This window comes from Trematomus bernacchii, unplaced genomic scaffold (assembly GCF_902827165.1).
Source record: "Trematomus bernacchii unplaced genomic scaffold, fTreBer1.1, whole genome shotgun sequence".
Lineage (NCBI taxonomy): Eukaryota > Metazoa > Chordata > Actinopteri > Perciformes > Nototheniidae > Trematomus > Trematomus bernacchii.
Window position 1 is genome coordinate 9,015,347 of NW_022988050.1, and position 59,130 is coordinate 9,074,476.

At 39.6% G+C, this 59,130-nt stretch overlaps 6 protein-coding genes across 7 annotated transcripts; 4 read left to right on the top strand and 2 right to left on the bottom strand.

The window, feature by feature from the left end:
* The first annotated feature begins 7,580 nt into the window (after positions 1-7,580).
* LOC117473635 (L-seryl-tRNA(Sec) kinase) lies at positions 7,581-11,126 on the top strand. The gene is made up of 6 exons (XM_034119318.1): positions 7,581-7,896; positions 8,349-8,604; positions 8,729-8,930; positions 9,029-9,104; positions 10,260-10,353; positions 10,899-11,126. Exons 1-6 carry the CDS (start codon positions 7,681-7,683, stop codon positions 11,114-11,116), a joined length of 1,062 nt encoding a protein of 353 aa, XP_033975209.1. The 5' UTR covers positions 7,581-7,680; the 3' UTR covers positions 11,117-11,126.
* A 1,416-nt stretch (positions 11,127-12,542) lies between these two features.
* LOC117473634 (zinc finger protein Pegasus-like) lies at positions 12,543-15,092 on the bottom strand. The gene is made up of 3 exons (XM_034119317.1): positions 14,329-15,092; positions 14,059-14,247; positions 12,543-13,482 (listed from the first exon to the last, which is right to left on the bottom strand). Exons 1-3 carry the CDS (start codon positions 14,462-14,464, stop codon positions 12,581-12,583), a joined length of 1,227 nt encoding a protein of 408 aa, XP_033975208.1. The 5' UTR covers positions 14,465-15,092; the 3' UTR covers positions 12,543-12,580.
* On the top strand, positions 14,443-20,179 carry acadsb (acyl-CoA dehydrogenase short/branched chain). 2 transcript variants are annotated; one of them, XM_034119315.1, is made up of 11 exons: positions 14,443-14,546; positions 15,598-15,754; positions 15,842-15,942; positions 16,039-16,245; positions 16,337-16,507; positions 16,812-16,937; positions 17,017-17,109; positions 17,212-17,301; positions 17,397-17,534; positions 17,928-18,027; positions 19,142-20,179. In XM_034119315.1, the coding sequence occupies exons 2-11, from the start codon at positions 15,739-15,741 to the stop codon at positions 19,216-19,218; spliced, it is 1,119 nt and encodes a 372-aa protein (XP_033975206.1). In that variant the 5' UTR covers positions 14,443-14,546; positions 15,598-15,738; the 3' UTR covers positions 19,219-20,179. The 2 variants fall into 2 exon arrangements, with proteins under 2 accessions (XP_033975206.1, XP_033975205.1); XM_034119314.1 differs by lacking the exon at positions 14,443-14,546 and adding an exon at positions 15,172-15,278.
* Positions 20,180-22,923: 2,744 nt separating this feature from the next.
* On the top strand, positions 22,924-24,118 carry LOC117474001 (homeobox protein HMX3-B). The gene is made up of 2 exons (XM_034119993.1): positions 22,924-23,203; positions 23,523-24,118. Exons 1-2 carry the CDS (start codon positions 22,924-22,926, stop codon positions 24,116-24,118), a joined length of 876 nt encoding a protein of 291 aa, XP_033975884.1.
* A 1,778-nt stretch (positions 24,119-25,896) lies between these two features.
* Positions 25,897-29,606, top strand: bub3 (BUB3 mitotic checkpoint protein). The gene is made up of 7 exons (XM_034120092.1): positions 25,897-26,065; positions 27,016-27,210; positions 27,310-27,379; positions 27,518-27,669; positions 27,862-28,020; positions 28,190-28,367; positions 28,592-29,606. The coding sequence occupies exons 2-7, from the start codon at positions 27,016-27,018 to the stop codon at positions 28,810-28,812; spliced, it is 975 nt and encodes a 324-aa protein (XP_033975983.1). The 5' UTR covers positions 25,897-26,065; the 3' UTR covers positions 28,813-29,606.
* A 9,974-nt stretch (positions 29,607-39,580) lies between these two features.
* Positions 39,581-54,868, bottom strand: si:zfos-911d5.4. Its single transcript, XM_034120183.1, has 7 exons — positions 54,677-54,868; positions 54,160-54,284; positions 53,584-53,684; positions 52,966-53,114; positions 52,004-52,232; positions 51,152-51,372; positions 39,581-41,033 (listed from the first exon to the last, which is right to left on the bottom strand). Exons 2-7 carry the CDS (start codon positions 54,270-54,272, stop codon positions 40,866-40,868), a joined length of 981 nt encoding a protein of 326 aa, XP_033976074.1. The 5' UTR covers positions 54,273-54,284; positions 54,677-54,868; the 3' UTR covers positions 39,581-40,865.
* Between the last annotated feature and the right edge of the window lie 4,262 nt (positions 54,869-59,130).

Consider the following 59,130-nt stretch of genomic DNA (forward strand, 5'->3'; position numbering starts at 1 on the left):
TACCAGGTTGTTATTATACCAGCAATGGGTCTTGCTCGTTCTTTTGCTTCCCGTCTGATGAAACGACCAGGAGTGGCTTGATCAAGTTAGCTACCTAGCTAGTAGCTAGCACGTTAGTTAGCATTACAGCCTTGTCATTTTTATTAGCCTTAACATGAAGTAACATTAAGTAACCCAAAATGTTAAACAGTAAGAGTAGTAGTCATATTTCGTGAACCCTTTGAATAGTACTGTCACCGGTGTGATCATTCTATAATACACCATTTAATTCCGAGGGAGAAATGCTAACGCTAACGTTAGCATCGGCGATCTTTTCTACTTCATGCTATCTGCACAAATGGTTGACATTAAACATTAAAACGACCAGGCAGTTCAGAGAGAATCAAAGGAAGGCAGGCAGGCAGCTTTGCATGACATTCTTCAGGACGTGTTTCATTGTGGTGATAGTCAATCGTTTGTTGACAAGACAGTAGTGACGGCCATCTTGGTGACGTGTGTGGTTGACGAGAGATGTAGTTCATTTAGCGTTTCACACAAACAAATGTGTTACTTCACAGTTTTACGGCACATTTTTTTTTTTTTGACTTGCAAAATTATCTTTTAAATTGACAAACATCATATGTGTAATTCGTGGCACAATTCAAACGGGATCAAAAGATAATCTTTCTCTCTCCATTGACTTCAATGCATAACTTTTCCGAAATAAGGTCCCATGGGGCTCAACCGGAAGGGGAGGGACTTCGCCACTCTATGGAGAGTTTCATCACCAGCACGGGGTAAAACCAAGCCCCCAGGAAGTGCGCCGGACTCTGATGAAAATATTCGTGCTGGCCAAACGGCGGTACTACACTTCCTTTTGGTTGCCAGGCCCGGAAACACTTTTTCCCATTGACTTACATGGGGAAAGAGTGGTCTGTAAATCGTTGGATAATTTTTTTTAAACTAAATAAACTACCCAGTATGAACACTTGTATAGCCCTTATTAAAAACATTCGTTCCTCAAGTTGTAAAATGTGCTAATAACGTTATTCTGAGAGTTATTTCCCTCTGCATTATGAACGCGCATCTAACCCACGGGACCGCGCCGCCCGGCACGTTCATGTTACGTGTTCAGCACGACATGAGTTTATCTTTACCCATGGATGCACAATAAGAACGGACCCATATCGCCTTACTGCCAGCCCACGGAGCTGTAATAATGGATATATTGCACATGTTTGCTGTAATTCATCATTTGTAAAATATTATACTACATGGGCTGTATGATTAAATCTTGTACCGTAAATGTTGTATTAAATAAAGTTAATATTACCGACATAGATTAACGTCCCTGTAGCTTCTTATTGCACTAAGAAGCTTATTGCACTGTGTATATATATATATATATATATATATATATATATATATATATATATATATATATATATATACAGTGCAATAATTCTTTCATGCTAAATGAAGCTCTGTTGCTTGGATATCACTAGATCCTGTTACAGCGTAATATAAAAGTACATAACGATTGATGTGTAAATTAGCATAATTACTAGCTAACCGCTAGCTGCTAACTGCCGCCTCGTTAATATCAAATCTATCATAACAAACATTACCATGCTGTCATGAACGTGCGGTGTTGTTACGTGTACGCAAATTGACGTGCTTGATGTGAACGAGCATTTTGGGGGGCATGGTTAAAGTTGCGCATGCGCTATGAGCGCACATACGGGTACTTCTCAGGCATGCCGGGTAATCTGTGACGTTTCGCTCTCTCAAAAGTTGGGCCATTTTATCATCATGCGCGAATGAGCAACTCTCATAGGAATGAATGAGGCCCCGCCTCCCACGCTGTATCCAGTTCTTATTATACATCCATGGGTAAAACCATAGACTGTATATATAAATGGACGTAGGGTCCGTGACGTCACCCATAGGATTCTGCAGAGTTGCCGAGAAGCCCTTAGTAGGCGGAGTCGGCCACTAACGGCTCGACAGTGACGTCTGAGTCTAACTCCCGCCTGCTCCAAATAAGGGCAAAGAGGCGGAGCCGAGGCGGGACCTTCTGCCTCCAGCTGGGAAGTAACAGAGCTAGCTCAAGCTAAGAAGCTAAGCTAACATGCTTCCCCATCAGCACACTGCCGTCACATTTTACGTTTCTAAGGTAAGCGGACATGAAACTATTCAGCAAAACTATAAATAATAATCTAAGTTATTGAGTTTTTAGCATAATACTTCAGAATCTTAAAATCCCTTAACGTTTGTATGCAATGTGCTAAATGCAACACTGGAATCAAGCAAATATTAATATGTTTGCATGACATTAGTTATTTATATTTTGCTATCACTTAATTATACGTTTAATACATTTAAGTTAAGCTAAGGTGCATGTGATGGTAGCTAGTTAGTGCTCTTACCTGTGAGGCCTCCTCCAAACAGCATTATAACCAGACTGTATCATTAAAACTATAAGTACCAGTTCTAGATCCTTGACTTTAGACAAACAATTCAAAAGACAAAATGTATTTAAAGACCAATCTTTATTTGAAGGTGCCTCTTAACCTGAGATATTAGTTATACAGTAATAGCAGTGGCGGCCGGTCCATAGGGGCGCTAGGGGCGCCGCCCCACCTCTTCCCATATTGAAAAAAAAAAAAAATTAAAATTAAAATAAAAAAAAAAAAATATGTTTAAAAAAAAATATATATTTTTATTTTTATTTTTAATGAACAAGGTAAATATTATATAATTGGTATCAGTAAAATGTATAATCTACAATAAAATCTCGTTTAAAATTGTGTTACGATGTCTAAAGTTACTGATAAGTCACATGTTTCCTGCCTGGCCTTGCCCATGCACCTTCTCTCGTCTGGGCGCTAAGAGAGGAGCCTTCAACCAGTGCAGCAGCAGCCACTAGCAGCTGACTGTTGCTATCTGTAACGTGTAAACTATGCCGCGAAAATATAATTTCAGCCAATCAGCGTCGTCAAAGATGACGGTCACCGGGCGCCAATGTCAGCGCCCAGTGCAGTCTGTGAGTAGTTTGGACAGTGACTCGTATCCGGTTGACGCAGTAGTTGATGAGGATGGCTTCGTGTGCAGGTGGAGTCTCCGGACCTCGGTCCCCCGCCTAATTCTGTTCAAGAGCTAATCTCCAATCCTTTCGAAAGGAGAAGTTTGGCAGATAAATTGTTGCTTAAAGACCTTGGACCGGACCAACCCGATTTGAATATATCGCAGCAATCTCGTGAAAAAGACAACATTTATACACGAGGCTTCACAAGTAGCTGGTACACAAGAAAGGCTTGGCTAGCTGGATGCAAACAGGTAAATGCTGTCTTTTGTTTCCCATGCTTGGATATCACTTTATATGTAGAGAGGAGGTTTCCCATGGTTGTTAGAAGTTTATTAATAAGTGGGCATTTATCACAGAAGTGATTGTTCTGTCTCCACGTTTGTTGCATTGTCTGTGATGTATTTTCCAACGGTTATAGCTCCTGTTCTGTCCCAGCAACACTACACGGTTTGCAGCTCCACCACATTTTTGGTTTATCTTCGGTGTCGCTTAAAATCTGCTTCCCATCGGACTAAAACCTCCACGTAATCTGAAGACAGATACTTGAAGTTATTTAAACCTTTTGCAAACTTTATGTTCTTTCTTGCTCTAGCCTTGCCAGTTACATTGTACATAACACATATTATCATTATGCTAACTGGTTGTTCGTGTTAGACGATGTAGCTTTTTCATTTCTGAGTTATTGCTATATGTAAATAAGCCTGTTTGTAAATAATCCTCAGAGAAACAAAGAAAAAACACAATTTATGACATTTTGTGCTGTGGTTATTTTTTTTAAATTGCATTTATTCACAGTTCAGTTTGAAATGCTGTAGTGACTTGTATTGAACCACTTAAATATTTATAATTAATGCTACTGAAAAGATGCTATTAATTTTATATCTCACATGCAGTTCACTGTAAAGCTACTTGGTGAAGGTGTTGGTTCATAAAACATGAACAGTTTTAAGAAAGAAAAAAACAGACCAGTTCTGAGAACACAAATTCCTGGTAAAGTAGTAGATGTTCAGGTTGATAAATAATATTTTCCACACTGAAGATTATGGAGGTATTGATCAGTCTTCTCATATTTTTAAGCCTCGATTTCTCCTTTCCCCCCCCCTCTAACATCACCAGAAGTCATCATTTAAGGGGTCATTTCTCGAAAAAAATTTGCGGGGGGAAACCCCCCGGGTAGGTCACTTACGGTACGTCAAGAGCCCCACCAAAAAAAAAGACCACCGGCCGCCACTGAGTAATAGTATTGACAATCTAAAAAAACTGAGCAACTCAACAGTCAACTTTATATTTCTTATTGTCTAAAGCATTTATTATTTTCATTTTCCCCTCTCATATTCAGTGTGGACAGAGAGCTGCAGAGACTTCAGGGAGAAACCTCCGTGTGATGGACGTCCAGTCTGTTGGTTTGGAGAGGACTGAGGGTCGTTCCTCTGCGAGAAGGACCAGGCCTGATGGAGGAGCCCATGCTGGGCATAGCTGATACCAACTGCACAGGCCTTGTCTGTCACTTTATTTGACTAAATGTGTTTACTTATACATTTAATAGGTTTACACCTTCTGTCCATATGTGCTTTTTTATTTAAAACATGTTTGATTAACTTTTGGTTCAGATTTCAATAAATTGAATTTGTATTTGCACTCCTTTTGTCCATTATTCTTACTGAAAATGTTAGATTACACATTCACATCCGACTGAAGATTGGCCCCATTTATTTGCGTTGCAAACTCTGCGGTACAAGGTACATGTTGTGAAGCTCATAAAGTGAGGCAAATAGAATTAATCAGCTGATGGAGTGTAGATGTGGAAATAGGTGCATTCGATCAGCTGACTTCACAATAAAAGTAGTTTCTTAGTGAATGTCCTGTACTGGTCTTAAAATCTCATAACATCAGCTTTTAATTTTCCTCTTGGATGTTCTTCTTGACCCTCAGAGAAGGAGAAAATGTTGAGTCGTGTCTTTCAGGCATGTCCTTTCCTAACAAAAATTACAGGAAACATAAAACATATTATTGCAGAACAAGTGTGTTATTTATGAAAGAGGTGTGCTTGTGTTTAGGGGCTGTAGATATAATTATTTTGTAATTGTAATGTTTTATTTTATTTCAACAGTGAGCTACAAAGACAATCAGATTATGAATGAACAGTATGACATTCATCAACATTGAAATATATTTTATTATCAAAATAATATTTAACTGTTATCAAAACTTAGTGCAACTGTAGAAGCTTGCTCTGTTCTCTCACTGAAATCATAACTTTTACCACGTTTTTTACAGACAATATTGAGAGATAAATAGCAGTTGTCACTAATAGCTTTGCCTTCAATACCTTAAATTAGAAAGCTGACAGTCATATTGCTTGTTAACATCTAAATGTAACCCGTTGCATGGAAAAAACCCTCAACTTCACTGATGTGTAGGTGATCTAGTATTTAGTATTGTTTAATGGAATGTATATCAGTGTATTAAAGTCAATACTTCATTTATTTAAACCAATATCTTTCTTGATTCTTTGTACAGTATGAAAAAAGAGTATTTGTACCTGTGCTGAAGTTCACTGCTGTGAGGAGTCCAGTTCTGTCTCTCACTCTCTGGTCCATCCTGTCTGCATCACCTGGAAACTTTAAACAAACAGATATATATGTAAAGAACCATGTGTACAAACAATATAACTTATTCTCTTCTGTTGAACATGTTGGATGGTGTATTGTCCGAGTCAGGGTCCTTTTTATTTTACTGTAACTTTCGAAGTTGTGTTACCAATGCTTACTGTTTATTTGATACCAATTTGGTAATGCAATTAATAAACACAACAAGGTTTGGGTTCGTTCTTCAGATGACTGTGACGTTAACGTGTAAGCTCAATAATGAACTCCAGCTCAACCAACCATATTGTAAGTATATCTAAGTAATCATCTTGAAATATGACATTAATAATTGTAATATACACACATCTTATTGTGAGGTTGATTTCACATACACTACTTCAACGTTAGCTTGTCTACATACTTGAGCATAGCCAATTTAAATTAACCTTAGCGATGCATACAGTTCCTACCTACATAATAAAATATCTCTCTAAGTTACAAGGATGACCTTATTTTATCAACCTCAAACAGAAGCCTTTTGTTCTCCAGTATTATCCCACTTAACGCTTAACACTTGTCTATTTCATTTTAACCTTTATATATACAGTCTATGGTTTTAAGTTAACTTGGAGGATACGATTAGCATCGTTAGCACCGATGTAGCTACCACTTGCTTACACGGTAACCCAAGCCTTAACATTCATTACGTAGCTGATTAAAATCATAAACACATAAATAAAGTACTCAAATTTCACTTACCGCAAAACGGCATTCATGCACCGTCTGTTTTAACCGCAGAGCGAGTCACAATAGTCCGATATATAAGCATGAAGAACAAACAAACACGGCCGGGATCAAGTTGTGTTCCCTGGATGAACTGAGTGACCAGGCAGAGTCCCTGTAGCTTCACGGACGGAGCAGCTAGCAGAGAGACAAAAAGCTAACAGCAGCAGTCACCTGACAGAGCTGTCACTCAATGTGACCACGCCATAATTTATGCAAAAACTTTAAGACCTAATATAAATAAAAGGGTCGTGTTAGAAAACAATTCACTCACAGATCCATAATCATGAAGGTGGAATCTAACTATATTCATAATAATATTTATTGGATCCATAGGTAGAAACATGTTTTTTTAGGCTGTGAAATTGGGCATTTTAACATGGGGCTCTATGGAAATTGCTCCTTTCTGCAGTCAGCGCCTATCGGCCAATATATGAACTGCAGTTTGTGGCACTTCCGCATTGGCGTCCCGGCTCTTCCCCAGAGTTTGCCGCTTGGGTAAAACCCACCAATGAGCGCTCAGCTCGAGATACCAGCAAGTCGTTTCCCATCAAGCATTTCGCTTCCGCAGCCCGTGGAGAGAAACTGCGCCGCCTCGCCGCGCCTCGCTCTCAAGTCTGCGGGCGTCTTTGTCCCGCGAGATTTCAACGTCTCATGTAGGCGAGCCTCCAGAGCAAGTCGGACAAAATGACTAACCATCATGCAACGCACGAGCAAGACGTTGATCGCAATTGCGCAGGTCTGCGCAGGTCTCGCTTGTCTCAAACAAGCCTATTGTCAACCTACCTTTAACCCCTCACCATAGCCTCAGTATGTACATGAGTTGTTAGAAGCACAGTCAAAGGGACTTTCCTTCTTGTGTTGTTTCATTTGAAGGCTTTTTAAAAGGTGAAAAATATATATTTCAAGACGAGAAAAAGCAAACATTTTGTTTAAGAAGCATAGAGGGTTTTTTTTCTACAAAATGTAAATTACCTTATTTCCCATTATATGCACATATTTATTTCAATCACATGACCATACTTTCCATCTAGTACACCTGTAAATTAGACTAATTTAACATATAACCTCAATTAAGTCGAACTTTCTCCCTTTGCCTTTTATCTTGAAAGGATTTCGGCCGGAAGTCACATGTTTACTAGTGTTTTGAGGTCGAAGGATGCGGAAGTTGGCTGTCAACTGCAACCACCCATAGCCACAACATGTAAAAAGATGAACTTTAAGGCGGCAGTCTGGTAGCTCATGGCAGCGGAGGAAACCGGAGGTTTGTCCCGGACTCCGGCCTGCCTGTGTGTCCTCTGCGGGCTCCCTGCTGCCGGGAAGTCCTCTCTGGCCGGCAGAGTCCTCCGCTCCGCTGCACAGCGCGGCTGGAGAGCCAGCGTTGTGCCGTATGACGACCTGATCCCCGAGCAGGCGTTTCAGACCAGAGGGGAGGAAGACGGTGTCAAACTGCAAGAAGTAATAAAGATGGATAAGCTTCATTGGTCTCATCTCATATAACCCCCAAACAAACCATGTAAAGTGCCATGTAATGACACTGTTTCCAAAACTAGTAGAGTAGTATCTCAGTATTCTTGTATTACAAGAATACTATTGCAGCGACATTCAAAGTTTATTAACGATTTCAAGGGTACGATAATAGATTATACAGAAAAAGAGGAAAAAAGGCAACATTGTGCTGGTTTGTTTTACATTCAACAGGAACTTTGGGTTTCGGATTGTTTGACAACTCAGGCTCTGACATTGTATCGACCAAACGCTTACTAATGTAGTCACTGAAAAGTATGATAGGTATTTTCATCCTTTGGGTTTTAGTTTTGTCCATAATGTATTGTGCCATTACAATACAATTTCATATTTCCAGCATGCATTAAAAATATGTCATTGATTGACTCTTTCCCTCTCTTTAGCACACTCAATGGAAGTTACACAGACAGGCAGTTTTGCAGTGCATCGAGCAGTTCTTGGAGAAACCTGGAGTTTTGGCAGAGCTTCCGAGCAGCTGTCAGATCAACAGGGCAGCATGGGATCAATGCATCCTCCCTCTGCTGCAGCCTGGAGCTGAGGACCGCTCACAGGCTGAACGGGCACCACTCCTCTTTCTACTGGATGACAACTTCTACTATCCAAGCATGAGATATGAAGTGTACCAACTTGCAAGAAAGTGTAGGCACTCTCTGTCTACAGCATAGACAGCTAAATGAACTGTTATAAAGGGCAATACTGGTAGTTTTGCAAGATTTAGGCCATTTCCAACTAATTCAAACTAATTTGACTGTTTTTTTTTTAGATTCGCTGGGTTTCTGCCAGGTGTATCTGCAGTGTGATCTGGAGTCCTGCATCAGCAGAAACCAGAGCAGGTCTAAACCCATTCCCACTGAAGTGATATTGGACATGGTGAAGCGCCTGGAGTCTCCAAATCCACAGAAGAACTCATGGGAGACTAACAGCATTTCACTCAACACCACAGACGATTTGTCCGAATGTGACATGTAAGACGGCAGAGTTATTACCACCAATTACTGTATTTCAAAAACATAAATAAGTATGAATTTGTTGCCATTTCTTTCTCTGTCTGGCTTGTACTCAGGCAGAGGGTGATGGAGTTGATCTCCTCGGCCCTGAGCAACCCACTGAGCCCGGCTGAAGACAACACAGAACAAAAGGTACGTCATCGTAATAATGAAAGCAAATTATGCCACTTTACATGCGTTTGTGTTGCAGTAAGGGCTGAACAATTAATCAAAATGGTGCAGAATAGCCAGTAGTTGCAAGTTTCAAAAAGCAGGACTTTATTTGTTAAATGCAAGAAACCTTTTAAATTAAGTTGTTTCATGCTTCAGAGATGCCCCGGTCTACAGATCATAATCTACAGACTTAAGAAAACGTTTTCTCTCCTACCATGATCATTGACGGCTGCTCCATCTCCCCGTCCACTGAAGTCCGCAACCTGGGAGTCATCCTGGACTCCACCCTCTCTTTCCAGGCGCATATCAAATCCATGACCAAATCCGCCTTCTACCATCTCAAAAACATTGCCAGACTCCGCCCCTCACTCTCTGACTCTGTGGCAGAAACACTCATACACGCCTTCATCACATCCCGTCTGGACTACTGCAATGGAGTCCTGTCCGGGGTTCCCAGCAAAACCCTGGCCAGGCTCCAATATGTCCAGAACTCTGCCGCCAGGCTTCTCACCCGCACTAAGCCATGGCAACATATCACCCCCACCCTCATCCACCTCCACTGGCTGCCGGTCAAGTCCCGGATTCACTATCAAACACTCCTCCCCACGTACAAGTCCCTCCATACCCTCGCCCCCCAGTACTTAACAGACCTCCTACATCCCTACACCCCCTCTCGGAGTCTGCGGTCCTCAGACACGGGCCTGCTCTCCATCCCCCGCTCTCGCCTTCGTACTGTGGGTGACAGGGCGTTCAGTGTTGCGGCCCCCACCCTCTGGAATGCACTTCCTCCTGAGATCCGGAACGCTGCCTCACTGGACATCTTCAAATCCTCACTAAAAATGCACCTGTTCACCATGGCCTTCGGACCCTAGTCCTTTCCTGGTCCCCTGGCTTCCTTTACTTTATTTTATTCTTGTTTTGTTCGCTCCTCATTGTCCGTTTTGTTTTGTCTGTCCACCATGTACAGCGACCTTGAGTCCCGTGAAAGGCGCTTTATAAATTCCATTTATTATTATTATTATTATTATTATCATAAAGTTTGACAAAGAAATGAGAATAATGTTAAAATCATAATCATCTGTCAGTATATTCGCCTTAAGAGTTCAGCTCTTTTTGTGGTCTCATGCTGTGCAGGAGGCAGACCGCCTGAAGTGTGCCTCTAGTGTTGTCCATCAGACTGACCAGGCCTGTCGACGCCGTATATCTGAAGCCATGAGGACTGCCAGAGGTCAGTTGTGTGTGAGCCTGTCAATTGGAGCAAATTGTCGTGGCTTCCTTCCTTGTTTTCTATCAAGCCACTAGACGCCTTAAACAGACATTTCTGACTCGTTTGTCTTTCCTTTATATTTGTGTTACTTACAGTTGTTGAGTTGCTTGGCCTCCGATGGTTTGGATGATATTATGCAATGGGTTTGCTCAAAATAAAATAACAAACTTTTACACATGTAACAAAGAAAAGAGGCCTTTACAATAGTCAAAACAAAGAGGCAAAACTCAAATAAAATAACAAACAACTTAGGTATTGTTTTTTGCTTTCTTTCTTTGTTAAGGCTTATATAACTTGATAACTTAAAGGGTAATTGAACGGTTAAAAACTGTGCCTCGAAGGCGTCTTTCTGCCCATCACTGTCACTTTAGAGCAGGCGCCTTGGGAATTGTAGTCTTTTATACTCTGGTTGACTACAGACGTCATGATTAGGTGGCCTTTCTTATAAAAACAAAATACTGGCTCTAACACAAATTGTTTTGATAATTGTGTCCCCTTAATTCCAGAGAATCAAGTCGCCCCTGAGCACATGAGGTCTTTGGCTGCTCAGCTGAACGAGTCTAAAGCAACGTTTCTTCACAACCTGCGGAGACAGTTTCTAGAGGAAGCGTCTTTCACCCAAGAAGAGGACATTGATGTGGAACGTGTGGTGGAAAGAGCAGTGGATGTTTTTGATCACGAGAAAAAGGAAATCCTGTTGAGAATCATAAATGAAAATAAATGATTTGAACTTGTTTGAATTTTCACAAAGGCAGATTTAATCGCTTCAAACACACAAGTAAATGCAAGACACTGTAATTATTTCATGTTCATTAAATGTACTTTTGCTGGTGATTGTGGTACTAAGTCAAACAAAGAAAATGTATGCATTTTCAGAGCAAGTTATATATATATATTTTTATTAATCTCCCTTCAAAACCAATTTACACATCACTGGAATATGGGGTCAGTAAACAGCTATACTTATGACTAAAGAGATAAAAACCCATTGATATCAGATGTTTACTTTCTCTTCATACAAAGATAATCACAAACCCTGTCTTAACTTTAGACCATGATTCACACAATTAAAAAGCTGTTCATTAAAATATAAATTATTATGACGTCCCATTATATCTTGGAGTCAGAGACCTCAACAGTGTCTTAACATCTACTATACACAGCAGCTACAGTGAAATTAGATTTGTCCTAAAAATGTGTTAGAAAAAACTAAATAAAAAAGATAAATATAAAATTGTTTTATGGGAATAAATTAGTAACAAAAAAAAGAAAAGGATATTGAAATCTATCTTCCTGATATGGCTGACACTTTCTGCAGTCTGTTAAATGAGGTGTAAATATCAGAACAGGAAGCAGAAACAAACGTGTGATTTGAAAAGAAAATTTGACAATGATTTGTTCAGTTCAGTTTCTTTCAGTAGAATATATCTAGCCAGTTCAACTGAGGTGAAAACCTTGGTGTATAATTACTAATTAGATAAAAAAGCACCTTGATGAATGGCAAACTGTGGCGAAGCTCGTAATTTTTTATGTTAAACACTTGGTATTTCATAAAAAATGTCTCATATATAACTGCCTCTGTGTAAGGTAATTCACTGCAGAGTAATGAGACAACATAATCTATCAAACACAAGCAGCTGCAATGGCACAGAAGGACAGTGGTCACAATGCCCTTACTTATACTGGGAGGCGTGTGGTGCAGTGGGTTGTGCGTTGGTGTTCGGATCAGGGGGTCACAGGTTCACTGCAGTCAGCATGTCGTTGTGTCCCTGGGCAACACACTTCACCACAAATTGCTCCTGTGGGGATTGCCCACAGTATTGAGTATGTAAGTCGCTTTGGATAAAAGCGTCTAACAAGTAACATGCAATGTAATGTAATGCAATGTAATACTGATTGTAGGATGAGTTGAAAAGACAATTTAGTGAGCTTCAATATGTGTTTTACTGTAAAACTGTTGCAAGATGTTACTGTTGGTATGTTTACCCGTTGTATGTATTAATTCAAAACTAATATGAAAAGCTTAAAGCCATGTAGAACTGCAGTAAGGCAACAATAAAGTTAGTATAAAACAAAAAGGGAATTGTAAAACTCTACATAAGAAAACAAATTGAAAATATAAATCAGTCACCTTGATGCAATACAATACATAAGGATTCAAGACTCCTTTATTAACTAATGCTAGGAATCACTTTTTATGTTGTCCACGGGCAAAATGGCATGAAAAGTTGTATTTGTCAGTGCACATGTGCCCACAGATGTTACACTGGAATGGGTGCTCGTAGCCATGGCAGCCCATGTGAATGGTGTAGAGGATATAATCCTGAAAGTGAATATCACAGTGCTCGCATTTATTTAACAGCAGTTGCTCGGATGTGGTCAGGGCAGGGGGGGGTGAGCTCGGCTGGCTGCTAACACTCGCAGTAAGAGTGTTCATGCTGTTGTCAAAGCCCAGGCCGGGAACAGGACTGTAACTCCTGCAGCCTGAGGTGGGAGATTCATTTTTAGGAGGTGAAGTCTGCACTTGATTTGAACACATCGCTATAGGTTCACTAGAGATCTGGTGAATGATGATGGGCTTCTCGTCTTTAAAGGACTCTCTGTCTGGGGATGCACGAGGATGGAGGTCTGCTAACTGGCCGGCAAGTGTAGACAACTGGTCCAGTGGGTTAGTAAAAGTGAAACCATTAGCACCTCTGTTGTGACGGTCATTCTCATCCAAGTTCTCACTGCTGTTCAAATTGTGATGGATTTTGTGAGAAAAGTTATTCAGATAATCTGATTTTGGCATCGCCATGGAGTGAGAGTTTAAGTTGATGAGTAGTCGCCTGGTGAAGCCCGGTGAGCCGGTCCTTTTCTGCAGGGAGGTCAGCATTCTCTTATTGGTGAACGGAGAGCGGACGGCCCTCGTTGGGAGGAGCTTGTGGCGGCGGCGGCGGTGGTGAGACAGGTTGCTGCGGTCGCTACAGCAGAAGGCGCAGAGGTCACATTTGTACGGCTTCTCTCCTGTGTGCGAGCGCATGTGGGCTTCCAAGTGGCGCTCGTACGCTGAAGCAAACGGGCACAGCTGGCAGCGATGAGGCTTTTCTCCTAGGGAAGAAATTAAGAGCAAAAATAATATGGTTATAATCAAACAAACTTTATTGTGAAAGAGTCAACAGTTATGAGGTTCTAAGTACAATGTTTTATGTGTTCAGCACAAGGGATTGAACAGTAAAGGACTTGATGATTAGTGATGGGAAGATTTAGGATTTGAGGTCAATGCAAACATTAAAAATGAATAGTTAGATGATCGTGGTGAAGTTTCGTTAACAGGGTAAGTGTGAATATTCTCACAAGTGACTAATACAAAATCTGTCGGAAGTAAAGAGCAGAGCCTATTAAAACAAAATGTAATGTCAGAAGAATTTCATTGCCATTTCTACACTGTAGCTTATGTGCATATGACAATAAAAGCTTTTAAATCTTGAACAGACTCACACAATGTTGCTGTTTTAAAATGTATTTTCCATCCTTTACTTATGCAGGGGACCTAATGATTCAATCATACCTTATACAGCATTGTTCTTTTCACTAAAAAGGGTGTTCACCATGAATGATCTGTGATGCAGATAGATGTTTAGACATGGTGTTGCCCTTATGAATGAATGCAATGTTAACACTGACCTGTGTGGATGCGGGTGTGCTCTATTAAACGAGCCATGCCTTTGTTTGCATAGCTGCAGTAGCTACACTTGTATTTCCCATCGATGGTCCTTTCTAGGCCGTCTATCTGAACTTCTGGCCCATCCTCGACAGGTAGGCTCACCTCCACCGAGGGAGGATCCAGACCGTTCTGCTCACTCCTGGGGGCAACTAAAACCAGACACACAATTACTTTAGTATTTTACCTTTAACAAAGATATCTGTTTATAATGAATTGTACTCAAGTCCTACCGGCTTGAAAGGGCTGCCCTGACTCCTTTTCACCACAAACAGAGCCTGAGATCATGTTGACATGCTGAGTTTGTTGTGTCAGGTATTCTTGAAATTCCTTAACAAAATCCACAGGCTCGGTTTTTATCTCTTCCATCCTCCTTCTGTGTTGAACCTGGAATTACCCCAGAGGAATGGTGTAAAGCTCAGCAACTTGTACTGCTGATATCCTTCAGTAGGTAAGTGAAAGGACGTTAGCAGCGTATGTTGATTGTTAGCTCATAGCAACAACAATGCTAACATTGCCCAGCTGAGCTAGCTCGACACTTTATCGTACTTTTCATAATTATTAAAAACGATTATCTAACGCTATCCGTCACGCAGCTCTTATCCAACCTTTCAGCGTCAAAGTAACATTGTCGCTCAGCAGAAACAAAGGGGAAAAGTGGGCCCTGGATTGTTAACAGGTGAAAGCTTCCGTTTTTGCTGATACGTCAGTGTTCCGTGTCCCCGGAAACGCATCTGCTGCCTTCGTGTACTGTAGGTAAAAAAAATGTTTACATATTGACCTTTACAAAAGACGATAATATTATAAAAAACTGTCTGTGATACACTTCTCAAATACCTTTTAGAATGTTTTGTTTTATCCGGGTTGCCACGAAGCCGGATTTCATCCCATTCATGTAATCACTGTAGCTATGACACGGTCTTTAATTCAGTAAAACAAATCATATATTCAAAATTAGCATGCCTTTCTTTCACACACAGTAAAGCACTCCCATATTTTTTTGTTTAAACCTATTAAAGGGCATCATGATTGGTTGATTGTGCTGTACTTACTTAACAGTTTTAGCAACCACGCATAAAACATATCATTTGAGTGTCCGATTGTCATATGAGGCACTTGAAAGCAGCATCACATAATTTCGTAAGAAGTCATGGCTGCACCACTGGTCAGGATTTTCTCAAAGGTGAGACTGAATACTATTGTCCCAGTTAATAACATTTGTCTTGTTTCGGCACTGATTTTTAAAATGCTTTCCTCTGTATGAATCCCTTATCCTTGAACTACGTCACATAACCCGACTGGCTCTTATGACGATGTTGATGTTGTTAGCATACTGCTAATGCTATCATGAAACACAGACGAGTATCACTGAAATAATTCATCAACTTCATATTCTTGGTGAATAATGGCCGACATGGCTGTGTTGCACTCTTGTTCAAAGCTTGCATTAATTTCAGTACACATATATACATTTAAAACACTGTTGTCTGTCCTGGTTTCAGTCGTGCAGACAGATCTGTCGACCATGGGGTGCATGTCAGGCTGGATGGAGGAGCAGGTCTACCCATCCTGCCACAGAAACATCCACAGACCAGGGGGTTGTCTCCTTTCCTCCCCTTCAAACCTTTTCAGAGGAGGAGAGCATGATGAGGGAAGCAGGTGAGCTGGACATCTGCTGGACACAGGATCTGCTGATGCTGACAGCTGGAGACAGAAATTCTTTACATGTGTTTTGTTCTTCAACAGTTAAAAAATATGCACAAGAACGCATTGCTCCGTTTGTGTCAAAGATGGATGAAAACTCTGCAATGGACCAGGAAGTGCTGACGTCTCTCTTTGAACAGGGTGTATGTAATTTGTTAAATTGTGAATTAACACACATTATGCATAATCCAGTGTTTTCTTTCTATCCACTGACTCTGATGTTGAATTTACTTTTACAGCTCATGGGCATTGAGATTGACCCAGAGTACAACGGCACTGGCTCCACCTTCTTCTCTTCCATTCTGGTCATCGAGGAGCTGGCGAAGGTGGACCCCTCTGTGGCGGTGCTCTGTGACATCCAGAACACACTGATCAACACACTGTTTAGCAACCTGGGTACAGCAGCTCAGAAAGAGCATTACCTCAGCCGACTGTCCACTGACATGGTGAGGACTGTGACATACTGGCTCTCAGTGTATGGCATATAACACTAAGCTTCTCTGAATTTCATTATGCTGCCTGTTTCATGTCACACAGATTGGAAGCTTCTGCCTCTCTGAAGCAGAGTCGGGGAGTGATGCCTTCTCTCTGAAGACACGTGCTGAAAAACACAAGGACTATTACATCATCAATGGTTCCAAGATGTGGATCAGCAATGCAGAGCATGCCGGTGTCTTCCTGGTCATGGCCAATGTAGACCCCTCTGCTGTGAGTAACTACACATCTTTTTATTCTTGTTCGATTTTTTCAGCATAAAACATTTGATAGTATTTCTCTAGGAAAGTCTTAATTTAAATATACCTTATTTCATCATCTCACGTCGCAAAGAAATCAGATTTTCCCTCATATCTTAAATGCATTTTAGCTCTTGATAGCGATTGTTAACATGTAATACAAACTAGCCAAATCATACTGAAATTGTCACATTTAAACTGAGACCTCTCTAACTAAAAGAGATGGTGCCGCTATGATCAACAAAATGTGAAGAAAAAACTCCCTTTTGGTTTGACAGGGATACAAAGGAATCACCTGCTTCATCGTGGACCGGGACACAGAGGGGCTTGAGATTGGCAAGAAGGAGAACAAGCTCGGCCTGCGTTCATCCTCCACCTGCCCGCTCAACTTTGACAATGTCAAGGTACCACAGAACACCTTTTACTGCTCCATTAAGATATGCACACTGTGAGTTTTACTAAGTCCTTGCTTTTTTGTTGCAGGTACCAGAGAAGAACATTTTGGGACAGATTGGTCATGGATACAAGTACGCTATTGGAATGTTGAATGAGGGCAGGATTGGAATTGCCGCTCAGGTAAACCTTTTTAATTTAAGTAATCGAATTAAAACAGGCTCAATGTGTTCCATTCAAGATTACAAGTGTCCAATGAGTGTTAATTTTGTGTCTGTGTTTCAGATGATTGGTCTGGCACAGGGTTGCTTCGACAACACTATTCCGTACACCCGACAGAGAAAGCAGTTCGGACAACGCATTTTTGACTTCCAGGTTCACAATAGTCTTCCCTCTTCACACAACATGTTTGTATTCATCCACATTTGGTCATGGGTTCTAATGTTGTTCTGGTTCTCTTTGTTTTGCAGGGCTTGCAGCACCAAATAGCCCACGTAGCGACACAGATTGAAGCCGGTCGGCTGCTGACGTACAACGCTGCTCGTCTGAAGGAAGCCGGGAGACCTTTCATCAAGGAGGCCTGCATGGCCAAATACTTCACTGCAGAGGTGACGACCTGATCCAGTGACCGCACCTCAACACAATGATGGTGTCACTGAGGGTTTTGGACGTGTTTAAATGTATTTCTAGAAAATATTGGTGTCATCAGTGTTATCTGTTTTATTTTTATTTTTAAATCCATTTTATGTTTTTCTAAGGATTTCCCCCCCCCTTGTTATAATACTTTGCTGTTATATCAATTTTTCCGATCCATTACAATATGTGTTGCTGAACCTTGATTCCTCTCATTATAGTTTCATTAATTAAAAGTTGCATGTTTTTTTTAATATCTATTCTATGTACTGCTTTCTTGGCAAAGAAACTCCTGCAAAAATATAATTTCAGTCACCACGAAACTTCTTCCTGTCTTTATCAGTCATAATATTTGTTGTTTTCCTCAGGTTGCAAGCCTGACAACATCTAAATGCATCGAATGGATGGGAGGAGTAGGCTTCACCAAGGACTACCCCATAGAGAAATACTACAGAGACTGTAAAATTGGTGAGCATGACTCAACAAATATTGACGTTTGTTTTACATTTTTTAATGAGAGCTGCTTTTAGATAACTGTGACTTAAAGGGGACCTATCATACAAAATGCACTTTTTGATGTCTTTTATACATAAATATGTGTCCCCGGTGTGTCGGGGAACTCACGCAGCGTCAGAAAATAAAACCCTTTCTCTTTTCCTCCGTACCCACATCTTTTAAAAACGGGGGTACAAGGAGGGATACAGATTTGCTGCCGATATTACGTAATTTCGGATGGTGGACCCACAGAGAGTTGCTATCAGAAACAATGCCTGACGTGTTTTGGACGTAATATGGTATTTTTTTACATTAGCAAGCATCGCTAACACTCAGAGCTAACCTATACTGGAGAGCAAATGTGTTTTAAAAAGCAGGAAATAAAAAAAGGAACTCAAATTGAGCTCCATACTGTTACAGAAATAATCCTTTATGTGGTTTAGAACAGGATGGCGTTTTTATCACAGCAGAATTGAACTTTTTCTCCGGTAGAATTCTGATCAGCTAACGACCCAAAATCCGCGTTTCTCTAAACAGGGCTGGAATAGAGGGATATGAGGGATGTCTAAAATGCATGATCTGTTTATATTTTGAGAAAAACACATCATAGACATGTTTTTATATATTTGTATATATCTGAGACCCATAATATATGCCTAAAAATAGCATGATAGGTGCACTTTAAGCCGCAATATAGAAAAGTACATAGCTCCTGAAGGTGCTGGGGGAAGGCCAGGTGTAGCTGTTTGTGATTGGACCAGAGTGGGGTGGAGGGAAAGGCTGATGCTAGTGGCTGTAATCGGACTCTGCAGGAATTCCCCCAGTCTGACCCCTCACAGTGCCATTATACCAACACACAGCCAGGGAACCTGCCAGGGCAACATGTCACTTTTCCTGTCAACACCAGCCTTTTGGCTCCCCAGTTATCCAGCTGGAGCTCCGACAGACTGAGCTGCATAATGAGCCCCTTTGTGTCCTGATGGGGAAAGCTGCAGGTTCATGTTTTCTGCAGAGGAATTAGACAAAATTGACCTTGTTTTGTACTGCTGGAATTCAACCTAATGCTTTGTTTCCCCTCCATGTGCAGGTACCATTTATGAGGGCACAACAAATATCCAGCTATCCACTATGGCCAAGTTCATTGATAAGGAGTATGATCACTGAACACATCCATCGGAGCCCGAGGGATTGCACTCCGCTGTGTTACACTCTATTACCTTCTCCTCAAATGACTCTGGGCGATGCCTTGCTGTAGATCTTCTAGAATTTCTCTAGAGTTTTGTTGCAGTTCTATATGTTTGCTTTTGTTAAGTAGTTTGCACTAATGATGTTACTGATGTTTTGGTTCCATTTCTCCAGCTTTAGGGTTAAAGTTGCTCTGGTGCAATAATATTTTACTCTATTTTCTTTCTGTCAAACTTTTACAAAAGTCTAGGAATACAAAATGTCATATCGATAGAGCTGCCACTAACGGTTATCTTTGTTATCAAATAAACTGCCGATTATTTTCTAACTTAATCGCTTAGTCGCTTGGTCTATAAAATGTCAGAAAATAGTGAAACAAGTACATCCAAATTTCTTTAAGTCCAAGTTGATGTCTTTAAATGTCTTGGTGTTTCAGTCCAAAAACAAAATATATTCAGTTAAATATGATATAAAACTGATAAAAGCAGGAAATCTAATTTTTACATAAATATTTCCTTTAATTGATTTTCTAATAGTTGGCTTTTGTTTTCTGTTAATTGACTAATCGTTGCAGCTTTACCCCTCCCCCTCTTGTCCATATTCTTCTTCTGTTTATTGAGATATGGTGATGAATCATGTCGGAATAGAATAACTGATTCATATGTTTCAATATGACCATTTTTAAAGATTTTGATTTTCTTTGAATGTTTCAGTGCCTTCAGAGGGTCGGCTGTGACTGAGCTGAATAACTTAGAAAGTCTGTCTTCCCAGGATACTCTCAAATAGGTGAACTGTTTCTCAATCACTTATATGCTCCAGAAATACTGTACAGTTCCTCGTTATGTAAAACTAGTAGATCATTTACATCATGAAATTGTCTGTACAGAGCGATTATCAATAACTTTGGCAATATCAATAAATGTGAATTATACTGAATCAACCCTCTTTCTCTGGTGTGACTGAGGCAGATGAATTTATATATACAGTCTATGATGAATACATAGTTCTGTCACTAGATGGCAGCATTCTCCAGAGGGACAGCAGCACTCTGAGTTGAGACGGCTTCTCTCTGAGAACAGTCAATTACCGCATCATTTAACAGCCTGTCACCTCTAATGATATTTTATATCAATTTAATTATGCTGGTGCTTCAGATGAAAAGAGCCTGCCTTGTATAATTGACTCACTGATCATTTGTCAGCTGATTACATTTCCACTGCCTGCATGTGCCGTGTAAAATGAGGTTTATTGTTTTACACAACACAGACAAGCTGTGTCTATGTTAACAGACCTGTAATAGCCATTACCCATGATGACCCCTTATTAAAAAAAAGATCTTATGAGGAATCCATTAATCACTGGCAGTACCTAATATGTATTGATTAGGATAATAACTGTCAGATTAATACCCGCTGCAGTGATAGAGTTGCTAAAATATGTAGATGTTCAGATCCCCATTTGGTTAAGAGTTATAAACGGTTACAATTCAACATCCAAAATATTGTCATTTATTAAAATGTATTTTAACGGAATAACAAAGCTCTCTCTTTCACTGGTGCTCCCAAAAAAAGAAGAAAGCAAGTTAAAAATTAATGAAGACATTGACCTGTTTTACGTATTCTCTAAGAGTAGTTTAACATTTTTGTTATTTTTCTCTTATTTTGATTTTTATTCCACTTACACAAAAAACAAAAATATTATCAAACAGTATTCTATTTAGTATTGGGACCATAACATTTTATTTACTGATTTATTGTTGATACTGAGATGCCTGATCAAACAGCAGTTATTTGATATTTTATTTGAAATGAAGGTATAATTTAGGCATGGGTCATCACTGATAGTGTTTTATGTGTGATGTAATTAGATGTAATGACAGGTTCAAAATGACTTGGGATAAAATGTCACTAACCAGACTAGATGTTTTGCCCAAACATTGTACTAAAATGACTCAATTGAAACACATGGTTCTTTTGGAATCATTGATTGAGTGGACCTTGTTTCCCCCACTGATCCACTCTGACTTGTTCTGTCTATTGTGCAAGCCCCTGCTTAATGAACATAATCTGATGAAAACACAGCTATCTGCTTTTGTCTCTGCATCGCCAAACGCGGCTCAACTAGCCTCTTTCTCCGCCCCCATCTTTAACACAGCTATGAGACCTCTAATTATGCAGGGATTCAAGTAGCTTTTCACAAAACACAGTGTTGTCCTTCAGAGCTGGAGAGCGCTCCCTGAGCTAAAAGGACAGGCTGCATGTTTGTAGGTTGAGCAAATTCAATTGTTATGATTAGTGCTCTGCATCTGCTTCAAGTTTGGTTTAAATAGTGAATCTTAAATGTATTTCGTTTGAATTTTGTATCTTCACTTATTTTTATTTTGCCGTTCTATACAAATAAGTCTGAGCAGAATGTTAACTTAATGATAAACAAAGTATCTATATCCAAAGACAGGTGCTTGCAGACTTTTTGTGTGTGTTTGCTTCAGGGTTTTTTAAGCCGAATACATTTAAAGTACAATCCAGAGGTCAGAAAAGGTTGAAAAATCCAGCATTTAAAATCCCTCTTGCCTGGTGAAGTCTAAAACATGCATTGTTCATAGAAAAACAGTTTGAAAGCTGAACATTTTAAGCTAAATTGGTGTCTTTATCTTCTGTTATATCATCTAATCTGACCAAATGTAATCAGGTCTAATTACACATATACAATATATGTTGCTACATTCAGACCATTATTACACTTGTTTATCCTCATCATGCATTGCATCACCTGCTGCTGCCTCTGTGGGTTTGCAAGCTTTTGTACAAAGCAGATTTGAAAAGCCTTTGTCACAATGGTAAGCATTCAATTTGATGTCTGCCTGTAGCACTTCCTGACTAAATATAATTACATTGAAGTCAATGAGATCTGGTGCAGTACAAATGCAGGTATATTGCTTTCCGGTTACAAACAGGTGGAACGAATCAGTTTCAAATAACAGATGAATGACATTGATCTTCAGCATGTCACAATTCTACAAACAATCATGAATCATCTTCTATAATTACATGTATATATCTTGCTAAACGAAATTCATATGATGTCCTTTTTTAAGTCGAAGTCATTTTTTGTGTGGCTTGCATTAATGCGTAAACTGTGCGTAATGTGCGTAATATTTGTGCCAAATCCAAACTGTGTACAGCTCCACGTTGAGGTGTGATAGTCCCTTCACCATTTATTCAATTTACTAACAGGTGATTGTGGCACGTGCACGCCCCAAAACCCCCGAGACGTTCTCCTCTTTATTCTAATTGGATGATAAGTGGCTGCGTACTGTTGAGCTCGAAGCCAAAACGCTTGCGCGGCCCTTTTTTCTTTGGAGTCCATTCTCGTCACAGCCCCTCGCGGATTCATCCCATTCGCTATTGTACCTGCCCAATAGCAGAGACCGAGCGCGTTTTAAGTCGGATGGCATTTTACATTTCATCATTGCAATCCAGTGCGAGTTTGACGCAGTGATCTCTGAGCTCTCATTCAGATCAGCTGATTTCCCACCTCTCTCTCTCTCTCTCTCTCTCTCTCTCTCTCTCTCTCTCTCTCTCTTTCTCTCTCGCATAGTTTTAACATAAAACAAGATCATTTTTTTCAAGCGTTTCTTTTCCTAGATAAGTTTTGATGGTGATCCACATCGGACAGTAAACTGTGATGGCAGACTCTGATGCGCAAGAGACTCGCCAACCTGCAAAAGACTCTCCGTTCTCCATAAAGAACCTGCTGAACATCGAAGACAAACCAGCGAAGCCCAAAAGCTTCCTCGGCTCGTCCAGAGGAGTCTTTGAAGGCAACTTCTTCTCTCGGCTCGGGGACTTGTCCTTCCCTCGGTTTGAGTTGCCCACACAGAGAATTGGACTATCAGCGCAGTATTTGGAGAGAGCGTCTACCTGGTGGTACCCATACACACTCGGGACTCATCTCAGGACTGGAGGTAAATACTATTAACTTTGTTGATGAGAGAAATGTAATGTTTTAGAAAAATCTGAATTTGGATTTATTTTAGAGCAAAAGGCCCATTACGTCATATCAGGAAGGGATGCCATATTATAGTATGATTTAAAATAGCCACATGCAATATAAGGAAGTATAGGCTGTATCCCTTAATGTGAATTTGTCAACCAAAGTTCCCATAGTTTATTTCCCCAATAGGCCAATAATAAATGTCTATAATTCATTTTGAAACATGTTTTGCCTTTCAGGATATGTTTAAGTGTAAAGACATTTAAATACCTTTGTGTTCCTTCCTCTAGGGTCTGAGAAGGCCAGCCTGAGAGAAGTTTCGCCGGCACCGGACTGCAGGCGATCCCCGGATCTCCAAAAAATAGACCAAGATGCCAAAGAGGAAAGCGCCGACGAAGATATCGCGCTGGATGAAAGTGACTCTGAAGAGCCAAAGAAAGAAATAGACCAGGAAGACGACTGGAGGAGGAAAACGGACGAGCTGGACTCCGATAAAAAACACTGTCGAAAGAAGAAGACGCGCACGGTGTTTTCCAGGAGTCAGGTCTTCCAGCTGGAGTCCACCTTCGACATCAAGCGCTACCTGAGCAGCTCGGAGAGGGCCGGCCTGGCTGCGTCCCTGCACCTGACAGAGACGCAGGTGAAAATCTGGTTTCAGAACCGGAGGAATAAGTGGAAAAGGCAGCTGGCCGCGGAGCTGGAGGCGGCCAACATGAGCCATGCGGCGGCGCAGAGGATTGTGCGTGTTCCCATACTTTACCACGAGAACGGAGCCCCAGAATCGGCCGGGGGCCTCGCTTCAAACTCACCGAGCAGCCAGTCACTGCTGGCTTTCCCCCACCACATGTACTATTCCCACCACGTCCCACTGCTGAGGCCTGTGTAACACTGACTGTGCACCATGCGCTGTACACATGTTTTTAAATGATTGACCTTCATTGGAAAAAAATACACATTTTGTACATTTTGTAGATTTAACGAAGACAATGTTATGTTATATTATTATTATTATTGTTATTAATATTATTATTATTATTATTAGGCAGCCCTTTCCTGCTGAAGCGTCCCATGGCTCCATTTGGTTTAACAGGAGGGACATTCAAAACATGTTATTACAAAACATATTATTGTTATTGGTCAAATTGTTACATGCTCTAAAGTGGTTTTGTTTGGAAAAAAATAACTTGTTTTAAACAGGGTTGACTGTCCATAGCAATTTTACAGATATTTGTGTCCGTGTTTGTATAACACATGTGGAATTTAATATTTTGATATTTTCCTATATTGTGCAATAATGTTGGCTTCACATTAGGCTACCAGCCTTTGTCACCTAGGCTATAGTTCACTTTTACAAAAAAAAGCAACCCTTTTCTCTTTGTAATAGTGAAGACAATCATGTGATCCTTAAAAAAAACTGCAGTTGATGGGGATTTGTTTTTATGTTGCAATGTTTTCCGGTAATTTAAAAGCCATGCAAAGAGCCAAAAATAGCCTCTGTTTGGTGTATGTTTTTCTCTGATATTGTTATTGAAAATCTGTATATTATGATCTTAAGTAAAGATTTCGTTCCAAAAAATACGTATCTATCCTTAATATGAAAGCGATGTACATGTGAAGAAATAATTCAATTAAGTTGTGTCCTAAAGTTCTTCGTTTCCAAACATTTGTGAGGATAGAGTGATGTTTTCTTTACGATTCTTTAAAAACACAATGTTATAGGCGATCAGGCGTTTATGGCACATTGAGGGACTGCAGAAATGACCGTCCTCTCTAAAATAAAACACTAACATTGGATAATTCTAACAGTTATTCATTATGGCCACCAATTATAATTTGATGATTTTAGACATTTTGCGAAATTCTTAAGTTAAATAATTGAGGAGCCATTATTCTGGAATATTGTTACACGTTAAAGTGTATAAACACAGATCTCTATATAGGCCTTATGTATTGATGCGTATTTTTTCAAGAATGGTGCAAATATTTTACAGGAAACGCTATATTAAGATAAAATACAATTACATTTTCCCAACGAGTTGCAATACTAAATTCATAGTCTGCAGAAATAATTCCAGGTAACAAAGAGTGAAAATCAAAAAAATGACCAAGTCAGATCCAAGTACTGTCACAATTAAAAAGCAAAGTCATCTTCACAAATGTAAATTGTAGCCTATTGCTTATGTTTAGAAGATACCTGTGATGTTTTGTACTGTAATTCTAAGGCTGGACTATTTGAGTAAAGTTCCCCTAAAAAATAATGGGAAGAAAGGCTATAGAAATAATCAATTGTATAAAACAGCATAGGTATGTTTACCATTGCTGAAAGGCCTAACAATAAGAAACAGCCGACTGAATACAAAAAAATCCCTTTTTTATATCGTTGTTAGGTTTTCCTTGTTTGTAGGCCAATTGGCTAAGATGATCACGGTGTAGGCTGATTCAATTTGTTTTTAATAATGCATTATTTTGTTTTTCTGATATTGCATTGTATCAATCGTAAATGAAACACACAGATACTCGTACTTACAGAGAGAGGAGAAGAGGAGAGAGAGAAAACAGTCCTGCGTCATGTGATCTGCGCTGAGACAACGGAAATAGACATTAAGCTTAAACGAACCAATCATGTCGCAGGCGGGAACTTGGACATTCGACTCAACCAATCAGCATCCACTGAGGCATCGGCGCCGCTAGTTAAGGATATAGCTTCACGCAGCCATATTGCTTTTTAGCATTTCCACGTTATATATTCTATATTTTGCTGTTAACCAAGATATAATAATTCCGCGGTGAAAGAAAGTCACCATTCGCATCGGGAGCACACCAAACCGAAGCCGTAAGTAAACTGAAAATGCCATCATCAAGGCTTTAACCTACGTTATCTTGACCGTTGTCAAGCTAGCATTAGCAGACACCAGTGCCATGCAGAAGGCTAGGTGTAATTGCTACATGTAGCGGTACAAGTCGTGTTGTCGATCTCAAGAACACATTATATCGAGATCACACAACGTAAAGTCATATTTGCACCAGCCTTGCAACAGAAAACCATATTGTTTAGCTTTTACTTTTAAGTGAAGTACTTAGTAGGGCTAGCTAGCAAGCTAAAACCTCAAGCGCTGTCACTGGGCTAGGCTAACAACAAGCTGGAGAGCGGTTGTCCTCCAGTGATGTTAGCTTCAGTAAATCTATCAAAACATCTACGTTGTTGTTCCTTTTTAAGGGACATGGTTTAGAAAGAAAACAAAGGAATACAACCCAATTAAATACCTATCTGAAGTTAACATCCGATATCGATATCTGGGAAAGCAAACTCTTTACAACCCCCACCTGTATGTTATGGTTGTTCAGCTAGCATTATGAATGTGGAAGTATTTTCAATGTTTTCTTACATTTTACAGTTTAATTTCCTGAACTTTCTTGCTATGTTAGTGGTTTAGTTAGGATCAAGTGGTTTTTGGTCAGAGTAAATCAGTAATATACAGGGAATAAAACGACAACATACCTTTTTTAGGATTGTAATGCCAGGCAGGCTATTATAGTATTACTTTCCTGAAGTATATTATTTAAAAACATGTGTATTTCAGCCACTAAGAGGTTTCTAATCAACTCTATGGACATATTTGAGCCTTTAGTATGAGATGTTATTGATCTACATACACTTGTGCTTTTGCAACTGTATTCTTTTGGTGTGAATGATTGTTATATTTACTGTACATTTCTCTTTTATGCATTTATTGTGTCACTCGGTTACAATTTCAGACTTACTGATATGTTTAATCTTTGCAGATGACAGGCTCAAACGAGTACAAGCTAAACCAGGGACCAGATGACAGCATCTCTGCTGTCAAGTTCAGCCCCAGCGCAACACAGTTCCTCCTGGTTTCCTCCTGGGATGGCACTGTGCGCCTATTCGATGTGGGAAGCAACACCATGCGGATGAAGTACCAGCACTCAGCTCCAGTTCTTGACTGTGCCTTTTATGTAGGTCACAGATTTGTATATTTGTTCAGTCTTTTTATTGTCACGTTAAACCCCAGAAGTCTGCTTCACACACAGATAACATTCCCTTTTCCTTTGCAGGACCCAACTCATTCTTGGAGTGGAGGTTTAGATGCACAATTAAAAACTCATGATTTGAACACAGACCAAGGTATGTAACAAACCTGACAAATACTAATAACAGTTTTAATCAGGCAGTATTGTCTAAACCTTCCACATATTTTCACATCTGTCATGTATTTGCTGTATGTGTTAATTTCTGCTGATCTTTAATATTATCCTTAAACAGATACAATAGTTGGAACACATGACGCCCCCATTCGTTGTGTGGAATACTGCCCAGAGGTTAACGTCATGGTAACGGGCAGCTGGGACAGATCAGTTAGGCTGTGGGACCCAAGGACGCCCTGCAACGCTGGCACCTTCACCCAGCCTGAAAAGGTAAAGCAAAAGATGCACAGTAGTATAGTATAATAACATATAACCACATTTTTGTTTGTTTAGTCTTTGTTATAGAAAGTGTTCGTTATGACTAATTGTAACATTGTGTTTGTCTAGTGTCAAGTAAGGCATTGGGAATTTCTGGCGGTGTGTTTCTTTCCTGTCTCATCCTGGCTCTTTTCTTTGTGAAAGGTGTATACCCTGTCTGTGGCTGGAGACAGGCTGATCGTTGGCACAGCCGGGAGACGAGTCCTGGTGTGGGATTTGAGGAACATGGGCTACGTACTGCAAAGGAGAGAGTCCAGTCTCAAGTATCAGACTCGCTGCATCAGGGCCTTCCCCAACAAACAGGTACATTTTTAATTAAAGTCAACTTTATGAATGAAAGTACTCACTTGTACTAAAATATACTGTTTAAGCTTGTCAGATGATTTACTCCTATGAGAACACTTTGTCATAGATACCTGTGTTAATGAAAAGCAGTTGGGTTGTAACATCATATTTTCTGTCTTTGCTCCAGGGCTACGCCTTGAGTTCAATCGAGGGACGTGTAGCTGTGGAGTACCTGGACCCAAGCCAGGAGATTCAGAAGAAGAAGTATGCCTTCAAATGCCACAGACTGAAGGAGGAGGGAATCGAGCAGGTCTACCCTGTCAATGCCATTTCCTTTCACAGTATCCATAACACCTTTGCCACAGGTAAGACCGGCTAGTTAGTACATGAGAAAATGAGCTTCCTCCTACATTTAGTCTGTCTTTGTATGTGTGCAAATTGTGTTTTATAAAGCTCAGGTTTTCCTATGACCTTTACCATTGAGCTGCCAAGGTTACATGAGGAACACAGGGTTATTATAGATCCATATCTCAGCAGCAACACGACCTAAATCTTTTTGAGGTTGACCTTGAGCCTCTCCTTCTTCCAGGTGGCTCCGACGGCTTTGTGAACATCTGGGACCCGTTCAACAAGAAGCGCCTGTGTCAGTTCCACAGGTACCCGACCAGCATCGCCTCGCTGGCCTTCAACAACGACGGCACCATGCTCGCCATCGCCGCCTCCTACATGCACGAGAGGGGAGACATCAACCACCCGGAGAACACCATCTTCATCCGCCAAGTCACAGACGCCGAGACGAAACCCAAGTGAGTCTCCGTCACCCCTCGTGTCCTCACTGTGGCAGTCCGCTACTCACCCAATCTTGTATGCAGCTGCATTTACAAGGAGGCACGTCCAGCTGCACAATATGCCGATCGGTATCTCTGTCCGTCCACTTTTCAATATCCGACAGTTGAAAGATAGACAGATGAGAACTTGGAAATCCTCCCCCCCCCCCCCCCCAGTATGTGTATGTGTGTATGCTGCTGTAAATATAGAACCCTGCTGTACCCCCACAATAGCCCTGTATTAAATACTACTTTTGTGAAACTAAATCAATGTTTGACCAGGAACTTTTATAATACCTTTGATTGTTTTTATGCATTATATGGTCGGATATACTGGACTCAAACAGTAACACATTGTTGGTCAAATGTTTTGCTCCTCCGAGGACATTTGTCGTTTTCAAGAATGTTTTCTGAAGACCAAGGTTTGATTTTGTTGTAATATTGGTACAAAAATGCTCCCACTTGTGTTCCACAGTAGCCACATGACTTTCTCACTGTTCATCCGAAATAGGGATGCACCAAGATCCAGTGTACCATGACCATATATATCGCTGTCATTTATTACAATTCCAAGAACAGTTTTTATTTCCCTCTTTGACTTCTTGTTTGTTCTAACTCTACTTTGTGTCTCTTGCTGATTTTTATATTCTCCTATTTTGTCATGTTCTGCTTGGTTATTGTGCAGTGGATGATGGAGTTACATTTCATCTTGTAACACTGATTACATTTTTTTTTTTTTTTAAACGTTGACCGTATGATAAAACATGTTTATATCAATTCTGGCCAACTTCATGTTTTGTCACATGTACCTTTGAAAGAAAGCCTATGAAATGGCAGGAATGTGTCGGGGCAGAAGAGGCACCTGATGATGTGTTGAGGGAAAGCGATGATCCACTCCTCTTGCCGAGGGCTCCACTTGCCCCCGGACACTGACCTGTGCTGATAGACATCAGGGGTCCGCGGCTCAGACCAGAGCCTGTTTATCACTGGGGGAAACTGGGAGAAAACCAGTAAACTGGATGACCCGGCTGCATCAGAAACACCGGTGACGCTAAGATGAAATGAGCATACGGCTCATTTACAGAGGTGTAAAGTAACTAAGTAGATTTACTGAAGTACTGCTCTTAAGTACACTTTTGAGATACTTTACTTGACTATTTTAATTTGTAGCTACTTCTACTTTAATATAACTGAGGTAAATCATGTACTTTTACTCCAATACAATTATTTCCTATCTTTATTGACTTTACAGATTTGGATTAATGATGTGAAATATAATCAACACTTAAATAATACTTTACTCACACCTGGAGTAGATTCACAATCTACCCTGCAGTATACAAAGTCATTCAAACTAGCTGCTCCTTTACCAGCTTTGATAACGCTTTAATGATCAATAGTTATTATCAAAACATATCATATATATTATTCTGAAATGGACCAATCTGCATAATGTGTAATATTACTTTTGGTACTTTAAGTATATTGAATGCTAATACTTTTGTACTTTTACAAAAGCTTTTGTAACAATTTGATTAAAGGACTTACTTGACACAGAGTATTCCTACACTCTGGTACTTCTACTTTTACTCAAGTACAGGATCTGAGTACTTCTCCCACCTCTGCTCATTTCTAGATTTAACTTATTTGTAATGCTGCTTCATCAGTTTAGTACCCCAGGAGGTACATTAAGGGTTATAAGGCCATCTTTAAGTTATATTCGTGTTAAGTCATTTCTTGATAAATCTACAGGGAAAAATAACATTTACCGGTAACTCACAAACATTATACACATTTTATTGGAGATAAAAATGGCCTAGGTGTTTCCGTGGTCTAACACCTTTTTCATTATTACCCCTGAATTTAGCAGCTGCAGTTTTACGAGTTGTTACTCTGGTGACAGTGGGATGCGACGCAGACCTTTGTTAAGGCGGTACGGGGCATTATATGAATGGGAGCAGGGAACACTGAGCAGAGCCCTGCTAAAGTCTAAGTGGTGTCTTTTTCCCTCAGTTCAGATTTTTCAATTGCAACTAATGCAATTTCTGAAGCCCTTCAGCCAAAGCAGCAGGGAAGATATAGATGTCAATTATTCTATTTAAGAGCTCCAATCTTTTCTAATGGCTCTATCTGCTTCTGCGGTATCCTGGAAATGATTAGTTGGGATTGGTTAAATGATGTAACTAATTCCCATGATTGCCGATAATGAGTCCATCTTTGACGTTCGAATATGACTGCAGCTTAATATGAAATGGCATTCATTTTGGGACATAATTACTGCGCATGAAGCAGGCGGGGAATGGTGGGGGGAGGGGGGGGGGGGTTGTTGGTGGGGCTACAGCGAATTACCTTGTTTCCTGTCATCTTTGGCTTCCGCTAAATTGGAAAATGATGTTCGAGTGTCCTTGAAACAGTTTTTCTTGTCTGTATTGTTTAGAGATGTTTCATAAGGACGGTTGTTTAGCAGTCAATTTCTCAGTTGCATATGAAACAATTTGTATTTTTTGTTAGCCTTATGTGCAAAGAGTCACAAATTAAGTTCCTTATCATACAGTGGTGGAATGTAACTTAGTGAACTTACAAAGTACTTTGGTTGAGTACCATTTTAAAGCACTTATACTCAAGTATTTTCTGTGTTTCTTCTATTATATATAGTAAGCAACATGTGCTTTTAGTTCACTACATATTTTTCATTGCTAAAGTTACTAGTTACTCAACCAATTGACATTATTATTGCAAAGAAACAAAGAAAAAATGCTGATGAAATGTAACCAGCAGTATTTAGGGGCATTTCAATTAGACCCAACTTTACCAGTTACAACATTAACGTTATTTACAAATAAATGCATCCTTTTATAATCGATTATCATTCAGAAAAGAAATATATGAATCTGAATTTGACCTTTTACTTTTATTATTATTGCCACTTTCACATAATATTTGAGCTCTTCATCCACCACTGCCTTTTTATTCATTACCATTTATTAAGGCCTGGAACTTCACAGCTTGCAGCAGATACATCTGTTTCCTTATCTTCCTCCCAGCCTGTCTCCACAGATATTTGTTTTTCTTTCCTCCAGTAAAAGGCCCAGTTAACCACATCTGTGGTTGTGTGGCCAGGCTCTGGTTTCCAACCGCTGAAGTGTTGCAGACAGTTTGGCTCTACATGAAACCGTTACATGACAATTAAAATGGGTGATTGTGCTCCTACAGCCTGTCATGTGCATTTAACCCGACCACAGGAGGCTCTTATGTTCACTCAAGAGGGCACAGATGACCTTCAAGAAGACACCTTATCTCTCCGAGCGGCTTCCAATATTATATCAAGCTTCATGAGCTGCGTAGAAATGAGGAAATCACATGATGTATTTGTATCTGTTTCAAGAAACGGTGACACCATCAATAATGGGCTTTCTTCTTCCTTTAGAAATAATTCAGCTATATAGTCACTTTGAAAAGCATACATCATCAATAATGAACTGTTTCATTGCAAAACTTTTAAAGATAGTTGGGACATGCTTCCAATAATTTCCATAGCTGGCAACAGTTCAACAGATCTTTGTGATAATGATGTTACAAAAAAATGTGTCGAATGAAAAGTGTCTGATAGGGCGTGAATGAAGATATGCTAGTAGATATTTATTAAGGAAATAATTTGGGTTGCCAGTTTGAAATGTAACAGAACATCCTCCTTTGGCATATCTTGCTTTGTCTCGTTAGCTAGCTCTTAAAAATTCAACTCAATTAAGCGAACAGTTAAATATTTATTATGTATTTTGTTTCATTTCTTGCTGAGATTTGGATGAAAAAAGTATTACCAACATCGTGTCTGTCCTTCAAATGTGAAGCTATAAAACCAACCATCAAACTGGTCCTAAATAAAGCTGCTGTTCCTGTAGCTATAGCGTCCCGTTTCCAGAGCATCCCAGCTGGAAACCTGAGCTTTCTTTAGGACGTGGCTGAGTCCTGCCACATCCCCTCACTCAGAGCTCCCCCTGCCCCGAGGAGGCTTTTAAAGAGCTTTGGAGGGCAAGACAACATCTCCTCCAGAGCATTGTAGTTACATTAGAGAGCCTATTTAGACGCTGAAGCTCAAGGCCATGTAACCCACTGCTAGGTTTCACACTCGCAGCCATCCATCTCCTCACAGGCAGCACAGGGCTCACTGGTGGAGGGGACGCTCACCTGGGAGCGGGGGCTATAGTAAATCAAAAAATCTCCGGGTGCGACAGGAGGGTCACAGATTTTGGGCTGGAGGTTACTAGGGGCTCCTAGGCTTTGTGCTACAGATTAATCATTTGGCAAAGAAATGTGTGGCATTGGTGTTTTAGAATCAGGCCTGATAAGACTAGGAAATCAGATTGAATTGACCAATGTTGTGCATGAATGACGGTATGGTAGGCTGCATTTAGGTCACAGATTTTGACCATAGAGAAAGATCCCATCTAAGGAGATATAAAGAGCTGCCACAGTAGCATGATATATCTGCAGCTTGGCCATACAAAAAGAAAATGTATGTAGCACTTTTTTTATTTGAAGCTAATGTAGCTATTTGCAGGTTTCTTGCTGTTGTACATTTGTGTCCTCTTGGTTGGCAAATAATGTAATTTAATGTAATATACGCTGAATTATTGTTTGCTTACGCTCAACTTATAAACACTTTAGATCTTAACGTACTGTTCCATACTTGCCTTTCCGGAAAGACAGACATGCAAGTAAACATTCACTTCAAAAGGTAAATTGCTGAAATGGATGTTTAAGTGAAAAAAAGAGCAGCTTTCATGCCACTTGTCAAACTGATGGATGTATGTATGAAGAAGTAGTCGGGGGCAGTCGGTGGAGCGGGGTCGTGTTTGAAAATGTATGGCCAGGAGGCACCAGAGCCACAGAGATTAAAGGTGAAAACACTCAGAAAAGGGAACTCTTGTTTATGACTTTTGCTCGCCCAGAAAAATAAACTGCTGAGCCCCAAACAAGCTTAATGTTGAACTAATAGAGCCGTCCATGTGTTGTTCTGATTAAGTGTTTAATGTTGCCTACAAAACAGAGACAACACTTGATGATTCCTAATCAGGATGACACCTTTCCCACAACGTATAGGGTGTCATATTGAACCGCTTCTTTGTAAATGTCCTCCAGGTGTGGGACGTACCCAAACTTAACTGATCCACATACTGAAGAGAGCACCTGTCAGGCTCTGTGAGAACTCATGTCAATCCCTGCTGAGCGGCAACATATTCCATTCGGAAACCTGTTGCATTGTATCGATGATTTGCGGTCAGAGCTACTTTACACTCTCAGAAAAAGAAGGCGAGGGCAGATCCCAGGGGGGACTTTGCAAAACTTGTTATCCCCGTTTAAACCGAAATCCGATTGCAGGCCTTTTCAGCCCCAGCCTCTTTGTACGCTCTCCATGTCTATGAAACCCTCTGTGCTGTTTAATGGGTTCATGGCCACAGGGCAGGGGTTACAGTTTGTCCTTCCTGCAATTAGCATTCACGGTTAGCTTAGCAGAACTAATGCACCACATCTTTGAGGATCAGGTTTCCCTGTGCGCCTCTGGGTGACTGCGGAGCAAGGTTTAACTGACTCCTTGTATCCATTTCAACCTGCTTTATTAGATCTCATTTGCAAAATGCCCTATAGAATACCATTTAAAGCCAACTAACAGCCAATTAAGTGTTGCTGTCACATTGTAAAAAACAGATTGATAAACTTGTGCATATACTGTTTTCTGATACATAGTCGTCTTTAGGTTATATAGATACAAGAGTATTAGCACAGGGGTCTGAACTATCAATTAGTGATCCATATTGGCATTTTCAGTTCCATTGGCGAAGTGCATTTGTTTCATTATTCCTACGTTACTCTGTTTCTGTTTGGGTCTTTTTTTCTTGTTTGGTTTGCCCTGTGACATTTAGGTCAAGACACTGTGATCTTGTTGCAGTTTTCAGTACGCAGGCAACATTTACACCACCTCTTTTGTGGTAGCAGTTGTGGACCACGAGGATCTCATGGGTCTTAAGTGACAGCACTGTTTAAAGTGAAGCTGCTCGGAGCTGTTTTCTGATATTAGCTTTCTCTGTTGTAGTGGTGTGTGTATTACTCAGTTAATGTGCAATGTTTATGTAGAGTGACTTAAGTTTGGTCTGAGGAAATAGGTAGGCTTGAATATGAATGCATTTTTTAAATAAACGATGGGAGTAATATGGCAACAGACAAACACACTCTGAATTAAACAACAATTATAAGACTCACACTTAAAAGTAAGGTGAGTTATTAATTAATTTATATAATATTTCGTAACCACTAGCATCAAATTGCTTTAAAAAAAACGTAAGAAAATAAAAAATATTTGGGCAAAATACATTTTATTTAATACAATTATGTATGAGTAAACTATTATAGCAGTAGAAATTAAACATCCAGTTAACATCAATGTGAAATGACACACTTCCTGTGTTATGTTCTCCTTCAACATCTCATCAGTTCAATGAGAACATTAAAAAGGGACAATATTAGTTAATACTTTTTTATGGATGTGGACATGTGTGTTTGAACTACAACCTGTGGTTAAGCATGGGAAAATCTATGTTATTGAATATAAAATACATTTGTCATTTCCTAAGTGCATACTGTCTGAGTTATCAGTGCATTACAGTCCAATCAATGGCCCACAAAAAGAGGTGCTTTCATAAACAGCTTTTGATTATCGGACATTATTAACTTTTCTGAATTCAGTGAAGTGAAACGCTGTGTTGTCCCATCGACTCAAATGCAGATTAAGTAAACTAATGTGCATACGGAGATCAATGCATTCAGCCAGTGAAGTTTTTCTGTGCGTAGAACAGCGATGCATTGAGGAGTCTGGCTCTAATTCATCATCGTCCACACATTATATTATTATTGATGGCTCTTGCCTCGGGCTAGTCCATTTGTTTTTCAGATTTGTGACAGGCGGCAGAATGCTGGATGGAGGTTTATTCTGCAGCCGCTCCACGCACTCCCTGTTATTTATCTATTGATCATCATACCTCCCAATAATCTGGCGCCTGACACATTTGACAACATTATGTGGAGCAGGTCAGAGGACAGCGCTAATGAAAGTGAATGATGGATGTTGTTATCCGCAGTATTAACCTTGCTGATAGTTGTCACAGGCAGCACATTTACACACTATGACCCTGCATAGTATGCTGGGATTGCCATAGAAATAAAGAGCTGAGCATTTAGTGAGGTGGTCCAGAGGCATTTACGTGAAAAAGAGAAACAAACATTTGAAAATTAAACCTAACAAGTGTTGCAGTCAGACTTTGCACGTCAAAGACAGCATTTAAATGATCATGTTTCAAATCGAAGAAGGTACTTATTACAAGATGAAACACTCACTGGACAAATGTCACTTTTCAATTACATTTGAGGAGGTTTTAATGTAGACTTCGAGATGGAAAATCACCAAACACCATTCCTACTGACATGGTGCATCTGGAAAATATTGCATTTCAAAATGAGACTGGCAAAAGGTGAAAAGAAAATGTATTTTTTAAATAACATACCTGACATCAGACCTAGGTTTATTTGACCAATTAGTAAACAGACAAAGATAATAGATTTAAACACGATGAGGAATTAAACCACACACACACGATTCATCATCACTGCAACATATCAGATCAAAGTGAGCAGATATTCTCCACGTCTGGATTATTTGTGTCCAAGTCTTAGAAAGCAGGTAGAAAATGACATTGTTCAGAATCACATTTTGTGTGAGCACTGTGAGTGAAGTCATAAGAGAGGTCTGTAACACCGGGTGTGAAGTGAGCTGTATGACAGCGAACGCACCGCTCTGCTCCTCTCCACTCCATCCATCCAGCCCTCCATCCCCGCCTGGCTAATGCATCCCTCTCAATAGCCGGGGACAAGGGGAGAAAAGACTGCCTGTGTGAAGCACAAAAAGCCCCGGTGCGGCCACGTTCGCCGCAGTAATTGGCAAGGAAGCTTCATTTCATTCACTCCTGTATGTCTTTTGTTGTCCTGTAGCTTTTTACAAGTGTGGTGCTTTTTGAGGGGTTGTTTAAAGATGGGCTAATTTCTGCAGCCCCCTGCCTGTTGCTACCCATGTGCCCATTTTATTTATTCCTTTGTGAACACACAATTAAATACTCTTTATTTATTTTTTTGTTGGACACTAAAGTGTATTAATAAGTCAGAATTTAATAGAGTCTTGATGTTACTTTTGAGTACCCTACTTAATTCTGAACATCTGCAAGAGGTGGAACACATTTAATCTCTTGTGTATTCTGCTGCTTTCACACTGAAAGCTTTGTTGCTGTTCAGTAAAGTAGTGGTCACAGAATAAAGGGTGGTGGGCATTAGACCGTCAGCCTGCCTCCTTTCATTATCACATAGTAGTTGTATAAAAGCCTGCAAAATGTAGTTTCAACATAATAACACTCTATCCTTTTGCATTAAAAAAAAAGTACTCTTAACCTTTGGATACATCAGCTTTTTATGAATACTGGTGCTAAGAAAGGAGTTTTTATTTCAGTCACTGCATGAACCTTTTCCCAGTTCCTGTAATTATTTATGTGCATGTTTTGCTTCTGCCCCTTTGATACAATTCATGTTAACCCCTTATCATAGTTTCCATATCTATATAAGTTGGGGGCATCACATTTTCACTTTCCCTTTTTAGTTTGTTTCATCTGAAACCCCTTTAGAATCTTGAATGGGTTTAACTGATTGTGCAAGAAAGGGGTAAAAAAAAGAGAAACGGGGTCTTCGGGTTAAGGAGCGTTGGTGAATGGTCTTAACGTTGTCAACAGTTGTTATTGGGAAGTAAGTAGTTTGAGTGAAAACTGTTGACAGCAGGGTCTTTAGATTATCCAGAGTAACCTTCTGGAGAGATCGTAGCTGTTCAGTTATAGATAGGAATGTCGATTTGTCCATCACTTTGCTCAAGACAAGAAATATCTCAACAATTTGTAAACATATTGCCATAAAATGTGTCACAGACATTCATGGTGCCTCATCATTATGATTATACTGATACCCTGACTTTTCCATTATTGTCACCATTACAAATACATTTTATTTTTGTTTTGTTAATGACATTACCACCAGCCTCAGCTGGTCTTTTTGTTAGAGCTAAGTAGCAAATGTTAGCATGCTAATGTACTAAACCGCGAGAACAGTAGGCATTATACCTCACTACCATCAGCATCTTAACAGTTTTATCATGAGCAGGTACAAACCAACGCTGTAGCACATTCCTACTTTAATTTGGGTGAACTGACACTTTAAGCTTCAATAATGGTGTCAAAAATGTGGGAACCTTTTTTTTAAATGCATTCCACACTCTGTAATACGATCTGTTATTGGTATAGCTTATCTGCAGCATATGTTTGTATGTGTGTATGTATACAGATGTGTATGAGTATATGTATTTGTTGCATGTATGTATATGCATATGTATTACATGCATATTCATTTAACAATGTTCCTGGTAAATAATCGTGCGTACGAGGCTCACAGGCAGTGAATGTAGGGGATTATTTTTGTCGTTGTTATTGTTTGTTTGTGTTTCTTGTAATTTCAATCAGTACAAACCACTGTCTCAATTGTATGCATACATTTTGCTTTCCATTTCTAAATGACAAACACTGGTTATGCATGTTCGAAACTCAATACAAAGATTTTTGATCTGAAAAATGTAAAGTCAAGATAGCAGCCGTGATAGCTTCAGAGTGATTGTTAACTGCTGAATATGAATGCAGACAGTTACAGACCAGTTACTGTTCACATTGTATTTGTGTAAGGGCACAATCTGAGTCACCACTAAACGTTTTCCCACTTACAGTAAACACAGCTTTTCCCGTGGGGTTAGACTCTCAGTACAACACAATCTCATCTCTAGAGCCCTTCACAGAGGAAACAGGCCTGCATCTCGGAAAGCAGAGTTAAAAAGACTGTATTGACCCCCGTCTGATCAGAACCTAAGAGGTAGTCAAACTGAAGCAGAAAACAGAAGATGGGGGTTCGGTCAAACGTTTTTTGTCCTTGAGTACTGACCTGTATGAATACAGCACTGTGGTGCAGGATTTCGGACCTTAAATGGCTGAGATTGTGACTCGTTTCTTCGCATGTCATTCGAGAGGGATCGGTCCTTCATGTCCGCTGCTCTACAGTTCCATGTCCTGTACAAAGGAAAGGTCAAAGCAGTCACCTGACCTGGCAACCCTGGGGACCTTGCCCAACAGCCCAGAGGTCAAAGTTAGACACCTGGCCTTACTGCAGGGAATTGTAGTTCATCACTTCCTGGATTCATCCTACAGATGTACAGAAAAGCTATCTGTAGGTTACATGACGCACATGTTTACTGCGAAGGAAAACATATTTACTGCTAAATCCATTGTGCTATAGATTCACATAAACTTGATATCCGGGAGGATTTCCTCTTCAACAGAACCCTCATTGATTCAGTTTCCAGAGGAATTGCAGCCTGGGATCAGTTTACCTTGTTACCTTGTCACACTATGTTCTGGTCTGATCGCCATGTGCATTTCCGCTCAGCTTCCCCTCCCTCTCGCCACCACGCTGCCCGACAGAGCTCGCTTTGTCCCCATGGCCAGTCATCCAGTCCTAATATCCAGCCGTCACCGCGCTGGAGACGCGCTGCATGCTTTCAACGTGCAGCTCTGAAGAAACCTTGTGGCCTAGTAGTGACAACAAGTGGCTTTGAATAATAAGAATTAAAGCATTACATATTTTTATTATGACACCAGATAGTACAAATACATGTAAAAACACATTTGAGAATACCATGACAAATATAAACACTAACACCTAAAAAAACAACCATGCCTAAATCAATCAACTGAAGGGTTGGGTTACAATCAAGTTGGCTTGATACTGAAAGTGCTTAAAAGTAAAAAAAAGAGCAAAAACATTCATATTTACCTGCATGCACCTAGCACTCAGGATTATATATCTCTTTAAATCATTTTCTTCCCATATTGTCTGATATTATCAATATTGCTTTTTAAGTTCTGTGTACAAAACCGTTCCTGAGGAAACTCTTTAGTAAGTAAGCTTAAAAATGACAACACATTTGTCCAAAACCTTTTGAATTCAAGCAATGTTAAACAAGATTTGAAAAAGAACCACAGTCTTACAAATGTGCAAGTACAAATGTAAAGAATACAGTGCTGTTTTCCAAATCTTACCCTCAGGTAAAATGGTAAACAGACGTTTGAAAAAGTGAGGAGCTTGAGTACAGTGTAATGATGTTTCAGGTAGAGAGATGCCATGCAAAGAGATACCATCAACTCAGAGAGCTGCATCTATTGCATTAGCTAAAGGCACTGATATCTTGATGGAAATAACTTCATTTTGCCCACTACCAGGCACAGTAAATACAATTGCTAGCTGTTAGCGCAGCTGTGCAAGCCTGGTAACTGATGGAAAGTGACTCGGTTATGAATTGTAGCTGGTGGCCGCGCCTGTGCGCTCTTGAATATGTTATCATCTCCTCCGTGCGCTGGAGCATATTAATAAAGCACCTTACAGTTACACCGTCTAAACAGACCGTAAATCACTGCCCATTAATCCCACAGAGGCAGTAGGATGCTCGGCCCTCATCGGAGCAGGGGCCACCGCTTTGTGACCGCCACAATTAACACATTAAACACTTCAATTCTGAACTGATGTGACAATCAGCTAGCGTAATGATTAATTAATGGCTAGCGTAAAGTGTGGGTCAGCCCTAGAAATCCAAAACAAGGGAAAGTTAATCAGGATAATTATATGAAACCATCTGCATTAACATATCATTGCCACTGACAATCGCAAAATCATGGAAAGACATTCAGAAAGTGTTTTTAAGACATTATATCACAAAATACAAACACTGTATAGTAAAAGGCACTCGTAAAAATATGAGAAGGTTTGAGCAACATTTTCTTTTTGTATTAAAGAGAGCTTCCTCTTCCCACAGCGCTATGCAGTGATGCTATCCTCTGTTTTGCCAATACACGGTCAGTGGCTGAGTGTGATGCTGTGAATGGTGTTTGCTGAGATTTTGGCATCTGTTTCCTCCCCGCTGATCCTGAAGATCACACAGGTGTTGGGGGGGATGGTGGTGGTGGCGATCAGGGATTTACCCAGCCAGCCCTGAGGTCCACGCTTGTACATTTTAACTGTCACCTGCAGAGAAGGACAGGAAAAGGAAATATAAATATGAATAAAGGTTATGAGTGAGAGTCAGAACAGAAGAGGCTAATAAACAATACGCTTCTCTGGGATATCAGGGGCTCACGCTCGGGTCATAACCCTGACTGAGACCTCTGACTTGGCCCAGAGCTAAGCAGACGCTCATGAACTTCACATTTGACCTCTTCATGGACAAGCTGTTGCTTAGCATGGGCCTTGAAGACTGAAGGACCAGTATTAAACTACTGATTCCTCTTGAAAGGGACTCAGGAAAATCTGTCTAACTTGAATTTTCACCATAGACTGTATATATATAAAGATTTCACCCTAAAACAATTTTTTTATTTGCAGCTAATTATGACAAAGCTGCCAAAACAAAACTAGGTTTAGTTGACATTTTTAAAAGACAGTATGGGTAATTCAACAATTTAAACAACTTTCTTTGTAAATAATGTGTAGCAGGTAACTTTCAGTGAAATGTAGTCCTTAAAATTATCTAGAAATAACTGGACATCTCTAAAAGGATCACATCTTCAACCATAAAACAGACTCCTACTAACATCGTCCTGCAAATTACCAAATGTATGTTTGAGGACTGCAATTAACATTGTTCTCATTACTGGTTAACCTGTCCATTATTTTCACAGCATGTTTAGTTTATTCTTTATCGGAAAAATTCCCGTCACAATTTCAAAAAAGGCTTGTTGCAACCTACCAACAGTCAAAAGACCAAAGATATTTAACCAGCATTTTTTACTACACTTGACTTTTGCTGATTAATCTTTTGTCTATTAACTTATTTAATCAATTCTCTTCTATCAGATACACCATGCTTTTTTAGGGTCCATTCTAGTTTGATAGTGTAGGAGGTCTTCTACTGGTCAAATGTATCACGGGCTAAAGCTAAAACACATCACATCTCTTTTATACGAAGAAAATAAATGCAAGGTGGACCAATTAGTCATCCACAGAAATGGGATTAAAAAAAAAATACAGAAATATTTTTCACAACCCCGCTAAAACATCTAGCAGCTCTTTTGGAACAGTAATGCAAACGGTAGTGTGTAACAGAATACATATGAAATGAACCTTCTTCTCACTGTGAGCTCTTTTAATTCCCCTCTGTATCTTGAATGGAGTCATAGCTCTCTTGATTTTATGTAGGTTGTAGGGCATAATACGCTTTAACACTACATCAAAACTGCCTGTTATGTTTGAGCCTCACAATGGAAGCCTTAACTAGATTTAGACATGCAGGTAATTGAACCACATCCATTTCAAAAAGAATGCCTCGCCGCATCTCTTGTTTGGCTGCATTTACAGGGGATAACAGAATATTACAGTGCCTTTTCACAGTTCCATTTTCTTTCACTTTAGCATTAGGCAATTTTTCAATTATGATTTTTTTTTCCATGTTCTTTCATCCCCGGCTCTCCATAATGTCTGGGCCTTTTAGTTAATGGTAGCGACAGTCAGAGCCCAGTGTATCGGCCCTTGTCCATTTTGCAGGTCATTGTGGAAGCCCAATAGGCCTTTTATTACGCCGACATCAAAAGGCAGATAAGCATTAGAGGTGGGGAGAATACCCTGCACTAGATATATTCCCTCTTTCCTTTGTCTGCTATTGAAAGTGATCATTTTAATAGTGAAGAGGTTGGTGTATTTGGGGCTGATGGGAAGTGCGACACCCCTGACAGCCTACGAATATGAGCAAGTCGATAACACAACACGAGCACACTCTCAACACCTGCACACTCTCGCTGCTAACCTAATTATCTGCAACAAAGGCCACCGCGATTTCAGACACACATCTTTCCAGCATTTACTTACTTATTACTGTGCATTAAAACAGGAGGAACAATTGTGTCTTATATTGCAGCCTTGGCCGAATGCCACATGGCTTGTATTACAATAGCATCAGACACTTCAGAATGAGTGTCTATTAATTTGGGATGCATGAAAAAATAGCTTCATGACAGCTGGTGGCAGGGAGGCGTACAAACCAACACAAAGACATCAGAGAGGGATTATTCTAACAAATCATAGCCCAAAGTAGTAGTAATTAACTAATTTGACGGAACCAAAGTTGCCGTCTATGTGGAGCAGACATAATCATCATTATATTCAAACTCGTGCAAAAAAATAAAAACTATTGTAGAGCAGCAGGAGAGACTCTGAAACACATACTGCCATGTGGGAAAGCTTCCATAAAACATTTACTTCCATTACGGCTGCACCATCCTTTGGATCCTTTATCCTTCATGGTGTCTTTTGAGAATACCTAAATCCTTTCTGAGAAAATGATAATTTTAAGGATATATTTTGCTAAATGTTATTTAATCCCTTTGCATGCATTGTTTTTCTGTAACATCATACAAAAGGCAAATCTTTGGAGATTACTTCTAGTTGTTATGAGCAAATTCAATCGTATTTGGTTGAAATTGCATTATGTTTATAGATTATAGTGAACATAGTATAGTAGAATATAATAAAATAACACGTATTTTCATAACGGTCCACAATAAGAACAGGAACAGGTCAATTGTATGGAATCAAAGAAAATGTGTTTCTTTTTTATGATTTTCCCCGAAAAAATGATTGGAAATGAACCAATGAAACTCAAGAGTTGAATAAAGGGTTGTTTAGGTGTTAGGTGACTAAGATTTTTTTAAATCAATTAGTAATGTCTTTATATTTTTTGATGCACATTTCTCCAGATCTGTTGTTTAAATAAACGTATCGATAAGTCGACAACATTTTATGAGTATTTTTCAACTAAGAATTGATTTAGTTTTGGACAGCCCTTAACATTAAACCTTCACAGACAAACAGGCTTGAATGCACAACTGTTACCAAGCAGAAAAGCTCCAGAGAAATACTGCATTATTTGAAATCAAACCATACTGCTACATTGACTGTGTTTTGTCAAATAAAGAAAGGAAGTATGCAACTGTCTTTGGCATGAAATCAAAGAGGGGAGTTCTGTGTGGTCTAGACAAGCTGCCTGCCAGGTGAAGGTGTGTCAGGAACAGGAACTGTCACTGCACGTCACCTCTCAGCCACTTGAGGCAAGTGTCTGAGGGAAAAGACGATACTGTTTCTCAATTACAGTAGAAGAACAAAGCGTGAAGTAGCTGCTGACATTAAAACAACAACTTGCATCCTAAATATTAACCTCAAATAGATAAATAGAAACCAACTCACTTTTCACTGTGAATGTTCCACAATTTTACAAGAAACAAAACAATGTTAAGCGCAGAATGTGTGAGTGTGTGTGTGTGTAACACTTAATGGGGAGCACAGGACCCTTGGGGCTAAGGTTGGGTGTCACACAAAGGGCTAAGAGCTCACCTAACGTGTCTACCCCTGATCCGCCTCTCACTTTCAGTGTCGGGGGGGTCGTGTGAATGACATCACTACTCACATTTCAACGGGACAAACTCTGTCTTCTTATTTACCGTCTGCTAATAGTCATAAATCCTGCCTTCGGTGCGCTGTTCACCTTTTACCCTCTCAACTCAAGATGACAGCTCATTCTAACATCTCCTCACAAACAGCTGATAGTGATCTCCTTAGCTCCTACCTGCAGGGATGTTTATGGCACAGATTCTCATATTTGGTCTCAGACATTCTTTCTATAATCTACTAAACTTGCCTCATGGACTTTGCATTTTGACCATAGATGTTACTGTTTAAGTATAAATGTGGTTATTTGCAATCAAAGACGTGACAGGTCTGACGAACGTGAATAATGTGAAGATCTGTGTAATTGGGTAGAGACGTGTCACCACCTGTGTGTATTGCCATTCACAAAGTTCAGATTCTTCCCCCTGATAAAGTCAAAGAAATCCCAGTGGGGTATCAGTCAGAGGGGGCCGTTACCTGGAGCCATGGGTGCCGTGTTTCAGGTGAACTCTGAGTGAGCGTAACGCCACACCGACTTCAGACGACGGGCTCTTTGTTCCACGCCGTGTCTCACCAGACACAGTAGGGAGGAACACCGAGTTACACACCTCTGGTGCGGCAAAACATGTTTGTCGACGCGCCAAATGTGATGGAATCGGACCAATAGTAGTGTGCTGTAATTTGGGATGGATTTAACAAGGCAATTAGGTGTGTGGTTTGGCCCACTGGGTGAATACATTAACAACCTGCTGAGAGAGGAAACACTGGATAATCAGGAATTGCACTAAGTTAGATTCTACAAATTGGCAAAGCAATTGAAGATTTTTTTTATTTTTTATTTCAATACGATTTATAAAAGATTTAAATCATTGCAAAGAACAGATCATTGCATCCTAAACTGCTGAAATAAGAAGAGGGTTTGCCTATCAATACATCTGTAGATTATTTGTTCAATTAACTGAGTAATTGTTTAGTGAATCGTCAAACAGCAACATTTTACAATGATTTAAGACAAGAATATTTGTTTTGGTATGACCGACAAATCTATTTATTAATTTAGCATATCAGAAAGAAAAAAAATCCCAGAATGCTATCAGCTCAATTACTGTGTTTGAAGAATTACTGACCTACTGTGGACCATCCATTAAGATGCCTAAACTTTGGTTTGGTGACATGACATAACTGTCCATGTTAGTAACTACATTTGTCTAAAGCCATGAACGCAGAACGTGGCTGGTTGAGTTGTAAATAGCCCCGTCTCTGCTTCCAACCGATCTGCCGCAGCTAACAGGAAGCCATTAAGACTCTCTGCAATAACCATTTACATCCAGCTCATTCACCCAGCTCCGACTTTATTTTCCATCCACATAAGTGCATTTTCTGTGAGAGGTTAAAATATGAATCCCCTCCTTTTTCTCCTCAATGGGTCTGGTTGTCTGGCTGACTTGAGAGGGCACAATCTATGACTGATTTAATTTGCTCTTTACGAACATCTCTAACAGCATTAGCCCCAGAGCATACACTGACTGCCCCCATCTGACTCCATTAACTCCCAAATCAGGTTTAAAGACCATATTGATGCCGTCCGTTATTAAGGGTGATTATCAAAACAACAGACAATGGGCCAAAGTGTCTGTTAACTAGTTTATCCATAATTTCACATAACTGTAACAGATGGCAGGGCTGTCAATTTAATACTGTATCTGCTGCACACAGCGGCCACACACTGTCTGGATATGCAGCAGATTAGCCTTCACATTAAAAGAACGATAGTCTGCTCACAGGTGGTCACAGGAAATGGAGCAAGCACACAAAACAAACTGCGATATTAAATGTCAAACATAGAAGTGCATCCATTTGGGATAAACAGTAGGAACTTGCTAATTACCAGCTGGTGTTTTTAGCTGGGTCTTTTTTTGTAATAAAAAAGAAAAAGAAAGCCACAGATAAAAAATTCTAATGTCGCCGTTCAGTCCACTTCACCACCTTTATTCTCCTCAATTAACGAGAATGGCTTTTGAAACTGTAATTAAGTGTCTCTGCTCCACTCGGCCTCTTCATTATTCATGAATCCCTATTGATCATATCTTACAAGCTATACTGTGGGGATCACTGTAATATCCTGAATCCCCCAAACAAATAGCTGAGCTTCCCGAGTTCAAATTAACATCTTGGCCGGTGACCAAAGGAAAGTTTCTCTTAGATAATACATTTAGCATTTGATGCTTAATTGGATGATGTCAGAGACTCATTAAAATATGGTATGAAGCCTATATGGTCTTATTAAATGTACAATAGTAAAGGTCTGAACAGTAATTAAATATTATCGACTATTGAACTTCACTGAAGACTATTGTAAGAAGCAGTTATTTTAATTACCGCTTAATCTGCACATCATTTGCTTATTACTAATTTTGTCAATAAAATGTCAGGAAATAGTGAAAAACGCTGATTTCAGTTTCCAAAAGCACAAAGAAATATTCATACGGGTTGTTTCATCTAAATAACAGTTTAAAACTCAAAGATATTCAGTATATGACAAAGAAAGGCATCTAATCCTCATGTTTGATGGTGCTGTAAGAGAATATATATTTTTGCTTGAAAAAGGATGAGTATTTTAGATATTTATATTTATAAACAGTTAATTGTTGTAAAAAACATGAATAAATATGATATGAGTACGGTCTTTCTTTCATAGTAAGTTATAATGCATGTCGTATACAATGTAACCGTATATTGGCGTATAATCATACAACATTTGTGGGTATTACATAAAGTATTACCTACTGTGTGTCTTGCACAACTGTAGCTCATTCCACATTCAAAGGAATGATTTTGTAATGAATATTAATGGTATGGAGTTTTATTTTAAACATGTATTCAAATTTACTGAAACTCTATCTCCACCTGTGTTAAGTAGCAATGTGTAAAACATGAACTCTACTGGTTGATGTTTAACTAAATTAACAAAAGAGCGCATGAAGAGCCCTTTAAAAATGACTGGTTTTACATGCTGGGTTATGAATTTGGAGGAAATGCATTGAGTCATCTTCAAATTGACAGATGCACAATCTCTCCACAGGACTCTTCACTGTGGCTTAGTGCTCGAGTGAAAAAATAAATGTTACCAAGTTTAATCACACGCTATTACAAGGCAGCTTATATCATTGCCTTCCACTGTGTAAGTGCGGGTGTCTTCACTAGTTCATTACCGACACTTGTGATTCTGCAGCACCCTTCTCATGTGTAATTGCATGGTTAGCTTTCCTCTGTAGCTTCCTACACACACTCTGCTGAAAATTATTTCCAATTCCAGTTTTCTTTTCGAGAGCGACAGCAATTACAGAAATCTGAACATCCTGGTGATTTCCACACAATTTTCATTTTTGTTGAAACTAATAGTTATTTCTTTCTAGGATGTTCTCCAGAATGTAATCTTTGGTACAGAAATCATCCTTCCATCAAGTTTCAATTGGGTAATCATTCATCTTAAACCATCAAATGTGGTGAAACAACTTTAAGTATCTTTTTCTTGGTTTTGTCTGTTAAACTAAAATGACTGTTGTTTCTGTGGCCAAAAAGCATCCATTCAAGTACACAGCTTTCAGCCATGTTTATATCGGTTTGTTTGCTGAGGAAATTACATGAAGGCGCATACAAAAGCCAAATATGTGAATAACTAGTATAAATTCATTATAATCAATAGTAAGGGGTACTGCATATATTTTTATTTCAATGCCAAAATACGTTTTTTCTCTACATAAAAAGACTGAAAAGCTGCAGTGGCTGCCAATATCATCCATTTAGACAGCAGAATGTGCAGGCTTTGTAAATGGCCAGCTCCTGGCCTTTTGTGTGCCTCCATTCATTATCACCACAAAGCGGTTGATGTCTCCCCTCTCTGCCTTCTCTGTGCTAAGCACCGAGCACACCGCACTGTCCATTACAGGCTGTGACGCGTGCAGCCTGGGAGATGGCCCAACAGAGGGGAATGTTAAAGTTAAAGCGGAGTTAAATTAACAAGCTACCTCCGTGTGGAATCTGCAGCCAGTCAGAGAGACAAGCTGTAGCTACGGTAACCGGGCTCTTGTTATTTGTTAGCCGGGATGTTGGGGGTGCATTTGCGGCCTTTTTTTGTCTGCTGGCTTTTCTTATATTAATCAGCTGACAGGGTGGAGTAGTCATGTTACGCTCGTAGGAACTCAATTGTTGTTTCACAGCTATGCAATTAGTAGACACTCTATAGGCTCAACGTGAGCGAGGAGACTTATTAAAAAAAACACAGTGTCTCTATTTCTACTCTTGAATAAAGTGGATTATAGAAACTGGTAGAAAGAGACCTCATGAAACATTCAAATTTCAGAATAGGGGACGACATGAAGATGAACAACGTTAGTAACCTGCACTTTAAATTATGACATGAAAAGATCTTTAGCTCTTTCTCTCTCTCCCTAACACACACAGACACACACATGCACACCCAATGTAATTACTCCTCAATCCATACAAATTGAATGAAGCCAGAACCGCGGACTAAGAATATAGACCATAATTAATAAATTACAGCCACTCTACTCAATCATTCTACACTTTGGGGACATGTAGACATCCCATTCTCCGCAGAGTAATTGACCGAGGAACAGAAAACACACCTTGTGCCTCCACGGTGGCTTTGTGGATGCATCTGCTGCCACCCTCTTACAACCAAACAGACGCCTGAGTGAAACTGTGGGTCATATCGCAGATCTGCTATCCGGTGTGTTTACAAGTAACAAATCAAAAGCATGCATTATTTCGGGGCACTGAAAATACGCCTGGGGGAGCTATCGGGTTTCTTTGCCTCCCCCCAAGCTTCCCCTCGCAGCTGCTGCACACGAGCTAAGACCTTTTTTTTTTTCTTAAGATGGAGTGGGTGACAGCCAAGATCAAAGGAGTACATGTTTTCCTTAATTTTTTAGTACAAATTCAATGGCAAAGTCCATGTTTTTTGGTGGTTATTACACCTAAATGCTTGGAGTCAATGGATAATGGGAAACACATCAAGTATTACCCCCTGTCTAATGTATTACCACATATTAAGCATGCTAAACAGAGACCTTATTTACCATATCCAAGTCACATTTCTTAGTAAAATATGGGGAGGGGGTTATGCCTCACACTACCTCCATTTACAAATACTTCTTTGAAAATAATATATTTTGTTGTCGCCGTGTGTGTCCCCTTGGGCTACAAAAGGGCCCGCTGGAGACTGTCTAATGATCGCTGGGTCATGTATCAAATACACAGCAGCTGGAGGCAGGAGGGGAGAGTACATACAGTCTGGATATTTGGGGTGGGGGGGTGGGGGTAAACTAAAGCCTGAGTGGAGTCTGTAAGGAAAGCCCAGACTGTTGGGGTCCTGATGGGTGGGTACGAAATCTGTAATGGATGCTGACCGGGGGTCGTACCCACTGGACCCAAGAGCTCTGACCTTTGACTGTCTAACAATTACTTCATTCAACAACTCATTTCCCTAACAAGCAGTACTGGTTCACTGTTGCACCAGCAACAAAAAACAATGTTTGTGAAGGATTTTAAAATATCACCAAAAGCAGTTATAATTTTGTGTAAATATTATAATCACTCGGATTCAACCACTGTGACATAGTCAATTAAGATTTCCTTTTATGCTACCAGATGAGACACTGTGCAACTAATTAGCCGAATCATTACCTCACAATAACATAAACAATAATTATCAACCGACCTGATAATATGGAGAGCTCAAATTATGCTTATTCACATTCAATGACTTGATTCAATCAATGAGCTAATGAGGACCTTGCAGGCAGAGAGAGTGACTTCTCTCAATAACAAACTGAAGAGTTAGGGTAGTAATTAACACCGGAGCGTTAATTTCAAATTAACTGACAGAGCTTAAGCACTAGAGCAAAACATGTTTTTAAAACATAAAAAAAAGCCACATCCTGCTTTTTATTATGAAAATAAAATCAGTCTATTGGCTTGACTTCTTAATAAATATAACCTACAATTATTTGGTCTTAACATTCATAACATTATTTGATACTGTAATACCGTAGATTTTATGAAATGGCTCATGACCTTCCGGCGCAGACTAAAAACTCATCTCTTTCGACTCCACTTCGAGCAATAAAATGACTAACAAAGCACTTATATACTAATAAAGGACTGGCTTATCTAAAGCCAGTTGAGTAGCACTTGAAATGTTTTGGCTCTATGAAACCTGATGTACTTATGATTCTGTTTTCTTCAAGTTTGTATCTTCTTGGTCGAATGCACTTATTCGAAGTCGCTTTGGATAAAAGCGTCAGCTAAATGTAATGTAATGTAATGTAATGACCTACATTGTATTGTAATAATTTCATTTTATTTATATACACAGTAATATCCTGACATTTTCTAAATAAAAAAAAATGGCTTTAATGTTTTTTTCCCCATAACATTTGAATGACTGTAATGTTCTGCAATCTTTTGCAATACTCAACCCTGTGATTCTCCAGTCTCAACCATAGGTCTCAACAAGCGGGGGATTCCTGAAAGCTGAGACAGTCATAAAGTAATACTGCCACCTGCTGGACCTTTGGTTAATTTTGCTTGATATTATTACTTAAAGCCGTAAATGCAGCACTAATCTCTCATTTACAGACGGCCCTTCTGGTCCTGACTGCTCTTCAGAGTGGACTGACCTGAGGAGCGTGTCCCAGCAGGGCCCACAGCGAATCAGCCGACAGGGTCTTGAGTCTGGAAAACTCCAGCGTGTCTGTCTCCTGCCGGTTGAGAGCGATGTACTGGCAGCCCTGGAAGTCTCCTTTCAGCTGCTCGCCACAGTGCAGGCGCACCAGATCCCACGTCCCCACCCTCCTCAGGACCTCCCGCACCGACTCCATCTGCCTGTACGACAGATGACCTGCAGGACAACACACAACATAACAGAAGTTGACCTAGCATTCGTGTCAGAAGCCGGATTATTTATTCCTATTCTTTGGTGAAATTCATTATAATGTTAAACAACAAAGTCGGGTTATTGAGTACTCAAAGTGTTTTTTATCTTAGAACAAATGTACAAATGTTTTATGTCGGCAAGATCATTTTTGTATTTTGGGGGAATTTTGTTGTCTTTTCTCAGAGAGTCAACAGAAAAGAGATGATATGAAATGATTAGAGAGATTAATGGGATGACATGCAACAAATGCCACCAGAAAATGTAAACCAGGGAACAATTAGATTAATGGTCAGCGCCTTGTTTCAAAGACTATATGTAGTTTTATTTTCGAGACAAGATTAGGTGGGCCACTGCTCTACAATGAAGAAAACTGCTTATTTATTTATAAAAAATGTGCTTATACAAAGTGGATTAGTATTGAAAACATGCTAATTCAACAACTTTTCTTTATACCTACACAGCAGTCCTTTTCATTCTGTCTAAGTTTAAAACCATCTGATTTAAAAACAAGCATCCACTAGCAGATTACTTCAGTATTAGAACATATATTAAGTCCCTTTAAGTATTCATGTTTATCCTTTAGCAAACCACTCACCAGAGAGCCAGGATGGAGTCAGAGAGTCGGATATCCAGGCCATGTAGCCCGCCCTGAAAGATCTGAGGAAGTCGTCTATTTGGCTTTGGAGGACCAGCTCCCTCTTCTTCCTCAGCTCCTCATCCAGCTCGCAGTCTGGGGATTGGAAGATAACCCTGGGGAAGAAGAGGCTTTGGTGCACTGACACTCCACTTCGCTTCAAATGGCCACAGAAGTTAGCCGTCTTGGTCTACAGAAGAAGAGTTTAGGAATGCAAGTTATGCAGCTGTTATTCATAAATGTTCTGCTGATAGTTTAATTGGCTAATTATATAACTCCAGGACTATATTCACCCAGAAAATATACATTTGCCATATTGTTTATACAGGTTGCCTCTGTGCTTAACAAATATATAATTACCTAGAGACACACAAATGCAGATGTCTAATCCTAAGTGTCTAAAGAGACCCACTTTAGTTAATTATACAACTTTTAATTAGCACATACGTTGGAGCTGTATCTGCTTTGTGTTGATTATTGAAGTTAATATGTCCAATTCAAGCAGAACTCTTTAAATAATGCAGTGTGTGTTTGCCATCAGACTCTTCTGTCAAGCTCCCAGTCTAAATTGAGCGTCTATAGAGATGGAAATGAATGACTCCTAACAGACCCAAGCACATAAGGTGACAGCTGTGTTTAGGCACCTGCCTGCTTTCACCCCCCCCACATCCACCCCCCTTTCAGCATAATTATAGCCTTTCAAATGAAGAGCAACCACTTGGGAAGTTTAGGAAGCCTCGCTGTAGTGTTTGAAATTTCCATATAAATTGTTGTGGTGACTCAGAATCTCTTCACCCGGCTGGAGTTCGGATGAAAACAATGTCCCGGACAATTGGTTGGACCTTGGACACAAGTGTGCCAGACAGTTTGACATTTAGGTTTTCACGATGGCATTTCAACGTTACAGCTGCATTTTGTTTTACCATGATAGCTTTGAGGGGATCCTCAATCTGCTCAATGCAGGTATTGGTTACGTTTTGGTCCTCTTCCTTCACTTGCAAATGCCAGTTCTGGTTGTGGGCGGACACTGTGCCTCTCCAGGGTTTCACATCTATGCAGAAGATCCCCTGGCCTTAATGAAAAGAAGAAAAGTGACGATTTAAAGACTCAGCGTAATAGTATAAAACCAGATACTGTAGCTAATACTTTTCTTAAGGCCTCAAGGCAAAATGGATTAAATCTTACATCACATATCATTTTATATAACCACAGTGATATGTATTGTGATATTGCTAGATGTATGAATGGCTAGAGGGGAGTTAGCACAGAACAATATGAATGATAATTCCATTTAGCTACTTTAGTTCAAACATTGTAAGTCGCTTGTTGGTACACTGTCATGGCTTACAGGGGCATTGAATATAGCAGAGCCATCAATAATGGTAAAAGTAGCCTTTTTAACTTTGATATAATGTTTGCTGTGAAAAAACGCTTCACTGCACTTCACAACATTCATATTGATTCCTATACCACAATATCAGTATTATAGATTTGTTGCACAGATGTATCATGTAATGCCATTTTTTATTCTAGATACCAACCTGTGAGGATAACAACATTTATGTCATCTTTGGCAGACTGCAGCTTGTCAGGGATACGCAGATTGCAGTAAACATCTTCCTTTCTTATTCCAGTGAGTTTTCTACAGTGAATACATAGAAAAAGGAAATAAGTTATTGGGTTATTTTCTGTAACACTTTTTAAAGCTTCATATCTTTTTTTTTATATTGGCCACTAAGGGGCAGTGGAACAAGCTGTAATCATAAAATGTACATTTTACAGACATAAAACATTTTGATTGTAATATCTGGCTCTTTAGCTGCTCAATTCTCAACTATGTTCACCAGCTAGTAGCTAACTGTGTCTGTCGGCTGTTAAATACTGGTCAGGTAGTGTACGACAGCAGGATTATCAGGTTTAATGAGAATAAGAAAGCAAGGTGGCAGCTGTAAAATCAAAAACAATATGGTAAAACACTGAAGAGGTAAAGGGAACTGCATAGTTTGGTAATAATTCCCTGTGGTTTCATCAAAACTTCAAACATCCCTCTCAAATTATACATTCTTCATATACAAATATGTATTTATTAATGCAGTTATAATGTCCAAAGGACTTACCTGACATGTTGAATAAAGTCAGGTAGTTTAGGTGTCCGGTGTGGGCTCTGGTCCTGGACACTTTCAGGAGATTTGGAGATGATATGGGTAAACAGGCTTCCAAGCTGAGACATTATATTCTTTATCTGAAGAAATTAAATATATTATGACATTTAACTGACTACGCAGTTTGACTAAGAGAGAAAATAGGCCTATCCAGTGAAAGAACATACAGACTGAAGGAAATACATAGCTGTAAATGTTTGGATTCCATTAGTTACATACTGCAGGACTTGAATGTTAACAGTGTTTAGAACATGGTGTTCTATTAACATACCATGAGTTCAACTATAAACACCATCAGCATTGTTGTTATGCTTTAACAGCCTCCTGAAAGCATGCTAACTGCTACATTGCTACTTGTTACATCTTTGTTGACAACATATGAACGCTGTAATTTGAAGTTGAGGACCCTGTGGAGAGAACAAAGAACAAAAGACATGCCTGGCACGAGCTCTGAAACACAAACAATACATACTGAGGAAGTCTCGCGCCGTTCAAGAGCAAAGATGATGCAGTTCAGCTCGACATTTTACACGACGTTAACGTACTTCTACTGGTCTTTTTCCAAATGATGAGCAATGTAACTCTATGAAGGAAAGCTGTTTCACAATTCCATCGCCCCCACTTTCTCTCCAGCTGCACTTCCAGCGTTCCTGGAAGACGTAAACAACATACCACGTGCACCACATGCAGCATCATGTTACGACATGACGTCAGGACACGTCACTCGTCCCAGCAGTGTTTTTGTGATGCATTTAGGGAACAATTCCTGTAATTTCCATGTGATGTGCTTTGGACTGAGAATCTATTTGACAAGATGTTGTGGAAAGAAATGCAGTACAACAACACCACAGTGGATACATAATCCACAAATAAGCTACATGTGATATGCATGCAGTGGAATTTGTAAACAAGAAGTATTTGCAGATGAATACTCATGGTTGGCTTGGTAGTAATGGATCACATGCAATCACGATTACGTAATCACAAAAAACAGGTGAAAATATATAGTTGGCTGCACATTAAGAATATGTTCTGCTGTATGTCAAAATAGGTTCCTCTTGCCAGTTTGCCTGTTTTGTTATTGGTGTCTTTTTAATTATGATGTATGGAGAGTCAAGATTTGATTCCTTATTATTTACATTGAAAAGTCTATAGTCTCCAAAGTACCTAAATGACTACAGCTTTAAGAGAAATTGAATAAACAACATTATGAGGTTTATTGCATTTATCATTATGTCACACAATGCAGGAGTTGTAGTTCAGTGCAAGCTACGCTACATATATGATCACAACTAGGATTTGAGGTGAGAGGAAAATAAGTCATAATGTTAATGTTTGGCCGTAACAGAGAAATAAGGAAAAATATAGAGCAATATAGTTGCTTCACCGTTTTGATATTGTTGGATTACATGAAATATCATAATCATACTCCAATTTATTCCAATGTATATGATTAATTGTATGATAAAGCTGTGTTAAATGATAGGGAAATTAGCGAATAAAAGTATTATTCACTGCCTTGACAGTACAAAGGGCAGACTTACTACAATATTATAGAGAAAACTAGTTGACTAATAAGACTTTATATTTCTAAGCATATATAAGAACACTTATGAAATGTACTGCATATTGTGTTTTTCCTCTGAGCTCAGTAAGGATTCGCTTCCACATAAAGCAGGATCCTCACATCCTGTTTGAAATACATAGAGGATATTAAAAAAGTGATGAAGAATATTTAATTCACAAGAAAATACACACGGAATATCTCAATGTGGTGATAAACAATATCCTGATAGCACAAAATACCATGAAAGAGCTTAATATCAAGAGCAGATAGCCAAATCAGCTCATATGGGCTCAATGGAAGCCAATAAACAGAGGTAGTCTGCCTCTCCTGACCTTCACTTCTGGGGGAGATCGGAGCGATAAAGCAGGCGCAACCTCAATAAAATCCTTACAATGGAGTGAAATAAATAGATATTAAATTAAAGCAGAGTCAATACTGGCTGAACTGCCGCAGGAATTCGAGAACAAAAGCTTCTTTGTGCAGTTTAATATTGTCTACAATCAGCGCCTCAACATACATTTCCAATCATTTTCATCTTGTGCCTTCACATATCAACACATCTTGTATTGGAACTTGCAAATGACGTGTGTGTGTGAGCAGCCACGTTTAGATATTAAATGTGCCTTGTGCTCCTAGTTTGGCCTTTTCATTTGGAGTTAATATCAAATTCATAATCTGTCTCATCTCTGACTGTCCACTGAGGAGGAGTGTCAAACATTGTCATCATGAGTGCATGAACACACTTTACCCTGGCTAGAAACATGATATTAAGGCATTAAGGCTATGAAGAAGTATTTCGCAGATGGATTAGCAACTGCTTATTTTGGAGTCATTATACATACTGCTGCTGCAAGACTCATGTTAATGTCTTCAGTCTGTTGTCATGGGCTGAAAACAGGTCCACTTCAGGTCCACTGCAGTGCTTTCTGAAGCCTTGGTTCTACCAGCATTAATGCCATTTTCACCTAATGCACCTGAAGAGCTCTGGTATGTGTGTGCAGAGTTGCTGAGGGGTTTTCAGGTCCCCTCTAAAGTGTAATTAGTCATCAGGGTTCATACCTGGGGGGCTTATCTACTATTGTATAGAGGGCTTAGTAACCTTAGTAAAAGGAAACAAGCATAATCTTGGGAATGATAGTGGTATGAATTTCACGTTTTTTCACAATCTGTCATACAAGCAGATCAGTAGTACTGTAAAAAAAAGATAATTTCTCACTCTCATGATATTTCCATTTTCAATCTTTCAATTCAAATATCTCATTTGCAGAAGTAATGGTTACATGACACCGCTGATGCTCTGCTCACTAATTTTTGCTCATTTCCTTTGAATTATTTATATGAGAGATTCTCCATATGCTCTCAGAGGATTCTTGTCCATTCCCTTTTTTTCCAGAGAGAATTAGCATTTTACAGTGAAGAGTATAAAGAGCTTAACTGCCCCAATCAAACCAGGTGATTTAAATCATGTCTAATCAAGTTGTTTAATAGGGGTTGCAGCTGGATGACCTGGAGTAAATGGTCTGAACATTTTCCTGGGTCTCAATCACCTGCATAATTAGGACAATCTCACCTGATAACCATGGGTGCTGAAAAGAGGTTTTCAAAATAAGGCTCTGAAAATGAGTTATAATAAATGTTTTTGCTAAAAGGCTAAATGCAGAAAGAAACATAATAACCAATAATTCCATTGATATAATACACTTAGTTAAACCTGGGCTCAAAAATGAAGCTTGAAATTGTAAAAAAAGAAAAAGAAATTGGTATCGACCTTGGAGAGCCTTCTTTGTGACTGGCCTGCCTCAGTAATTAGTTATGCCATATGAAGAGGTAATTTGTATGCTAAAGTTTAATTGTTCAATTATCACTGGATGTGAGAGGAGGCCTTGATGCCATTTCATCATGTTTGAAAATAGTGTTGAACCCCTCATGCCACATATTGTAATAGTTGGCAATTACAGAGAGAGCCCTCTAACTAAGTTGATTGCTGCAGGCTGGCCCCGCTGAAAGCCTCTGCTACCTGCCGGGTGAGTCGTTGGCACTGAAGAGTCCGTCCATTCAGCCGCTGAGCTGAACCTGCCCTGCTCTCTGTGGAAACACCTCCACCAGCAGCTGACAGACAGCATAAACACCAACTGTATAAGTGCTGAGGAGGACAACATGTTAAAACAACATTATTACAAAAAGAAGAGAAGATTAACTGAGAATTCATTGTAGGAGAATTAGTTTCTTCAGGGTATAAACAGAGAGGGAAACTAGCTCACATGAACAATGATCCTCAGCATTTTTCATCAGCAAACTGTTTCAAATAACATATTTTACAGCCTCCTCCACTGCATTCAACCTGGAAATGTGTGCATGTTTACTGAATGCAGCTTGTATTGAGGCCAACACCATTGTAACTTAAAAATAAGCGTTACTAATTTGTTTCAGGATTTATTATTTTTTTAGGTGTCAAACAAATGTTGTTTTTCAAACAACAATAATTCCACAGTGGAATGCTCTTGAAGAAGCCTAGTGTTGCCATCTACAGGCGGCTATGAAACAAGACATAAAAAGCATCTAACTACAGGAGGCAGAGCTCAAGAATTTAGTGTTTGAAGAATGTAACCAAAATCAACAAACATCTCAGTATACTGTTAAGTTAATAAGCTAAGTGAAAAAATTACCTAAAAGACGCTGATTTACATTTGATAGATATGTCATTTAGGCTCTACAGGAAGTAAGCAAAGAAGAAATAGAAGTGTGTCTCTGTTTTGGGTGTATGTAATACAAGTGATACATTTACCATTTAATTACAACTGCAGCAATAAGTTAGTGATCACCTCAATCAATGATCAATCAATGTTTATTTATATAGCCCAATATCACAAATGTTACATTTGTCTCAGTGGACTTCACAGTTTGTACAGAATATCAATATGACAATACGACACCCTCTGTCCTTAGACCCTCACATCGTACAAGGAACAACTTCCAAAGGAACCCCACAAACCCCATCACCTGGGCTGATGATCAATGATTATGGTTTCATTCTTTTTAGGGACCCAGATGGGAATCCAGGAGACAAAAGAGGCCCTTCACTCTCACCCAGCAGCTTCCTAAGATTCTCATTAGCGTGCTAAATTGAGCCATATGTGTCCACTTTGTAATTAGCGCCTACAAAACCAAGGGTGACACAATGTCTTTTATAAAGGAAAGGTCAACTATGTTCCCAACAAGAATTATAACAACACAGGAAGTGAGATCATTTTGGTTCTTTTTATATACGGATAAAGACAGTTCTTGTTTGTATATTGTATTTTTCTATTTCATTTAAGCTTGAAGAGAGATTTGATACAGAAATCAACATTCTTTAAATG

Excerpts from the sequence above, each read along its gene's own strand:
- LOC117473635 (XM_034119318.1), top strand. The coding sequence starts at position 7,681 with ATGGCAGCGGAGGAAACCGGAGGTTTGTCCCGGACTCCGGCCTGCCTG. Across the intron at positions 8,931-9,028 it reads GATTTGTCCGAATGTGACAT|GCAGAGGGTGATGGAGTTGA; the intron begins GTAAGACGGCAG and ends GCTTGTACTCAG. Across the intron at positions 9,105-10,259 it reads AAGACAACACAGAACAAAAG|GAGGCAGACCGCCTGAAGTG; the intron begins GTACGTCATCGT and ends CATGCTGTGCAG.
- LOC117473634 (XM_034119317.1), bottom strand. The coding sequence starts at position 14,464 with ATGGAAGAGATAAAAACCGAGCCTGTGGATTTTGTTAAGGAATTTCAA. Across the intron at positions 14,248-14,328 it reads AGGGCAGCCCTTTCAAGCCG|TTGCCCCCAGGAGTGAGCAG; the intron begins GTAGGACTTGAG and ends GTCTGGTTTTAG. Across the intron at positions 13,483-14,058 it reads GCACACCCGCATCCACACAG|GAGAAAAGCCTCATCGCTGC; the intron begins GTCAGTGTTAAC and ends TTTCTTCCCTAG.
- acadsb (XM_034119314.1), top strand. The coding sequence starts at position 15,246 with ATGGCTGCACCACTGGTCAGGATTTTCTCAAAG. Across the intron at positions 15,943-16,038 it reads CGTCTCTCTTTGAACAGGGT|CTCATGGGCATTGAGATTGA; the intron begins GTATGTAATTTG and ends TTACTTTTACAG. Across the intron at positions 17,535-17,927 it reads CCAAATACTTCACTGCAGAG|GTTGCAAGCCTGACAACATC; the intron begins GTGACGACCTGA and ends TGTTTTCCTCAG.
- LOC117474001 (XM_034119993.1), top strand. The coding sequence starts at position 22,924 with ATGGCAGACTCTGATGCGCAAGAGACTCGCCAACCTGCAAAAGACTCT. Across the intron at positions 23,204-23,522 it reads GACTCATCTCAGGACTGGAG|GGTCTGAGAAGGCCAGCCTG; the intron begins GTAAATACTATT and ends TCCTTCCTCTAG.
- bub3 (XM_034120092.1), top strand. The coding sequence starts at position 27,016 with ATGACAGGCTCAAACGAGTACAAGCTAAACCAGGGACCAGATGACAGC. Across the intron at positions 27,380-27,517 it reads TGATTTGAACACAGACCAAG|ATACAATAGTTGGAACACAT; the intron begins GTATGTAACAAA and ends ATCCTTAAACAG. Across the intron at positions 27,670-27,861 it reads CCTTCACCCAGCCTGAAAAG|GTGTATACCCTGTCTGTGGC; the intron begins GTAAAGCAAAAG and ends TCTTTGTGAAAG.
- si:zfos-911d5.4 (XM_034120183.1), bottom strand. The coding sequence starts at position 54,272 with ATGTCTCAGCTTGGAAGCCTGTTTACCCATATCATCTCCAAATCTCCT. Across the intron at positions 52,233-52,965 it reads ATCCCCTCAAAGCTATCATG|ACCAAGACGGCTAACTTCTG; the intron begins GTAAAACAAAAT and ends CTTCTTCTGTAG. Across the intron at positions 51,373-52,003 it reads GACTCCATCCTGGCTCTCTG|GTCATCTGTCGTACAGGCAG; the intron begins GTGAGTGGTTTG and ends GTTGTCCTGCAG.